We start from the raw sequence: 72,089 nt of genomic DNA, 5'->3' as shown, positions 1-72,089 counted from the left end.
CATATCACTAGAATCTGACCAAGAAGGAGATCAAAGACTGGTTGGATAGGGAGATCCATTAATTCACGATGCAGGAGAACAAAAACCTGTGCTTGACAAAGGAATAGTGGCTAGATAGGTACCTGTATATAGAGATCCATGAAATATTTTTATGTTCCTTTCTGGTTGAGCTATGCAAGTGGATAGAAAAGCTAATAGATAGCCAAGGAAGGTCGAAACTTGCCAGTCCTATTGTTTGGACCCCAACGCTAGTACAAAAATTGGAAGCATCTGAGGATAAGATCACCCATGTTGTCGATCATTGGCTTCATCGTGTCATAAGAGGATTTGTGACTAAGTTTGCAGTTGATACCTTAGTCAGATACAATGATGTAGAGCGATGCTTTTTCAAAGGACCGCGAGGTAAGTACTTGAAATCTTCGAATACTTGGATTAAAATGTTTTTGTGCAAAAAGTGGGTTATGAAGCTACCTTGGTGTTTGGAGCTATGCGAAGTGGAAAAGCTTACAGGAACAAAGGAAGAAAGGGCCCTAAATATAGTCCATTGATTTCGCCACCATGCGGTGATGAAGAGGGAGTAGCGCAAGCTTCTCCATGAAGTGCTATTTAGTTAATAAGATAAGGATTCTTGTGACTGCCACCTCCACCCACACCATCTCCAACTTCACCACCATCGCCTGTGACTTCACCTGTACCACCTCCACCTTCACCACAGTTCAATTTTTCAAATTCAGTGAAGCTGTCTATGTTGAAAGGCTTGGGAAATGAGGATCTGAACTAGTTTTGGCTCATTGTGAAAGTTGTATGGGAAGCTCAGTGCGTTACAGATGATCACATGAAGAAGGCGACGCTAGTTAGTGCTCTACAGGATTGCGCGCTAACTTGGTACATCAAGTACTCTAATGATAACCCAAATGGTAGAGTAGCAAACCTCCAGATGGCGTTGAACAAAGAATTCAGTAGTCCTAAATTTGAAGCACAGTCTATTGTGGGGTTCAAAGAAATCGTGATGTAGCCAGGTGAGACACCTTAGGTATTAGATCAGATATTGAAGTGGAAAATCTGCGAACCTAATATGAACTCAACAGATGGACGACATCGTGAGTGGTTTGTGTATTCACTCCTGCCACACCTAACCGTTACACTGTCACAATAGAAGATAGTGACATAGGCAGAGGCCTTCGAGATTGCAATGAGATTACATGAAACAACGATGAAAGATCCAAATCTGGGGGTTCAGCAGATCCATGCGCAATTGGAAAATCTTTTCCTTGAGATGCAAAGTTTGAAGCAAGACAGAACAATTCGGCCAGAGGTGCACGAAGACATATGGTGCCTGATATGTAAGGGTCTGGGGCATGACAAAGACCATTACCTAGTCTTTGTGAATTACATTGCAGGAGGGGGACCAATGCCTTTGAGGCCGGAAGCTCAAGCAGGACCAAGCACGGGACCTGTATTGTGGTGTGCTATATGTCAGGTAGTAGGAAAACATGCCATGAATAACTATCATTTTCTTTAGAAGTTTGTACAGAAACTGCAACAACTGTTATGCAAATTTTGTAGGTCGGTATGGAATGATAAGTGTAATTGTAGGAGCTATGAATTGATGACGGATAGAACTCCCACCTATAGGGTTTAGGCAGAAATGCGACGCCCTAACCAAAGCACAGGGATGGTGTGGAAAGGCTTTTAGGGGTGCGGACAAGGATGAGGCAGAGGAGGACCTAGCAGAGGTTGGGTATAGATGATCTGCTACAATTATGGAGGATCAGGACACTATGCCTGTGATTTCACTAAGCCAACACATCTGTCGTGCAAGTATTGCACTCTGCTTGATCATGAAATGAAAGATTGTTCTACGCTGATAGAAAGGATATGTGACAAAGGGGTGCTACCACTTGAGCTGACTCAGAACCTACAGATGATGACGTCTGAGCTACTCGAAGATGATTCAAACATGAATATAGTGCTCCAAAGTGGAATCACAATAGGAGACGACAATGGGAAACAACCTAAAGATAGAACATGGGTTCGCAAGGCTCTAGCAAAGGAGGCTGAGCTTGATTTGGAGCGTGCATGTGAAACATTCATGGAAGAAAAGGAGAGATTCGTTGAGGCCTCCACCACAGGAAGCAAGGATAAGTCGGATCAGGAGATGGACCTTATATGCTTACAACCCCCCTAGAGACCTGTATGAAGTTATTGCACAATAGAAAAGCTGTGAAGGGGCTACAAGAGCTTATAAACAGATTCACCAGAAACAATCCACATGAGTCACGCGTAGTACAAAATATTAGTAAGCATAAAATAAGGATGGGGCAAGAGATGAGACTGACTGCGTAGATGGGAGAGTATGAAATGGATTAGGTTATTTTGTACCTAGGGTCAGATGCGAACATCCTACCGAAGTAGACATGGGAACGAACTGGGGGACCTACGCTGTAATGGTCTTCAATTTAGCTAAGGATGGCAAACCAGTAGGATATCATCCCAATGGGGCGGATGCAAGGGGTGACTGTAGATATTGAAGGTGTGAGCATGCTGACTGACTTTGAAGCAATAGAAATTGTGGATGATAGAAAATCCTATCCTTCGCTCCTTAGAATTGATTGGGCTACTGATATGAACTAGGTAATCAACCTAAAGAAGTGAAAGATGACATTTGAGAAGAAATCACTCTGTGTAATAGTACCCCTAGATCCTTCTGAAGGATCACATTATACTGAACCATTCCAATACTATGAGAGTGATGAAGATCTGGACTATATATATAAGATAACAACCCAAGACCAATATTGAGTGAATCCAACAATGGATGGATGAATTACATGGGATTGTGAGAGTTTATTCACCTCAGACTGATGAAGAGTTAGAGTGCTGGCAGAATTGGTTACATGAGGTAACTACTATGAGCTGTAACATGATGACCCAGTCACTACATTGTGTGTCATCAGAGGTAAAAAAATTTCCCAGTTATGATGGCTTGAATGATGTATATATCTTTTTGGATGCATTTGAGATGAGGTGCCAGAAAATAAGTGCTTCCAGGTGTCAGAATGGACTCTACGCACTACGCTCACAAGATGTTGGGGTGCGCATATGAGAAGCTTTGATGAGTGGTGCAAATGTAGGAGGATGATGATAACACACTTTGGGAAGCCAAAGGTACGAATGACAGACAAGTATGATGGGCAGGATGACCCGCACATGCACTTGGCCAAATGGGCTCAAGCTTATGGAGATAAGCCCCAACCTGAATGGGTCCACTTGTTCTTTCATACCCTAGATGTAATCCCAATGAACTGGTACATGGAAATAGAGCTCCGCCATGGTATAGGCGAATGGGATATTCTGTGCGAAGGATTAATAAGGACACTCAATTTTGAAGATGATTTTGACTCTATTGATGAAGCACTACAAGAGGTGAAAGTAGCAATCTTTAGGATATCGTAGGATCCTTTGGACCTAGTTCAACCTGAGTGGGATACTCATTTTAGTCACGCACTAGAATGCAATAACGTGATCGCTAAAGAAGAAGATGAGGATCCACAAAAGATTAACATCCCTAAAACAGAAGGCCACCACGAGGTTGAAGGACCAAAGATTGAGAATCCTGATATAACTGCGCCGCTAAAAAAGAAACAAGTAAAAATTGGTACGAAGGCAGAGCCCAAATCCATGAATATTGAAGACTACTGGGATGATGTGACAGTGGACAAGGTCACTGAATTGCTCCACAAATACTAGGATTTATTCCCTATCAAGTTTACGTATCTAAAAGGGATAATTGGGGACCTAGGTGTTATGAAGATCACGTTGAAGCCCGATGTGTAGCTGGTTAAGCAAAGACATTACTATCTCAATCTGAAGTATAAGGAGAAGGTCTGCTTGGAGCTAGAAAAGATGCTTGTGGTAGGCATCATTGAGCCTGTGGAAGAATCTAATTGGGTAAGCTCAATGGTGGTACAAGAGAAGAAGCAGAAGGATGAAATAAGGATATGTGTGGATCTCAGAAAGTTGAATGATTCTTGTGTACATGATCCTTTCCCAACTTCATTCACAGATGAAGTTTTGGATAATCTAGGTGGCCAAGAAGAATATTCCTTCACTGATGGGTTCTCTAGGTACCACCAGATCAAAATTGCACCGGAAATAGGAGTAAGACGACCTTCGCAACTGAATGGGGGTGTTTTCAGTACACTGTAATGCTGTTTGGATTGAAGAATGTGCCTACAATTTTCTCTGCGTAGTCATTGCTGCATTCAAGGAATTTATTCATAAGTTCCTAAAAGCATACATTGATGACTGGACTGTGTTTGGACTAGTAAAATTCCATGTCGCTTGTTTATGCATGATGCTGGACACTTGTCAAATATACTAGATTGCGCTCAATTTGAAGAAGTTCCTATTCTGTGCTCCTTTCGGGATGTTGTTGGGTCATGTGGTTTACAGACAGGGACTGATGGTAAATCCCGCGAAGATAGCAGTGATACTGAACTTTGAGGTGCCGAGGAGTGTGAAACAACTACTTGCTACCCTAGGACATATGGGGTATTACAGAAAGTTTATCAAAGGCTATGCTCAAACCACTGCACCTATGGAAAAGCTGTTGAAAAAGGCACATTCTATTGGAACGAGGACTGTAAGAAGAGCTTGGATGTATTAAAAGAAAATATGGTGACCGTTCCGATTCTAGTATTCTTAGATTGGAAGGAGTTTCATGTACATGTCGACGCGTCATGTATAGCATTGGGAGCAATACTAACACAAGCTGGTGAAGGAGACTTGGACAATCCTATCGCATTCACAAGCATAAGGTTATCCAAGGCAGAGAAGAACTATTTCACCACTGAGCGTGAAGGGTTAGCCATGGTATAATTGCGCTAGAAGTTTAGGCACTACTTGTTGGGTAGTCATCTTAAGATGTATACAGATCACTCCGTGTTGAAATACCTGGTCAATAAGCCTGTGTTGGGGGGCAGAACCTATAGGTGGCTATCATTATTCCAAGAATATAATTTTGAATTTATTGTTAATCCCAGATGACTGAATGTGGGACCAGGCCATCTTTCATGCATCAAAATAGGGGAAGAGCCCACTAATTTGGAAGAAGGATTGCCTGACGTGCAACTATTTGCAGTGTGCATCATGGATGGTCACTTTGAGGATATAATACACTTCTGAATGACAGGAACTGCTCCTGGCTCTAGTAGGATACATCATCCAACGAAAGAAGGAATTAGTGGTGCGCATGGCAGATTTTTCTATCATTGCTCGACATCTGTACAAAATGGGGTCTGATAAGCTATTGCGATGATATGTACCAGAGTTTGAAAGAAATAGCATCCTTGAGGACACTCATAGGAGCATCACGGGAGGACATTATGCAGGGAAAGTGACCGTGCAAAATATTCTATGCGTAGGGTTGTGGTGTCCAACCCTCCATCAGGACTCAAAAGTATATTGCAAGGCATGTGATGTGTGTCAAAGGACTGGTAGGCCATAACGGAGGGATGAGATGTCTTTGAATCCATAGATGACATTAAAACCCTTTGATAAATGGGCGATAGATTTTGTGGGACCCATTCAGCCCTAAGGAAAGATGGGAGCGAGGTACATTATCACCGCAACAGAGTATTTGACTCGTTGGGTGGAGGCACAGCTTGTGAAGGATTACACAGGCATGGCTGCTACTAAGTTCCTCTTTGAGTATGTACTGATGCGATTTGGATGTCCAAATATTTTGATGAGTGATCATGGTACGCACTTTCTAAATGAGATGATCAACACACTAACGGAGGAATTTCAAGTATATCACTAGAAGAGCACACCTTATCACCCCCAGGCTAATAGGATGGTCGAAGCATTCAATAAAGTGCTGGAGAAAACACTGACCAAGGTGTACAACACTCAGCGGAGTGATTAGGACTTACACATACATGCAGTACTGTGGGCTAATCAGACGACATGAATGAAGTTGACTGGACAAACTCCCTTTAGGCTTGTCTATGTTGTAGAAGCGGTAATGCCTATGGAATATATTATGCCTAGTCAGTGCATAGCAGTGCTCACAGGTATGACAGACCATGGAGCCTTGGAGGAAAGGCTTGCACAACTGGATGAGATTGAGGAAGAGAGATTTCTAGCTAGATTTCACCAACAGGTTCAAAAGCAACGCGAAAAAGCATGGCATGGTCGACACACTAAGCTGCGCACCTTTAAGGTAAATGATCTTGTTTTGTTATATGACAACAAGTTTGATCAATTTCTAAGGAAGTTCAGGATGCACTGGTTAGAGCCCTATGTCATTAAGGAGATTACTCATGGATGAGCGGTCCAACTAGTTAAATTGAATGGAGAACCCTCCCCAGGAAAGGTGAATGGCAGTCACTTGAGGCCATATGTTAGTGGTCCAGCCATGTGACTAAATGAGGGTAGAACAGTCTTAGCGCTCGAGGAAACTCAAAGGAGGCACGGGACTATAAACTACACTACCCGGGTTGGGGAGCTATGAAATTTGAGGACTATGTGAATTAAGGATGTGTCACATGGTTCGCAGTAGCATGAAGGGAGCTGCACTACCCAGGGAGAAATCGTGCACATCGGCTAGAAAGTGACCGTTAAAGTCATTGTTCATGATTTGACTGTAGAAATGCGGCCAAATGGAATGGGAAACTAGCATTTAAGATGAAATCTATGGCTCAGTTCCTTGAAAATATGCCTCCAATCTGGCATTAATGAACCAAATTTAGGGGAATGGTCGGATTTGAATTCAAAGTTCCCTATAAATTACAAGTGGTTTTCAAGCGAAAAACACTTGGAATTTTGAGAATTGAGTTGTTGAGCTCTCAGGCACCCATGAACCGAGAATTATTTGAGGCTTTGAAAGAGACTCTCGCATTTGCAAACATATCAAATACGTTACGAGAAATGTTCAAAATCATTATGTCGAAACCCACAGAAGCTCTAGATACCGAAGTAGAGAAGTCAATGCCGAAAGTTGAGATGGAAGCAAAAGTAGATGCTCCAAAAGTCACCGAAGTTCTAGCCAAATTCCCTAAATCATCGAGGATGCCAAGAGCAAAGTCAACCCCAACCAAGGAGACTGCACAGGATAAGAGGGGCAAGCGGCCTACCCTACTAGCGTGCCCATCACTATGGAGAAACCCACATAAGCCTACCACACAAGAGAAGGGAAATGCCATAAATTTGGAGCCGGAGTAGGAAGAAATTGAAGACGTCCCGATGGATGACAAGGATGTGGGAGTTCAAGTGGAGGAGGTTGAAGCCCAAGGTGTTGACCCTATTACTCGGTTGCGTGAGTATGTCCCACCATGCAAGGCCAAGACCAAGATGCCAAAGGACATTGATGACAGCAACACCCCCTTGCAAACCCCTCTGCTACTGGATGAGATTTTTTTCAAATGACCATGCTTGACATAGGTGCTGATGCTAAAAATTGAAGACTGGGACTCGACCAACCATGAGAAATTCCTGCACCTGGCGACCGAGCAGTTGAAGCGCCACATCATCAATACAAACACTAGAATGACTGCATAGGAGCCACATAGGTGGCCCAAAGGAGTACAAAAGGTAGGGTTGCTCAATGTGCTTTGGGTACTGCACTACAACCACACCCCAGTGATAGTATTGGTCATGAAGCAGTTGTTGTGCTTGGTGCATGACGGGTGCCTGTGGCTGGAGTAGTCAATACCCATCACAGATAGATTGATTCACAGAATAGCATGATTTTCATATACAGGAGAGAATACAACCATGATATTTGGCGAGAAAGGTGGTGAGTAGGCCCTCATGGAATCCATGAAAGAAAAGTTTAAGCTGGGGAAGAAGCCCCGCAAATATGCCATATCCAACATCTATGACCCTGCTGTGAAGGTAGCCACAAAGACCTTAGCAGGGAAGGCGATGAGGAGCTATTGCATTGACGAGGTGTCGGCACCTGTCGTCATGCTATTAGCTCAGTGCGGCGAAGGAGTCCAGTTCAACTCGTCAAACTACCTTCGTAGAGAGTTCCTAACAAGTTGTCACGAAGCATAGGAGCTTAGCAAGACGTTCCACTACTTGTGGCTCTTGCTATCAATTGTGTTGGTAGCATGGGAGCTGCCAGAGGACAGCCAGTTCCCTTCGATTGTGCAAGACCTACCAAAAGCAGTGAAGTACACTTCGATGTGGGCAACCAAATACATACAACGAGTCAAGGATAGTAAGATCTTCTGGATCTTGATGGAGATGAACATCTACATGGCCATCAATTGCAAACCACAATTTTCACCTACGGTGTACACCAACATGTAGGGCTATGTAGAATTTAAAGCAGACTTCCATCATGTATCCATCAGGGTGTTGAAGGAAACTGTGCAGAAATGGTAGGACTTTCCTTACCTGGCAATAGATGACGACATTGATGTGGTACCTGATCAATGGCTAGTAGAGTGGCATGCTACAATAGACTTGGTGATAGGAGGAAGCAAGTTCGCAGCACAGAGAGAGAAGGAGGAGGCTAAGATAAATATGAAGTAGATGGCTAGAAAGTGGAAGAAGGATGCTGCTGAGAAGGCTGAGGCAGAGCGCGAGGCTGCACAATAGAAAATAAAGCAGATAGGTGGGACAAAGCAAGGCTCTTAGAAAGGTGCAAGGTCGCCTTCACCTGAGACAAAGGAGGAGACAAACGAGTAGACTAAACAACATGGCACATATGCATAGTAGACATCCACCCGCATCGAGCACCCACTGGAACTGGAGAAAAGAGGGTCCAGGAAGAAATCAAAGGCTACCAAGACATCACTGGACCCTATCGCGCTACAGACGGTGATCTACATGACATCGGTGACACGGTGAGGCATGTCACAGCAGAGGCCCTACAAAAATTTGAGCAACAACAACTGATAATCTTGGGGACTATCTAGACAGAGTTGCAAGAGCTGTAGACCTGCGCATCATAGGCTAGCACAGTGTCTACTAGCCTTGTTATTGACACTTCAAAGGCTACCGAGATGCCACGCACGAAGGCCTCTAGTGCGATAGTGTTGCCTGATGGAGCACTGACCACAGAGAATGAGGTTGACAGGCCCACTACCAATGCCCTAAAGGGAGTAGGGTTGAACCTTGCAGTGCTCCCGCGTGAGGAGCTCAACCTCTTGTAGGATGAAGTGATTGCAGAGATGATGGCCCGTGACCACCACACCCTCTAGGTGATCAGTGAATAGTGAATTAACAATGAGGAAATGGTACTACAGAGAGACTCTGCCATCATCATTAGATTGATGTGATCGATCAAAATAAGCACATTATGTAGGTTGTCGAGGAGACATCCCGAATGGTCCCATAGTTGGCCATTCTGGAAGAGGAGGCAGTCGAGGTTCACATCTGCAAGCTGGCCACAGGGGTATGCGACACTCGTACTGAGATGGCTAGGGTTCAGTTAGAGTTGAACCTACAAATCACAGTTATAGTTGAAGGCCCAGTCTTCAACTCTACCAAAAGTGAAGGAGCAGTGGGCAACCGCTATCACAGAAGCAATAGTGGTAGTGGATAGTGCAGTAGAAGACTACACACAAATTTTTGAGCAACTGTTTGAGGTCTTGACAAGCTTGCAGCAGGACCCCAATGTCCAACTACTAGAGATAGAAGCGCATGAGCTACAACAGTGCTATGATGAGGTTAAGGGCACAACGTAAACCATTGCATCGACACAAATACTAGCAAAGCTGCAAGAGGCCAAGTAGGTGAAGGAACAAGTTGATGTAGCATTGTACAAGGAAGCAGTGCTGAAGGCAAGAATGAAGCCCTAGCTGGATGAGGCTTACATGGTGACAGGATCTATATAAGACAAGCTTACGACTCTGCAAGTGACAAAGAAAAAGCTTCAAGCTGACAGTTCAGGAGAAGTGACCGAGCAAATGGTCAAAAATAGGAAGCAGGTGGTTGCATAGTGCACAACTAAGGTTGCAGTCATATGAGTCAAACTGGAAGGTCTTCATGCAAAGATCTCGCGCTTGTCAAGTGAATCGAGGGCGAGTCACAATGTTTGTGTTGGGAGCCTGTTGGGAATAGGATCCCCCAAGGACAGTTTTGGGGCTAAAAGCCCATGTTTTGGTTTGAATTTTGTAATAAAATAGTAAAGTCCCTACATTTTGTTGTCGTGGAGCACGAAGGTGTCATGAGGCATAAAGGGTTGTGTACCCTTATTTTTCTGAAGTAAAATTGGTTGTAAAATATCTACCCATAGTCCCGAGACCATGGGATTGTATAAAAAGAGCTAAGCTCTAAGTAGTTTTAGAGTCATGAGTTTGAGTCGGATGTCATAGCTCTGAAGTAAGAAGTCTAAGTTTTAGGTCGTAGCATAGGTAGAGGCTCTATAGCTGAGTGTGTAGAGGCCTAGGGTGGAAGTCCAAAGTTGAGTGCACAGACCCCTGCAGCTGTGTGCGCAGGACAGATAGAGTCTGTATTCACTTGAATATATCAATAAAGAGAAGTGTTCTGCAAATTCTGTGTCTTTGTTCTGGTTAATGCATCTTGTTGTATTGTGTATGAATTTCATTTATAATGCTTATATGATGCATGAATGTATGTTATTACGTGGGTTAAGTGAAAAAAAGTAAGAACATCTGTTTACGCGGTGCTAACTATATTGTTTAATAAGATAAGTAAGACACTTAGACTAATTTGGGAATCTGCAGGGTATGCTGCACTTGTAGCGCGAAAGTACCTGAGCCACAGGTTAGGGCTGCTCGAAGGTCAATCGTACCTTTTCATGGAGGTACTAAAGCATGAAATAGAGGGCTAGTCTGGCAAGCCCTAGAGCTAACTGACCTGTGTGCAAGTAGGAATAGAAGGAATAAACCAACATCACGACCATCTCAGGGTGCAGAAACTTGGTTCCAACATCCCCCCATATTGCTTTGAGTGAGACTTCGGTCCATGCTCTGTGAGCTGATGCCAAAAGGGCCAGTAGTGTAGGGATTTGTTTGGATAAATTAATGCTAAACCTAGGTCAGGCCCCCCACAAGCCAACAGGAGGACAGTTGGCAGATGATGGAAAAGGCTTAGAGGGTATGAGAATGGGATGGTTGGTGACATCCTTTTCAGAATGACTAGGAGTTTCCTCCTCACCTTTCTCATCGATAATCACCATAAGTTGCTTCTGATTTTCTGAGGTTACTATCTTCCTTGATCTCAATTGGATATAATTGACTCCAACTAGCATGGATTGGTATCTCGATGAGGAAAGAAGTTTCATAGAGTGGATCATTTGTACCGCTTTGTTATTAGGGTTGGGTAAAGGTTAGGAAGGCCACTAAGGAGGTCGAAACGGTGGAGGTAAAGACAATGGTGGTGTTCACTGACTCAATTGAGGTAATGATGGTTGTGGCATTGGGTAAGGTGCATATGTAGGCGGGTATGACTGCATAGGTGCAGGATAGGAATGGTGTGAATGGTTTTATCCATCCTTGTTGCCAAGATTGGGAGAGTTGTCCATAATGATATTGGTTCCTATACATGTTGCCAATTTTGAGAGTGACTAGTGTTAGGATAGGAATATGGATGTGCATTATAACCAAAAAAATGTGGTGGAAGTTCAGGAGCCATACTTGTACTTACGTGAGGCCAGTTTCTTCCTGCTCCCATAGAATGCAATGATTCAACTTTAGGTTGCCCTCCTTCAAATACAACTTTCAACCCAGGTATGGAGGGAAATTTTTCCATGGCATGGTTCTCTGTACAAATTGCACATTTATTAGTTCCTTTAATATCAAGAGGACATTCTATTAAAAGTTGTTCTTTTTCTACATTTTGGACAAAAAATAGACAATGACTCTTGTTCCTCTACAAGTTTTTGATGGAATTTCGAAAGAGTCTATTTGTTTGCTAACAATATTCATTATTTCAATTTTCATATTGTCCATTTTGTTCTCTAATCCAATAATCATAGCATTAGTATATTCTTTTTTCTTATTTCTACTCAGAATTCCTATATTGGATCTATATCGGTTCCTTGAGAGTTTCCTGAAGAAGTCATAGATTTGATCAAAAGATTTTTGAGCAATATACCCTTATCCTAACGGATTTAGATTATTCCTAGCATCATCAATAAACCCACGTAAGAACAAGGTTCTAATGGTGTTTAGATCAAATTTGTGCTTTGACCTCTAGAGGATGTACATAAATCTCTCTAAGTAGTCCTCTAGAGTGTCATCATCATTTTGCGCAATAGTCCTCTAGAGTGGGCATCTTGAATATCTATAGTTTTAAAATATTCCTAATAGTTTGATAAGAACACTTTCTTCATTTGTTCCTAAGAAGATATAGTGTTTCCTCCTAGTCCCGTGAACCAGCATAGTGATGCGTCCTTGAGAGTTACAGGAAACAACTTTAACTTATGAGCATCAGATGAATAATCATAACTTCTACACAAAATATCAAACTCAAATAAAAAAGAGTCTAGGTCTTTGTGTACCTTGCCATAGAAATGAGGAATAGCTGATGGTGGAATATTTTTCATTTTTACTTGTGTATAAGGATCCACAATTGGGAATCCAAAAGTGGATTATTCCTCATTTACCTGATTTTCACCAGTTCCTTTTGCATGGTCTTCATTATCTACCATTGCTTTTCCTCCAAGCGAACTTCTCTCAATAGGCTGAGAAGGCTAACTATGGGTTCTAATAGTCTCCTTCTTCCCATTTGTGGGTTGTGTTACACTTGGACCACTGCTGCCAGAGTTCAAGTATATTGTTCCTGCTTGATGAGTCCGAGTCTGTTTGGACTTTCTGTCTGCAAAAGAAGGCCCAATATGAGATTTGATTTCAGATTTATCAGTGTTTCCTCGGCCCCTAGTGGGCTTCATACCCATACCTCTTTTAGGCATTAATTTCAAAAAATCAGAAAGAAAAATTTCAATAAAATGCTGCAACTCAAAAATAACTAAACATCTATAGATTCCTTCAAGAAATAGAACCACACTGCATAAAAAAATAATAGCAGACTTACCCTTATTGCAGAGAAAAAAAAAAAATTCTTACCAATTCAAATTGCCTCCCCAACAACGGTGCCAGAATGTTGGGTTGCAGGAATTGCACTTAAGTAAGCTCCTTCAACACTTAGTTTTCAACCTAGGGGTTTCATAAACTTAGAGACGAAGCACAAGTAATTCCAGAAGTGGTATGAACTTTTCCTATTTCTGTTCTTACTTCTCAATTGAAATCTTGCAGAATCAAACATAAAAATCTCAAAGGCAACTAAAACCAAAGTAATTCTAGGAATGTAAAATAATGAATTTGCAAAGAAATCAAATAAATGAACTTTCACACCGCTATAGACAATATTATCTGCTGAAGTAAAACTCTATGTTTATCCTCAGTATAGATGGTGGAAGTTTAACAAGTGGGCCCTTGAAAAGATCTACCTTCTAAATGATTTTCCTTCTAACACTAAGCAACCGTTCCTATACTCTTGTAATCTACTTGCACTAGTACATGTATAGAACTTAGGTGAGAAGTATATTTTACACTTATACTAAAGACTTATGTTTTCATGTAGGGGCTATAGGGCTCAAGGCTTAGAGAACTCTATTCTTATGATGAGAAACTAGTCCCTGTACTGGAACAGAGCTTCCTACACCACATATTCCAATTAACTTTTGAGAAAAGTAGAAGAGTATGTTAACTATAAAAAGAATTGTGAATGCGAGTAGAATATGAAATAACTTCCACACGAAAAAGAATGCTTTAGTCAACTGAATCTTGAGAATAGGAATAAACCTTTAATATGAAAACAATCTTCAAAAGTTAAAGAAGACTTTCTTCAGTCCAAGGGTTTTGCATGCAATCAGATCTAACTCGAGACAAGTTCACTATAATATTTCATATTACTTTTAATCCTTTTCCTTAAATCGTGAGATTCAAATATAAATTAAGATATTGCAACAAAACTCTTTTCTATTTCATGAATTCATCCTTAATCTTTATGAATTTAACTTTTAGTATTAGAAATGCCTCCTTCTGATGATGAATGCTTTCTTTGTAGAAATAGATTAAATCATATAAAGGAAAAAGAATGAAACACTTGTTGTAAATGAACTAGTGAACCAAAGTGCAAGATCCTACATGCACTGGTGTAGGAATGATCTTATCTGCACGATCCAAGAAAAAGAAAACCAAAAAAGAAATTACAGGAAGTAAAGTAACTCAATTTAACTTTCGCACAACTGATCAGTTCACACTTTGATTGTTTAATGAAATAAATCATAATTCATAAGCAAGAGAGAAATTGTGATTCAAACCACACTTCTCCAAATAAATAGAGTTAACACACCTTTAAGATAATGAAAGAAAGAGGGTGAATGAGTTAGGTTGGTTGGGCCCTAGCCAACTAGTTCGTTTCCCAGTTTAGGAAATGAAAACCGTTAGCACATTAATAACATATCAATGAAGAATTAAAATGTAGAATGAGAAAATCATGGTACAACTCCTTTTATTAATTATGATTAACAAATATACATTTGAGTTCAAGTCCAGCCCAGAACAAGGGTGACAACGAGATTAAAAATTAACCAGAAATTGAAAATGTAATACTATCAATTTCGCTTGTTAAACTAGTTCTATTTGAAAGCTATATTTTATACAACCCTTATGTTTGTGGCCATAACGAAAAATTACACAATCGTTCCAAATCAAGCCTTTCGGATGAAACAAAATAACAAACAAAATTGCAAAATTAAGTCGTGGCTATAATAAGGTGCGAACTATTCATTGGCCATAGAACTGATCCTCGTCTATATCCCTTACTATCCTCCACTTTGAGTTCAACTCCAGATGACCGCAGTTGAACTGGACGACATGGACCAATATGCCCGCATGAAGTGATCGAGCTATTGCAAATATCATAGAACGGATAGTTACCGATGGTGTAGGAATCTACCTGCACTAGATCAAGCTCGTATAATGATTAATACTTTAGCTTATCAAATACTTTAGGAAGGTAAATATAAGTTACAAGAAATATTAAAGGCACAAAATCTATTTAAAATGATTAATTAAGCACGTGATAAGACTTAAACATGAAATATGAAGTTTTATGTAGGAATAAATAGTATTATTGGACTAGTGCAGGAAAAAGGAGGTTTATGGAGATAAATAGAGGTTAATGATTGTGGTTTTGTAATAGGACAAAGGTAAAAATAGAGAATTTTGGCCTACAAATAGTCATATGATACTCCTGAGTCATGTTCTTCTAAGGACTCAACCACCCTGATTTCATCCACTGGACCTCTCACGCTTGATAAACTTGTGGATCTAGTTTATCACCCACTTAAGTGCTTCATTTGCAAGGTTACACACAACCTATTTGCATGAGCTACCCAACATTACACGTTTTTTAAGGACTTAGCTAATGCTCCCTATGCCATATCTACTTTGGAGGTTTTCCAAAGCTATAATCAGCAACACAAAGCCTTGTTGCCTATAATCGGTGGGGTGGACCCCTTAGACTCAAATAATATGAACTTTAATGTTGAGAACGATGTAGCTTGAATTTCCCACCAGATCACTTTTCCAATTACTATGTGCGTATCTCAAATGGATGTGCATCACACTTTGGTGGATGAAGGCTCCTCCACTTGTGTCATTTCAGCATCATGCTGGAAATCTCTTGGATTTTTTGTGCTTTCCAAGTCTACTACCACGCTTCATGAATTTGATGGGCAACATTATATACCTGAAGGGGCGCTTCCCAAGTTTTCCATTGAGCTAGGGGGAAACCTACCTATGTTGATGTTGAATTAATAAACGTTTCTTTAGACTATAACCTGCTTCTTGGCCATAGTTGGTTCTATGCCTTGACTGTAGTTGTATCATCTATCTTCTAACTCCTTTTCTTTCCTCATGAAGGCACGGTTGTCACCATTGACCAACTAGACTATTATGTACCATCAACACATGTTACCATTATGAGAAATTCAATCCCACTTGTTGGAAATCAGCCTAGTAAGTATGAGAGTGATGGTTTGGGATTTTTCAAAAGCCCATCCCTTATCGGTGTCCTTCCTCAGTTAACCCCACCAAACATTCCTTCTTCATATACCGCTACTCCTATGCATATGATCTCTTCTAACACCTGTGGATCCCTAGACCTCATGATCCTTGGGTGGTTTCTATTGATCTTACAGAAGCTGATAAAGATAGCGAGCATCCTTTTCCACTAGTTATGGAAGATATTTCCTCTCTAGAAATCCCATCAATACCTCTTAATGGTCACAAAACCCATTACAATATGGAATATGACCAACTTGCTTTTCACACATGGGTTTTCACTCCATCTCTTCCACCAAACTCCCTTGATGACAACCCTCCTTGTTGGAAAGTCATCTTGGAGGTCATGGATTCACCTATTGATCATTCTAGGGACATTATGCCTCTTCTTGCCTCTAGCCTCCCTGATTCGAAAAAAGTATAGTTTGGTAACATAAATATTAGAATGATTCAAGGGGCACATCCTCGAACCTCTTTGGAAGTGTCACCCTTACACTAAGTCAATTATTGGCCTTATACTATTGAACTTACCAATGAATTATCCAACTCCTTTCTGTCTATTGATGAGAGCCTTTTAACTCCTTTATGTATTGATCCCCCTTTATTTCCTCAATTTTATTGGGTAATTTGACTTCCTTTGGCGTGACTCCACATTGTTGAGCCATATGGTCCCCTTACCCTCCATGAGTTCATGTATAGAAACCCTTTCCCTATGCCTAGCTATGGGAACGTATTAACGTGACCTACTATATTGTGTTGCACTTGTATATATTGTACATAGGAGTGTGATGCTATATCTTTTTTCTTTTAGTTTGGTGTGTGATGCAAGTATTGTCATGGCTTATTTATGTAAAAATCAATAGAAATTATAAAACTCAAAAAACCAAAAATATATGGTCATGTTTTTACTTGATCCATATTTATTTATTTCATTATGTGATTAATCATGTGCGTGGTCTTTTTGGATGGTTTTTACATGACAAGATGTCATTTCTATTGCAACATATATTGGACCTTAGGTGCGTTTCTCTTGAACTGACATGTAGGGTTAGGTCTCATATCGCCATCTCCATTTCATTATTGACCATCACTACCACCTTGATTATGCCTTAGATCTGACCCCTCCAAGTGCCTACTTTAGCCTCTTTTCTTTATCTATGTCGTTGGTTGGTGGTATAGTTTACTTGATCATGGATACCCTAGTATAACACCTCCTTGTCATTTTGGTGTCCGTGTGCTCATTTTGTCCTCTTTTCATAATCCCTTCTTCTAACCTGCCATGATGTATAATATGAGTCTCATGTCCTCTTCATCGGCATATTATGGCTATACCCCAGGAGGATTCAGGCACTTTATCCCTTGTGAGTGCCACTTTTTGTCAACCAAGTTTTTCATAATGAGCCTTGGTTTCTTGTATCCCATATTCATCAGCTGCTTATTCTACAATTCATTTTCACTTGGTGTTTTACCCTATCTATGAGGAACCATTATGATTAGTGGTCCTATTAGCCAACCTCTTATACTCTTTATGTCATCAGTGGTTCCATGATGACTGAAACTAGTTGCTACCTCTTATACAACTCGTTGCTCCAAGACGAGTTTCATATAAGCTCTTTTTAGACTCCTTAATTTAGAAAATATTGTTGAGTGAACTTGTATCCTTCACACCATGCTTCACACTCATTAAATTACTTGAAAGGACATCTATTCAATTTAACTTTAGCCATTTTCCTAATTGAGTAAACTACTTATGAAAAATGGATACTCTAGTCTACTATGGCTAGAAGGTTCTCCCTTGTATACTTTTATATATTTCTTGGGCTTGGAGGAGAAACTCGCTAAAAAGGAAATTTTAAAAGGGGAATGGATAGGAACATTCATCTCCATTATTCATTAAATTTTTAGCATCGGTCATGTCACCCTTGAACATGGAACCTGTCTACATCATTATCTCACAGTTGGGTTATAGCTTTCCTTGGATCAATACCATCCACATGAGTCTATTTACTCTTCTTGCTGGTTATTCTTCTAGTCATATGAAGCATGCTTCAATGCCTCCTGCATCATTGCATGATATCACATAGTTCTCATTAGTCATGCTACCAAGTCACTCTTGTGTCGTGCCACTATTGGTTCAACGAAAGTATCATCTTGTATTGGCTATGTGTAGTAGTCTATTGACATTTTTGACTCAGTCATCCATGCGTCAATTGTACTTCATCACTTCATGACTTCATCCATACATCCCAGCATCCAGGTCTCTTCCATGTCGATTTATGAGGGATACATCAAAGCCCTCCTTCAACAGATCTTATCTTGTCAAATTCAACTCGTCATTCAAGAGGTTGTTTTAGGAACCAATAGTAACGTGGAGCTTGCTGACCTTAATGGCAGGATTCCTTGCGATCTATAGGGGTTTACATCATTAATTATTGATTATTTGAGTTCACCGGTGTTCAATGCCAGCTCATGTATTCGCACTTAGTGTATTGTACAAGCTATCTTGGGGTCCATTTTCCTCATTGGTGAATTCGCTCGCATATGTTACTAGTTTACCACATTGGTTGGTAATAAAGTGATTTATACCATGCTCAACCTAACCACATATATTCAAATTTGCGTAGATTCGTACCATTGGGGTTATGAAGAAGACCTTAGGATAGAGGCATTTCACTCTTATAGCATACCCTCCCCAAGTTTCATTGGAGTTATGTATCCTTTATATACTTTGAGGGATATTCTTGGGCACCTCTCTATCTACCATGTGTTCATAGTCCTATTGATGTATACTATAACATAGATCCACATTCTATTTTATCATGACTATGCTTTATATGATGAGTCGCATGGATCCACTATGCATTTCTTCATGGCCATGTTCTAGAATTTCATGTCATGTATCTGACGTGTATGTTTCGGTGGCCATGTTTGGTATCTCTTTATGACCGATCATAGGTATTTCTGCCTCGGGGATGTTGTCAACACAAATGAGACTTCAATAGTTGGTACCTTTCGATCTGAGTTTTTGGCTTTGTCTCCTCACTCTTCTTTTGACCTCTAAGCTTGATTACAATGTATTTCACCCATCAGATACTCTTATGACCTCATTTATTAGGGGACATCTCTTATCAACCAAATTTTCCTTGTAGGGTTAGTCCTCTTGAGTCATTATGTTTTTGACCTTTTGTTTTTTCCTTGAGCACTATTTTCCCTATATTTTCTTCACAACCGCACATAGCATGCCTTTTGAGTATGGTTGGAACCTTCCAACTGCACAAAGGACACATTTTCCATATGTTAATGAGTGATATTTCATATCTTGGTCAATGTGGTTGGGGGATTTTTTATAGAGATTTATGGTTCCTAGGAGATCAATTTGACTCATGTTGTTATCCCATATGTTGAAGTTGGTTAAGACACATCATTAAGAATATTATCTAACTTCTCTTTATATTAGGTTTCTACATTCATCCTCCCGGGAGTCTTCCTCTTCCTATTTATACTAGGCCATTATAGAGGGTAAGGGTAGAGTTGGCATCAAATAGTTGGAATTAGAAAGCCAAAATCAGAGAGTTGGAATCTATGAACCAGAATCAGGGAGTCATATGTTTCTATTGTGATTCAATTTTGATAGCCTCGTGCTCCTTTGGTTTTTTATTCATTATGTTAGGGAGACTCTGACAGAATTAGGAGAGGAGCACCAAAGCTAAAGGTATACTGATGTATTCTTGTTTATATGGCTAATGAAGATTCATGTTCCCTTCCTTTATATCAACATTTACAGTGATTTATGTTCATGTATTCCTTGATGTTTTGAGCTAAAAATATTTTGTAGAAGGTCAACCGTCATCATTGTTTGGTTATGGTTGCATGTAGGCTTAGGATCGATAGGGGAAGGAAGAGCTCCCTGGATTGGAGAGAGAGGTTTCTACGTAAAGCCCAAAAACCTTCACCAACTTGTGAGGAGGCAAGGTACTTTCTAAAACCCTTGTATGATTAAGAATTGCATGGATATTTCTTGCATGAACATTTGACTTGGGTATTTTTATTCTCTTCAGTTAGCCATATTATTTTACTATTTGGTGATCCCAATTGGGCTTACGATTACAGAGAAATGGATCCTTGCCTGTAGATTTTACTATAACATAGTGCCCTTTGGAGTGAAGAATGCACCAGTGGTATTCTTAAGGATCATTTTCAAACCATTCCAAAGATATATCTATATAACAATGGAAGTATAGTTTGAAGAATTGACAGTGTACACATTACAAAAATATCATATTCAATGCTTAAGACTAATTCGCGAGATATGTCATCCTATACATTTATCTTTGAATATAAAAAAATGCATCTTTGCAACACCTATTGGGATACTGCTAGGCCATGTCATTTCAAAGAAGAGGATTAAAGTAGATATGGAAAAAATCAAGGTAATCTTAGATCTGAAGCCTCCTGTAAATTAGAAACAAATCACAATATTCTTGGGACATATAGAATATTATAGAAAATTCATTAGGCATTGCTCTAACACCACATTTCCAATCGACACGATTTTAAGGAAATGTGTTCCTTTTATTTGGTCTAATGAATGCAATGTATTTACAGTTGTTAAAAAAGAAATTAGTTGAAATGTTGATTCTTAAGTTTTTCGTTTGGTCCAAACAATTCCATGTACATGTTGATGCATAAAACATTGCAGTTAGAGAAGTCCTAGCACAACCCGACGAGGAATTGATACACCATCTGAATAAATATGCCATTTAGAAACATTAAAAAGTTGAAAAAAATTATTCCACGAAAGAAAACATTTTTGCGTTACAAAAATTTTGACGCTATCGCTTGGAAAACGCTTTTATATTTTACACTGATCACCAAGCATTAAAATCTCTTCTAAACAAACTAGTTTGTCAAGCACAAATTTATATATGGTTATTATTACTCCAAAAAATTGCATTTGAAGTTATTGTATGACCAGGAAAAGGTAATGTCGGTCCCAACTGTATTTCTGACTTATATGAATTATGACCTTCTATATGCACATCTATTCAGAATTGAAGCAATTCCATGAGAACTTGCCGAAATTGTAGAAATCTTACATACTGGAAAAGCACCTGATGGAATATAAGAGAAAAACAAAAAGTAGCTTTCCATAAAATCAACACCATACACACTAATAAATGGAAATTTATATAAGCTTTGAATTGCTGAAGTATTTTGATGATGTGCTCTAGAACATGAAAGATAAGAAATCTTTGTTGAAGCACACAAAGGGGGAGCCAAATAACACTATCAAGCAGAAACGATGACAAGCAATATAAGGCAATCAAAACTCTAGTGGCCAACACTATTATGTGATTATCAACAATATGTACAATACTATGATATATGTCAAATAATGGCACGTCCTCTATCAAAACACCAGATGTCATTCCACCCAGCTATTCCTTCACTACCTTTTGAGATATGGAAAATCATATTTTTCGATCCATTTCCCAAAACAGGTAAGTGGATGAGAGAAAAATATATAATAACTGTAGTCGAATATATAATAAAGTGAGAAAATTTTGAGCCAGTTGAGTCCTGCACTAAAGAAGTAGAAGCTAAATTTATATATGGAAACATAGTAACACGATTTGGTTTCCCATTCGTTTTTTTCAGTGATAAAGGAACACATTTTGTAAATAGTACATTCCAATTATTGCAAATAATTTTATGGTCGAAGAGTGTAAGACTACTATGCATCATCCATAAGCCAATGGTGTTGTCAAGTCATTCAACAAAACATTGCATAAAGGTTTAATGAAAATTTGTAATGTTGACAGAGACAACTAGGATGATAAAGTTCTAGGGATTCTACGGCATATCACACAAGATATAAGAAACCGACAGGATCAGTGCCATTAAAACTTGTTTATGGATAGGAAGCAGTAGTACCGATCCACTTTTCAACAAACGTACATAGTGTGTCGATTATATTAAAATATAATACAAATTTATAAGTGGAATGACTCAAAAACTTACACTAACCCGAGGAAGATATATTTTATGCCCTTCACCATTAATAGATCAATAAAGAACCAGAAAAAGCATGGCATGATACAAACCTACAATCTAAAAATTTCCAACTCGATAATTTAGTCCTACTATACGATGGAAAGGTAAAATAAAAGCCAAAGAAACTCAAAATTGCATACCTTGGACCATTCGTTATTAAACACATTCAACCTTTTGTAGCTATACAACTGAATACTTTATAGGGACACCTTTCCAAATCACTTTTTAATGGTGCCCAACTTAAAATATATATTTCTTAATAATATTTATCATAGGTTAGCCATAGGATTGATAATAAATAAGCTAACTTATTATGTGTAAAACATTAAGTTTCAAAATTAAATTATTGAAATTATTAATTAGTAATATTGTTTCTTATTATTTACTGAGAAAGTTATTTACAAAGTATTTAGAAATTGAGAAATACGATAGTAACCAACATAACATCCAGATACCTAAATAACACTACCAAAATTATGAATCAAGCAGGAAGGTATAATGCAACAAAATATCGACCTTGATAACATTATATGCTTGAAGCAAAGTATGGAATGATATCAATCTAAAGCATAATGATGAAAAACAAAGCATAAAGAAAGGAATTGACTTGAAAATAGAAAGAAGCACCCACTAGAACTATCATATAAGGTGTGGTTCGGTAGTCCAATAATCTAAGGTAGGAATTCTGACCACACGTCTGAAGGCAGTAACTGATTACCAATTAGCAATAAATGTCCAACATGTGACCCTAACAAAATATTGTATAAAAGACAAAAATCAGAACTCAAAATCCAATGAAATAAAGTACGACCATCTTTTTTGGACACTTCACAAGCTTCATCCATCCCATCACTATCCAATGTATAGAAACAATCATGTCAAATCACTCCGCAATTACTTACCACTCCACAAGGGAGGTGGTGATCACATGAAACTAATGTGCCAAGTGATAATCGAGGATAAAATCAAAATTAAATTAGAAATTCTAGTGATGGTAAACCAAGAAATAATTATGGCACAATTAATTCACCTTCGGTAAAAATCAATGAAGGCTCGAGCTTGGTAAATATGATTCCGCAAGGTTGAAATTCTTTGCATTCTTGAAAAAATTCCTAACTTCCAAAGTCTAGTAATGTCCAAATCGGAGCTCCTAGACTGCTTGCGAATGGAAGAATTTCGAGACCATTTTGGTATGGCCAAACACAAAGTTTTCTCAGAGGATGAAATAATTATAGTGGAACCCTATGCCAAGGAAAGATTCAACCTTGAGTATAAAATAGAGTTAGCAAAATGCATGGAAAATATTAGGCAAGTGAATATTCAAGAACCATATTGTGAAAAACACTATGAATTGTCCCTAACTTGTAAAAAAGAAGGAGATGGATGGAAAATACAAACAAAGTTGCTAAAAGAAAGAAGGAATTGATGACATCCTTGGTGCATTGTTAGTTACAGACTTGCATGGTATGAAAGAAGAGGTTGCGAAATATTTAATTAGTAGATACCACACAAGAAATATTTTTCTTGGCCAGCCACAATAACTTTATGCAACTAATATTAATTTAATAATGGGTCTACCATATAAAGGGGATACTTTTTTCTACAACAGATGGTACAGATTATCTCACGCAACTCACTAGTGGAGCCTCAGGGAAAAATTCCAAAGGATTGGTCATAAGCCAGTTCTAAGATCCATTTGTCAAATGGGTCTATAACAATAGATTCCTTATGCCTTACAAAAATTGGTCAAGCTTTCGATTTAAAGTTGATAATGCTTGAGGCTATTGGTGAGATATTAAAATCGGGAAAGGAGTATAATTGGGCCTAGTATATAGTAGAACTCCTCAAGGAAAATTGTCAAATTTGTCAAAAATCATTAAAGTCCATTTGATTTCCTTGTTTTTTAATTTGGATATCCATGAAGTATAACCCTTTGGTAAGAGTTGTGGATTTCACAAACAAGGATATACCCCTGATGTGCAATTTTATAATCTTTTCACATATTTTGTTGGGAAAACCCCAATCTGTAGGACCTCTTGAACATTTTAGAAGTTGGTTGCCTCACACAAAAAATATTCCCAATAAATGGTGAGTTCCCCAACATGTTATATTATCCCTAACACTTTTCTCTCATATACATTTGTCCTTAGAATATACTAAAGTGTGGTATACTAATTCCCCCAAATGTGACCCCACAAACTTCCATAACAACCCACTGTAGAAAAAATATTTGATGAAATTTGTTGGTATTCCAATACCAATTGTCTCATTCCTCCTTGATTTTATGACCCTTCTCATGAAATTATTACCCGCCTCGCTAATGTTAAATTAGAAGAGGAGGCATAATTCGCCATGTATTTACAACCTTTTAAAGTTGATTTGTTAGTTCCCTTACCCGAAACTTCCAATAAGTCTTCCCGCAAAGATTCTAATATCCCTAAGGTCACTCCAACTAAGACCAAATCGAACTAGTGGTAGAAAGTGCTCAAGAAAATTCATTTTTCTGATCGTGAGAAACATCAAATAATTGATAAAGTTATCTAGAAAATGGATTCAAATGGAAAATAAATCAAGAATACTAGGGAAAACAATTCGACATACACTTAGGAAAAATCTAGAATGTAGTCAAGAATTCCAAAGGGATACTTCCTAACAATATTAAGAAAACAATAGAGGAAATTTGTCAAGCCTCAATTAGAAAGAATCATCGACATAATGGAACATCCTCCAACACACAACATCAAAAAAATGGTGCTCCAGATGAGGACAAATAGGATAATGATGAAGGCACTAAAACATCGATTGATCGAACAAAAGTCACTCTTGTCAATTCCTCGACCCATATTATAGAAGAGCACCATTAGTTGCGGTATCTTGAAAAGAATAAGTCAGAACAAACTCAGTCTGAGAAGAGCTAGTATGATGCCAATCGGTTGGAACAAGACCAGACAAAACATAATAAATCTCAACATACTTAGTCAGATGGTAATCAGTCAGAGGGAAATGAGAAAAAAAATTCTTGTCACCAAGATAATTCTAAAGATAATTCATCTGTATGAACCCATTCCGATGAAACAATGAAAGATTATAACTAGCAAACAAAAAATGTGTGGATTGATCATCAAAATGAAGAAACATCTAAGATTCTAGTTACCGATACAGCAAAAACGAATAATTCGCCAAGTACCGACACCATTACGACTACAGATACTCTTAGAGAGCCAACTATGACAGCTTCAACCTCATCCAAAGGTAAAAGGGAATGATTTGACATTATTACTAAGTATGTCAACCTCATATTTTCTAGTGATAAGCACATTTTTCAATTTATATAGAAATCATTTAAAGCTACTAAAAGTAAGTTGTGCAAAAGAAATAAATATACCAAATAAATTCAACGTCCTTAGGAACATAAAAGGGAGAGTTGGATGACTTGTCAAAGCCAGGAAACATAAAAAAATTTCATTCTCATGCTCTCCAATAGTGATGATAATCTCATTGTTCTCCAACTATTCATAGAGCAACTGATTAATCAAAATGTTCAACTTAGTGCACAAGTATCAAAATTGCGAGTCTTACCTCTAGATGTTGAAGATATTAACCTTACAGAGATGTTGCAGAAAGCTCATGAGGAATTTATACCAATGAAGAAGATCTTGGAGAACATAGTTCACAAGGGAGTTGCACTCATAGCTAGATTTAACAAGTGGCCCCTTATTTAGAAAATAATCACACCAAAATAAGGGCCAAAGAGATGCTTATGAGAGATTTGTCTTCAAGGAAAAGATCAGATCCTAAAGCACAACAAGAAATTAATTATTAATTGGAACAAGAACAAGAAATATTCTCACAACTACTGCCACAAAATTGTTAGTGTTTGAGGGAAGGAACTAAATACTAGTCTAAAGCTTCCAATGCATTTGAATATGTGCAGGCAATATTTGACCATGTTTTGAGTATTGAAGCAGCCAAATCATTCGACCAAAGGATAGTGAAGGATATGCCTCCTAAGTAGAAAGTATAATACCTGTTGGACCTGAAAGAATGTAGTGGTAAATCTAGACTTGTAGTTCAAGAATAGTCCATATTCGAAAAACATTTGCAGACCTTTTCTCTAGTAATTTACAGGACTACCTTTCCAAATGCATCAACATCACCACCAGCTCGCCCTACTTCCCTGCATCCACAATGGCCAACCCATCAGTTCTTTGGACCAAAAATTTTCAATGTATGCTACAATAATGGAGCAATAGTCTCATGAAGTAGAAGTCGACTAGGAAATACCTTAGTCAATAGATCAAATTCCAAAAGTTCCAGACATTCCAATTGCACCTAGAGGAGAACTGGGAAATGACCCACTAATTGTTTTCTCTTAGCTCATTTTATTATAATAGTTGTACTATTTTTTTCTTTAAAAGAACGAGTGACATGGAATGTAAACACTATTGTTTCTCTTTCTCAATTTTGTGCCATTCCAACTCTTCCCTTCTTCTAGATGAAGAAGGCTTTGAGGGTGGGGGAGGTGTTGGAGGAGTTAGTCAGTCTAACCAAATAGTTTGATACAAATAGGGTTAGTCATCTTAGCCAAATAGCCCAAGTTAATTTTATAGTCATGTAATATAATGAAATTATAATTAATGACAAATTACACATCATATCTAGTCAGAAAAATAGATTTCCATAATTTTCCCAACAATATATGTGTGTGTCTTTATATATATATATATATATATAGATATATATATATAGATATATATATATAGATATCATTTCTAGTTTGACATATAATAGATATATAATTATGCTATACTTCTAGTTTTCCATTATTGCCTCTCTCTCTCTCTCTCTCTCTCTCTCTCTCTCTCTCTCTCTCTCTCTCTCTCTCTCTCTCTCTCTCTATATATATATATATATATATATATATATCATTTCTGGTTTGACATATAATAGATATATAATTATGCTATACTTCTAGTTTTCCATTATTGTGTCTCTTGTATCTATTAATGTGATTGTCATGTAATTAATTATTGTTTGACTACCAGTACCAAGGCACGATGTTTGCTATATTACAACACAATTCTTCTTTAATAGCTTGTTTTTATTTTTATTTTTCCATATCTCTAGTAAGGTTGTTAAGACACTGCAATTATTATCATCATCCTATAGCATTTCATTCATTGACATGATGGTGCCTCCTATCTTGGTTAATATATTGAGTTTCAGTTTACGTCAAATGTATTTATGCCTCCTTATTTGTTGAATGTTTCCAACAAGATATCTTTTCCACTTCTAGACTGTTCCATAATACTTCTTGGGCATTCATAGGGAACATATATATTTAGGATAAGACTTCAGAAAATCCTCAAGGATATATAAACTTATATTTAATTTATATATTCATATGTCTGAAAACTTTATATATTTCTCTACTTAGTAATTAACAATGAGGATAATTCCCACTAAAATTTTGGTTCACATTAAAAGTTGTATTCAGGGAAACTTGAAGACATTTAGTTTGTTCTTCCCAATAGTTTGAATTTGAGTTTGAGTTAAAGCTTTACTTGTAACTCAGTTTCTATGCATTGACTCTCTCTCTCTCTCTCTCTCTCTCTCTCTCTCTCTCTCTCTCTCTCTCTCTCTCTAACTTTCATATATTTCAAATTATCAATTTTTCATAGTCTTGATATTGATAAGACAAATAAATTAAAGAGGTGAAGGTTTGAGTCATTTTCAAATCTTTCCCAAGTAATATATTTATATCCATACTAATTTGTTTAGAAATATAGTACTTATTTATGTGGTTAGTTTTAAACCAATTATAATATTTAACAATTCCTTATTCCACTCCATTTTTCATACCCAGTTATCCTGCTTTATTCTTAAACTACGATCACCATTGCACTAGATTCTTCTCCTAGGTATTTTTATTCTTCAACATTATTATTACCCCAGTATAGAATACATATGAACTCGAATCAAGACAATAATTACTAATTGGTTATATTTATTGTGCATAACTAGTATATAGACGACACTTTCAGTAATGATAAAAAAATTAACCTATCCAAATATCTTGTATGCATAAAACAACATGCGCTAGAACTTGTGAATGATCTGTTGCAAATAATACTGAGATGGGGGACGAATCAATATTTATATCAAATCAATAAATTTTTCATTTCATACTCAAATTTGTATATGCTACTTCCATGAAGGTAACTCACGTGTACACACAACTGTCTTTAAAGAAACCAACGTATATCCAACAAACTTATGATTCAATTATTTCATCATATGTTGGCCCTTAATGAGTGCATCAGTACTTCATTAACCATATAAATAGTATGCATGTGCAGTAATAACAGAATAAACCATCACAAATAAGCAACACACGTGAACACCAAGATTTAAGGTGGAAACCGAATGTGGGACAAAAAACACACGTTGTTATCTTCTTTTAATATAAGAAAAACCTGTTTACAATCTTGTGCTAGTGCAGATTCATACCAATATGCAGGCACCCACCTGCAGAAGGCTAACACCTTCTCTCATTCTCCACCTTCTATTGGAAGGGAGTTACAACACCCTAGCTCTGATACTAGTCAATCCATTTACCAGTACATAGGTGCCAGCCTACAGAAGGCTTCGAGCTTCACTCATTTTCCAGCTGCTAATGGAAGGGATCTCCAACCCCTTGCCTCTTGTACTAGTCGATCCATTTACTAGTACATAGGCACCAGCCTATAGAAGGCTCCAACATTCACTCATTTTCTAGCTACAACTGGAAGGAATCTCTAACCCCCTGGCCCTTGTATTGGCTGATATGTTTACCAATACGTATGTGTTGGCCTATAGAAGGCTCCAACCTTCACTCGTTTCCAGCTGCTACTAAAAGGGAGCTTCAACCCCCTGGCTCTTGTATTGGCCAATATGTTTACCAGTACGTAGGCACTGACCTGCAGAAGGTTATGACCCTCTCTCTTCCTCGACGGACCACATTTCATAAATTTTCATACTAGATACTCCTGGAACACAACACCACAATTTGAAGGCCTCGTTTCATAAAATTTTCATACTAGACCCATCAGTAACATTAAAGCTTAGAATCAGTCACCAATACAATACAACTATCAAATACATCTGCATCAACCAATCACTGAAACTCAATCATCAATCTCTAAATCAACCACAACTGAATCAATCAATGAAAACCCATAATCACTGAAGAAAATCACAATCGATCAATCTGAAGATTCAGAACACTGTCACGAGAACACAAAGCAGAACCCATAACTTTGCATCAACAACTAGAACCAATTGTAACTTCAAACATCATATTTCATAATGTATACACTACTTTGATGTGCAGGACCATCGTGTATACACACTTTTACCTTGGCGAACCAATGTGCAAATCTGCAAATACTAACCTAAAAACTTCACAGCTATTCTAGACTTCAGTCATACCCAAATCATAACATTTACAAAATAGCACATGTGTTCGTATTCAGATCTAAACTATCCATGATCATACCATAAAATAATCATTCATTTTAGGCCTTATGATCCTGATCCATCATTAGGTCTCATCCCTCATCAACTACTAAGGTTCATCCTTAGTTCAGATCAAGCAAAGCACTAGAAACCCATAACATGCATATTTTATTTGATCTCACTCTTGATAATATATTTATTACTTGCACACATTGGCCTAATGATCTTCTCCTCCTTATATAGTTTTAGACCTTTCTCAATACCGCAAAACAAAACCACTTAGGACCAATACCTTGGACCAAATACCTCGCACCAATACCTTGGACCAAAACCTTGATTTTCCATCCCATACGTGATTTTCCTTCTATGAATGTGTGTGTATACATGTACACTACTTTTGTTCTGTTAACCTACATGTATACATCGCTTGGACAAAGTGAACCATCGTATAATTCTCAAACCACTCTCTTTCTTCAATCTCTAGAGTCTGATCTGTAATCCTTTGTTGTTAATTTGTTGAAATGTGAACTGTCATCTGTGTGAGTTGCAATCAAGGAAAAGATTCATATCATAATGCCAACAATCTCCCCCTTTGGACTTGATGGCGACAACAACACCAAGAATCTCTCCCCCTTTGACAACAAGGGAAAGGGCGGACCAAGATATTCTCCCCCATTGATATACATTATGCAGTCCATGCTCCCTCTGAGTACATGTTGAATTCTATAATTAAGCTCCCCCTTTGTACATGCTAAGCTACACTAAACCATCCATGCTCCCCCTGGGCACATGCAGAGTCTGCTAAAATATTTTCCAAAATAATATAACTCAACTATGTGGGTATGACCTTATTATCACCAATGACTCATACGTACATCAATCTCCCAACCAAGTGGGGATACACCAAATTTGACTCATCCACCCAACCAATTGGGGATATACCAAATGTTTTTACATGAATAAAAATAACAATTATTACATCATCCTTCCCCTTCATAGTGGGGTTACAAATTAGGTCTTTTCATTACCTTTACATCAAATGATATACATGACATTTATAACAAGGACCAAACAATCTAAATAAGATCATGATAGTCATCAGCAACTATCATACACCATATATGATCTGCACCATCAGCATCTTTTAACAACATCAATATCAACAGCCTGTATATGTACATCATCAAAAGAGTCACCTGAATCAAAACAACTATGTGGATCAAGAGATATAAGTATCTTCATGTACCAAGATATTCTAACATAATGCCAACAATGCATTATTAGAAGCATATTCTCCCCTTGAACCTATGCGAACTGTTCATTGTCAGATCTGATCATTGCAAATATTAGTAAGAATTATCAAGGCATCACCATCAATCAGTTATTCATCAACTTATTAACAACTTATGAGGGCCAAAAATACTTCCACATATCATCAATAGACTGTAACCATCATCAATCAGAACATAACAGATAATTGATAATTCACTGAACCATATTATATCACTTTAATGAGTCTTTCCCAATTCTTTTTCCTCAAACCAACATATATGCAACTGTGCAGCTTTGAACTCACGTATATACATGACTCGTCTTCATGATAATTGTGTATTATATTTAGAACACTGAAGTTTCATACTTTGAGCTGCCCCTAAGTCTATTATGTCTATATATTGTGCTATGACACATCTTTATGGTTGTACTTCCTTCTTCTTCCATACCTTGGAGTTGGATGATGATTTCTCCCTTTGGTATGTTGTCCAAAATTTGCTCCTGCATTATTTTGCTATGTGCCCAAACTTGTTACATACATAACATCTTACATGTTTCATATTCCTTCTATAGCTATCAATGGCTTTGTGTCCAAACAAATTGCAAGAAAAACAATATCACTTAAAGTACCTGTAAACTGATGATATTTCTGTGTGATGGTCTTGAACCATTCTACTTCTGCATCTCATTGCAACATGTCCAAAATTATGACATATGAAACATTCAACATTATTCATCAAAGAAAATAACTGACTATCACTTCCATAGTTAGGAGCAAAATATTTTATTTGAAGACCTTCTTTCCTTGGTTGTTGATGGGGTTGACCTCTCATCTCCTTGTTGAGCCTTTCAGATTTTGCATTGGAGTTCCTTGCCTCAGCCTGTAAGCTAGATTCACCTTCAACAGATTCATGAAAACCAAGACTAGTTTTGATGGTAGGAGAACTTTGACTGCTAAGAATATTATCCAAAATCTTAGTACTTCCTTGAAATCATAACAGTTTATCCTTTTCTTCTAATTTACCTTTTAAGATATTTACCTCAACCTGATATTGCTCTTCCTTTTCCAGATATTTCTTCTTCAAGATTTCTTGAGCCTTTCTTCCTTCTTCCACTTGTTGCCTTATTTTGAGAATCTCATTTTCTTGTTCTTCATTTTCTTGAGGTATTCCTTCATTCTGCTTATTTCAAGATCTTCTTTTAGAGAGAGGATCTGAGCTTCAATACTTTCATAGTAACTGGATCTATCTTTAAGTCTCTTGATTGTTGTACACTTTTCATTTATTTCATTTCTTAGTGATGTCATTTCATTATGCAACTTTTGACATTGATCTTCCTTTCCCTTGTACTGCTTCCTTACTTTGTTTCCTTCCTCCAACCGAGCTTTTAATCTGGTAACTTCTTCTTTGAAGGCACACTCCCTTTTGTTAAATAGACCTTGTTGATCTCTAATTTTATTTGCGAGTCTTTTAACTTTTGCCTCTATGTTTCTTTCACGATCACTTCCAATATCTTCAATATTGCATGAACAAAGACAAATATCACTAGAAGACCAAAAATTTGTACCTGATACTTCATTTGCTTGTTCATCATCAATCTGAGGTGATTCTGAATCCAAATACTTTCTTCCACCTAATGGCCAATTGTCTCTCCTACTGCCGTTGTTCCTTTTAGATGTCTTCTTTTTCTGAGGCGATTTCTTCTTTAGCTTCTTTCCCATTGTTTCTACGGATCTCCTTCAAGCGATCAAGATTCTGCCAAAGGACCCACTCTGATACCAATTTCTAGAAATAATGCTGAGAGGTGGGGTGAATCAGTATTGATTTGAAATGAGGGTTTGATAACTTGTTATGATTACAATAACCTACCACTAAGTTAAAAAAAGAAATGATCTATCTTATATATGGTATTTGTGGAATTAAATACTTGAAACAAGTGTATGTTTTCTTTTAACTATTTAAGTGCTTTAATTCCATTTGTTTCTACTGATATTAAACACATATAGCAGCCATATAATGTAGAAAATAAAAAACCACAAATAACCACAAATTTAATCTATGAGTTCACTTGAATATCGTGGACTACGTCTGCTTGAGCGTTTGTCATCTTGACTTGCTTCTGTGGGATTATGGAAAAGCTTCTTTTACAAGTTCCAAACTTAACTCCAAAGGTTACTAAACTAAACCATTGGGCTTAGAATACCATCTATATCCTTGTCACGGTTGTCATCACTCAGAAAATAGATCTAAGCTCCCTTAGACTTGATTCCTTCAATCAGTCTCTGAGCTACCTTGAGCTTCTTGATGACACTAACTCCTTTAGAATTATTTAACTGTCACTGAAACCTCATCTACTATCTCCAACACATATCAGACACCAAAAATAGTCTGGTCATTTGCTCAAAATGAGCATTGCATCCCCAAACTAAGCCTTCCTCCACGGTTGGCACTAGGCTACCTAAAACTTCCTTGTAGCATCTCAGCATTTAAAAGTCTTAAAATGCTTCTACAAATCCCTGCAATGGATTCAAAGGGATCACTGCAGTCAGGAATGACTGTTGACTTATTGATAATGAGTACGGGTAGCTCCTACAACTGCCTCAAACTCCTGGTGGCCGAGAGCTCCAAAATCTCCTTAGATGAAAATCTCTATGAATATGACTTCCTCAGCTTCTCTGGACTGTTCCATTGGCTTCAAAAGGCTCCAATTAGCCTAGATAGCCTCTTGTTTCACTCTGTCTCTGGTCGAAAACTGCTCCTGGACTACATTTAGTCAATATCCCCTACGGATACTCCACCAAATTTGGTGAACTACACCTAACTCCAGTTAAAATTAGCATAACCATCTTTTTAGCCACTCTGCCAAGTTGACCGTCAGAGCTGAGCTATTACAATAATTGTTTGGGCACACATATGAGGTGGTATAATCCCAACAGAGAGGGATAATCCTCACCGGAAGCATTTCAAATAGCGGAATATCCATCATCGATCTATTCTGCTCGATCCAACAGATATTGTGTCGTCCGCTCACCAACTAACCCGGATGATCTCCACCGTGGAATCGAACAATTGTCACACAATCTCGTGCAGATTATTGCACGACCTATATCAGGTCGAGAGTGTGTGAAATAAGTAGTTTTCCCATGCTACGTGTTGACTGCTAAGGTTAATTGCGTGAAATCATAGAATACCATTTACAACTTTTTGTCCATTTGAGATACTGTTTCCCACTTTCCGAATACTACCCACGTGGTCAATACGAAAATTAAAGAAAGATGTTTAAGGAAAGGTTTAGTGCTTACCCCAAAAGGGAATATTCCCTAGAGTATACTTTTTTTTAATATTTTCACAAACCAAATTAATCTTGGTCAAATGTCCAAAAATTACAGTTTACTGGACTTTTCAAATTGCGATAACTCCTTCATATGGTGTCAGTTTTTTGAACTATTCATGGCACCAAAATTAGGAAGATGAGATCTATCCAGTCACTCAGGTTCGACACTCTTTCGAACACTTTGAAATTTGAGCTATCATTAAGGTCCTGGATCAATATCTGATCACTGCTCCCCATTAGGAAACTTTTGGACCCCAAAAGACTGCTATACTGATATATACAGTAGATGAGAGTACAAAACCCTCTTACTTCAGCCTCCATACACTTGTCTTGCATGGCTAGTGCCTTTGAACCAAATCTCGAAGGTAGTTGACACTTCCCTTCCTAAATGTGTTTTTCCTCCTGTTAAGAATTGTCTTCCTTGAACTCATTCAGAATTTTTGTTGAGAAGTTTACAAAAGGTAGTTGAACATCACTTCCTTGATCATCGACCCAAGGTGGCTCAAAAAAACGTGAGATTACATCATAAATATATGCATACTTAACTTAATTTTTCATATGTACCAATGAAAGTATGTTTTACTATGTCAAGAAGTCAAACCACTGCTTACCAAGCCACTTCTATGGCGACTTTTGCTGCTACAAATATTCTTCTGACATCTTGTCAAAAACAATATAATGCAAAAAAAAAAAACAACTTCACGACATAAATTCACATCATGTGAATCATCATCATGTCCCTTACATCTTGGTGTACAAATTTTTGACTAAATCACACGCTGACAAAACATACCTTTTTCAAACAACTGACTCTCCAAGTCAAGCATGTAAAAAAAGAACTTGACGATTCTTTTTCAAAGTAGAAATAATTTCACCTCTTGTGAAACACTTCATCATTATCTCCCTTTTTCGATCTTGAATATGAAATCAACTTTTCCAAGTCAATATGACATTTCATGCATGCTTAAACAAAACGATCGACCATCAAGTCAATTACACATGTTCAAATACAATGAAATCATCAACATTCCTTTGTTCATACATACCATTCTCATGCATGTACTCCATTCTTCAACTTTCTCTCAAGCACAATCATAAGTACAAGATCCCAAATCATATGTAAATGTACTTACAAATCTGAAATAACATCATTTTTCCACAATAAAGTGAGTCTCATGCTCAACCTTTTCATTCACCTTTTTGGTAAAATCTTGCAACTTGCATTCCATTGCAAAGAAATGTATCAAATCAAAAGACATGCAACTTTAATTGGATAATAACTCTAACCATTTCTTAACAATCCAAATCAAGGGTGCTTCCTTTAACTGCACATCAACATGAACATGTGAATCATCCTGAAACACATCAATTATGGAAACTTCCTTCCCATTCATGCCATTCTCTTTTTCCACCTTCCTCAAATTTCGTGGAAGCATTGTTGGATTCAAAATCCAACACTTTTCAGCAAGATGTCCTTGATTATGGCAATAAGCGCAACACATGTTCATCCTCTTTACAACATAATTCTCCTTGTCCAATGGACCTTTGGATTCTTGCCTCCTTTTCTTCAAAAGTTTCCTGTATATGGCCATTTTCTTCCGACATCTAGAAACACTATGGTTAACCAAACCACAAAAGGAACATGCAATTTTTTTCCAATGCTTATGTGGAAATTTACCATGCTTTACATAATCAAAATAAATTTGACTGAAATCAGATTTATACCTTGCTCTTTCACCTTTGTTGCCTTCATGATAGGGTGAATCGAATGAAGAAGTGGCTCCCTTCGAAACACCATCAATCCCTTCAATGTTTTTAGAGCTTTCACATCTCCCTTGTTCAAGTGCAAGATTATGAACACCTTATTCTTGCAAAGTATGTTTAAAACAATTACATTCCCCATGAATACAATATTTACAAACTTGAGGTAGAGAACCTAAAATGAAACTCGTTCTAGGAACTGTTTCAATTGCCTTCATGGCTACTTTCGAAATTTCTCTACAAGATTGTCGATAGCCAAGACCCAAATACTTAGGCCTTTCCTCAACCATTATTGGCTAAATAATTCCCTGTGCATGTTTACCCAATCCTTTTCCTTCATAGCACATTTTTGACATCAAATTGGACCCTCGGCCTCTTGTATGTTTTTCAAAAGAACCAACATAAACATTCTTTGAGGAAAATGAAGACAAACTAGGATTGTTTACCTCTTCTTCAAACTGATGCTTGACTAAGGCTTCTTTCGCAACAAGGAGTTGTGTCTCCATCTCATGCATTCTTTCTAGGTTCATATTTGCAATATGAAGTTGGCTTTCCATTTCCTGCAATTTGTCAAAAAGCAACAGCTTCTCTTCCTTCATGGAATTCAACTGCTCTCGAAGTTTGGTGCTCTTCCTCTCATGTTCATACATTTGTTTCACCATATCCATCATGATGAGCAATTCTTGCTTCATGTATTCATCAATGAATCTTGTGAAGGAGGAGGATTTTGAAAACTCAGTTGTAGAAGTTTTCATTATCAAAATGAACAAAACAACTTCAACAAAATTCACAGAGCTTTCACAATCTATTGACAAAATTTCTGAACTAAATTGTTGTAGAGTTGAGCTCTTATTCAAGCAGCATTTTGAAAACAATCCCTCTTATGCTTCAAGGGTTTCCTTGAGGTCCTTTGGGTAAGAAGAATGCCTTCAACCCTTCTTCTTTTTTGTCCTCCCCTGGACTTAGCTATCAATATATTTCCCTTCACCTTCGTAAACTCAAACAACAGTCAATTTACAAACAGTCAAACAATCAAATTCCTTGTACTGTTTAAACACCTTTCAAGTCAAACAAGCAACCTATTGCTCTACAAATCAAGCAACCATGCTCTGATACTACCTGATCTAAAATGAGGGTTTGATAACTTGTTATGCTTACAAGAACCTCCCACTCAATTAAACAAATAAATCATCTAGCTTATATATGACATTTGTGGAATTAAATACTTGAAACAGGTGTATGTTTTCTTTTAACTATTTAAGTGCTTTAAGTCCATTTATTTCTTCTGATCTTAAACACATATAACAACCATATAATGCAACAAATAAACAACCACACATAATATCAAATTTAATCTAGGAGTTCAGTCGAATATCGTGGGCTACGTCTCCTTGAGCTTTTCTCATCTTGACTTGTCTCTTTGGGTTTATGTCAAACTTTCTTTTACAAGTTCCAAACTTAACTCAGAATGTTACTAACCTAAACCAATGGGCTTAGAATGCCATCTATATCCCTATCATGGTTGTCAGCACTCTGCAAACAGATCTAAGCTCCCTTAGACTTGATTCCTTCAATTATTGCTCTGAGCTACCCTGAGCTTCTTGATGGCACTAACTCCTTCAGAATTCTTTCACTGTTGCTGAAACATAATATACTATCTCTAGGACATATCAGACACTAAAAATAGACTGATCATTTGTTAAAAATGGGAACTGCATCCCCAAATTAGGCCTTCATCCACAGTTGGAACTTGGATACCTGAAACTTCCCTGTATCATATCGGCCTTTAGAAATCTTCAAATGCTTCTACAAATCCCTACAATGGATTCAAAAGGCTCATTACATCTAGAAATGACTTTTGGTTCACTGAGAACTAGTACGGGTAGCTCCTACAACTGCCTCCAATTCCTGGTGGCCCTGAGATCCATCTCCCTGGATGAAAATCTCTATGAAGATGACTTCCTCAGCTTCTCTGGACTATTCCATTAGCTTCAAAAGGCCCGAATTAGCTTAGCTAGCCTCTTGTTTCACTCTCTCTCTAGTCAAAAACTACTCCTGTACTGCATTTAGTCAATATCCCCTAGGGATACTACACCAAATTTGGTGAAATGCACCTAACTCCAATTAAATTTAGAATAACCACATTTTTAGCCTCTCTACAGAGCTGATAGTCGGAGGTGAGCTGTTACAATAACTATTTCGGCATGCATATGAGGCAATATAATCTCGGCAGTTAGGGATAACCCTCACGAGGTGCATTTCAATAGCGGAATCTCCACCATCGTTCTATCTCGCTCGATCCAACGGATATCACGGCATCCACTCACCAACTAACTTGGACAGTCTCCACCATTGATGTGACTCATCCAATTGAACAACTGTCACGTAATCTCGCGTAGATTCTTGCATGACTGATATCAGGTCGAGAGCGTGCGAGAAAAGTAGTTTTCTCATGCTACGTGTCAACCGCTAAGGTTAATTGTGTGAAATCGTAGAATACCATTTATAGCTTTTCTTCTGAGCTAGATACCGTTTCCCACTTTCCGAATACTACCCACGTGCTCAATACGGAACTTAAAGAAAGATGTTTAAGGAAAGGTTCAACGCTTACCCCAAAAGGGAATACTCTAGGGAATCTTCCAGGGAATATTTTAGGGAATATACTTTTTTTTATATTTTGAAAAACCAAATTAATCTTGGTCAAATGTCCAAAAATTGCAATTTACTGGAATTTTCAAATTGCGATAACTCCTTCATACGGTGTCCATTTTTTGAACCATTCATGGCACCGGAATCAAGAAGATAAGATCTATCTGGTTGATTAGTTTCAGCACTCTTTCGACACCTTGAAATTTATGCTATCATTAAGGTCCTAGATCAATATCTAATCAAGTATTTATCAAATCAACAACTTTTTCATTTCATACTCAAATTCATATAAGCTACTTCAATGAAGGTAACTCACGTGTACACGCAACTATGTTTAAAGAAACTAGCGTATATCCAACAAACTTATGATTCAATTAATTCATCATATATTGATCTCTAATCAGTGCAACACTACTTCATTAACCATATAAATAGTAACCATGTGTAGTAATAATAGAATAAACCATGACGCATAAGAAACACACATGAAAACCAAGATTTAAGGTGGAAACCTAATGTGGGAAAAAAACCACCTATTGTTGTCTTCTTTTAATATAAGAAAAGCTTGTTTACGATGTTTTACTGGTGTAGAGTCATACTAGTATGCAGGCACCCACCTGTAGAAGGCTACCAACATCTCTCGTGTTCTAGATTCTACTCGAAGGGAGATACAACCCCCTAGCTCTTGTACTAGCTGATCCATTTACTAGTACATAGTCGTCGGCCTATAGAAGGCTCCAACCTTCACTCATTTTCCAGCTACTACTGGAAGGGAGCTCCAAGCCCCTGGCTCTTGTACTAGCCAAGCCATTTACTAGTACATAGCCATCGACCTACAGAAGCCTCCAACCTTCACTTGTTTTCCAGTTGGTACTAGAAGGGAGCTCCAACCCCCTAGCTCTTGTACTAACTGATATGTTTACTAGTACATAGGCACTGGCCTATAGAAGGCTCCAACCTTCACTCATTTTCCAGCTACTACTAGAATGGAGCTCCAATCCCCTGGCTCTTGTACTGGTTGATATGTTTTCCAGTGAGTAAGTGCCGACCTACAGAAGGTTATGACCTTCTCTCTTCCTCTAGGGACCATGTTTTATAAATTTGCAGACTGGATACTCCTACAAAACAACACCACAATCTGAAGGCCTTGCTTCATAAAATTTTCATATTGGACCCATCGGTAACATTGAAGCTCAAAATCAATCACCATTGCAATACAACCATCAAATACATCTGCATCAACCAATCACTGAAACTCAATCATCAATATCTGAATCAACCACAATTGAATCAATCAATGAAAACCCATCATCACTGAAGCAAGTCACAATCAATCAATTTGAACATTTAGAACATTGTCACCAGAACATAGTCACTAGAACACAAAGCAGAACCCATAACTCTACATCAACAACTAAAAAAACTGCAACTTCAAACATCATATTTCATAATGTATACACTACATTGATGTGTGAAACCAATGTGTATATGCACTTTTATCACAACGAACCAGCGTACAGATCTGCGAATACTAACTTAAAAACTTTAGACCTATTCCAGACTTGAGTCATACCTAGATCATAACATTTACAGAATAATGCATGTGTTAGTATTCAAATCTAAACTATCCATGATCGAACCACAAAATAATAATTCATTTCAGGCCTGATGATCATGATCCATCACTAGGTCTCATCCCTCATCAACCACTAAGGTTCATCCTTAGTAAATATCAAGCAAAGCACCATAAACCCATAACATGCATATTTTCTTTTGATCTAACTCTTCATAAGATATTCATTACTTACACACATTGGCCTAATGATATTCTCCTCCTTATATAGTTTTAGTCCTTTCTCAATACCTCAGACCAATACCTTGGACCAAAACCTTGATTTTCCATCCCATATGTGCTTTTCCTTCTATGAAAGTGCATGTATATGTGTACGCTCCTTTTGTTCTATTAACCTGCGTGTATACACCTCTTGGACAAAGTGAACCAGCGTATACTTCTTAGACCACTCTCTTTCTTCAATCTTTGGAGTCTGATCTATATTCATTTGTTGTTAATTTGTTGCACAGTGAACTGTCATCTGTGTGATTTGCCATCAAGGACAACACATGGATAATAATGGCAACATGATCAACATTATTTAATGATTAATACTTTGTACAGATTTCAACATGAATGAGAATTTAATACTCCATTAAATAATAGTTATGCCTATAATAAATATGCATTTGTATATATCTCATTTTAAATATATTTCTTTTCTTATGTCAGAATCCATTCCATACATATTACATAAGGTAAAAAATCATACCAATAGTCAAATCAATATTCTAATCGAAACAAAATCCATTTGTAAAATAGTAATAACTTATCTAAGAAGAATGTAATCCTCTAGGAATGGTATGGGAAAATATATTATCCTCCTAACCAATGAGTTCCATGCTAGGAACTCCCACCAAGCCTAGGTTACTTTCTCCCCTCTTAGTTCTCCACAACCCATCATTTTAAAAGCATTAACACTCAATGGTATTTATTAATTCTCTTCCTAGAAAAGTTTTAGCAATGTACTTCTTTTAAGTTCTAACCATCATCTTTCCTATTCTTTACCTTTTTCTAGGATATGAAAAATATTTTCCTTTTTCCCAACTTACCATTTCTCTCCAGCTAATCCTATTGCAAGAGTTTTCCTTCATAACAATCCATATCTCTCTTCCTAATCTTATTTTCATATTTTACCAAAGTTAGCATTTCTCTCGAGCTGATCTTATCATTCCCGACAACATAATATTTCTCTATCATTATGCTATTTCCTTTGTGGAAATCTTTCCCCTAGGAATTTTCGGAGAATTTTGGGAAGGAGAATTTAGGAACGTCCACCATTTGGACTTAACAAATTAAAAAATTCTTGGAAACCATGTGTCATTTCCCATAATATTCCAAAGAGGAATAAAATATTTATTCATCATTAAATTATTTACATAAATTAGTCAACTAAAGTCATAGCCCCATGGCCAACTAGTCATAAGAGCAATTGTACTAGGGATATCACAATATACTTAGTATAGTGTATTCCTATCAGTCCAAGATATTGTATCAGCTTAGGAAACAAATGTATCTACCACCATCCCATTCAATTAACATTCATTACTTTTTGTTTCAATATGTTCCCGTTGTGTATAGTCCAACCTAAGTTAATTCTCAAAGAGTGGCCAACAAAGCCCCACTAGATATCGACCCTTTCAACAACACCTACAGAGAAGATGTAATCTCACCCAGGGCATCAAGGGGGATTTCAATAACAAGTATTTTGCAGTTGTGAAGGGAATATGAATCAAACAAGTATAACCATTCTACAATATCCTACCCATTATTCATATGCTAACCCCATGTGTAAATACATAGAACAACCATCATTGCATTATAAAGATTTTTTAAAGGGGGTGTTTTGATTAGCCAAAATGTTTTAACTAAGTTAGAAATGAAAGAAAATGATTAAAAGAGACATAAATAATGCACGATGTGATATTCTCACAGAATACATGAGATGTGAACAAACTGAGCTTCAACTATATTTAACTAATATTAAAAAAAGGTGTCCTTGAAACGAAACCTACAACATTACAATAATATTTTACCTCAACTCACCAACCTATTGGATCTTCTACAACACACTCCAAACTTTTGGATTACACTCAATTTCAGAGCCTTCCTTGGTCTTGCACATTGTTGTCACAAACACAAAAGCTCATTTCATGTACTTTCTTGAAGTTTTTTTCTCCCCTTTGCAAGTTGGGTATAATTTCATATTTTCACATGACTGGTTGTCACACAACGTGTAGAAGCCTTTTCAGATGGTTTCGAGGGTTTATCCTTCTATCTCTAAGTTGTTCTAACCATTCAAACATTTTCCACACGCATCCACAAAGTTTTGAGCATTTTCATACAAGCATCGTCACGGTCATCGAAAGGTGTCTATTAAATGTCACAGTTGTTGTACCCAGTCATAAGGATTTCACACGAAGGTAAATGAAATTTTTATGTGTCATGGGTGATATATTTTTTGTGCCATAAAGTAGCCTATGTGTGAGATCACAGTTGAAACTTTATCACCTCACACACTAGTCTCACTATTCCGACACTTAACCACCCAAGAGGCTTTTTGACCAACAACTTTACTTGATTTGACCTGTATAGACTATGGAATATGTAGTTCCATACCTCATGGTGTGAAATTCCTTCTTGAAACTACACAATGCGTAGTCCTTGCCTCTCAAAACTTCTCATTGCGTATTTCCCATGCTCAAGGCCCTATCTCAGCCTTTAGGACTGGGAAATTATTCCTCCCATCCCAGCTTGAATTGTGCACTATGAAAACACAAGTATCAAGCTCTCACCCTGAGCCTATGAACTGCATGGTTTCACAGCTTCCTAGTCCCACTTGCCTCAGTCTCGACTGCAAATTTTTTTCCCTTATTCAGGACTAAGCTACACGCTCAGAAGTTTCAGTGATCAAGCCTAATCCTTTTCCACTTGAACTGAACAATTGTGCAGCCATTGGGCCCTCTATCCTGACCTATCACCTAGTTTGGCCCATTTTATGGATCCAAATTCTCTATCTTAGACTAGATATTTATAGATTGATATAATCTCGTCATGACTGAATTGTAGATGTAGGTACTCTCTCACACCATGACATGATGACGATGGAGGAGATGTAGAAGGGAAGCATGCACCAATACATCTTTGACACTGGGCATGAAAGGCCATCTATCAAAGCCAAGCAAAGGCAAACCAACTTGCGACCAAAACAAAAGACTTAATATCATCAAGGTTTCCTATCACCAGGCCATGAGGAGATGGAAAAGAATGGGTTATGAAGAAGACATCAAAGACACAATAGCATTAGTGTCTTGAAATTGGCACGTTATCAAGTAGTCCATGTCAGCAGTCTCATGTCATGATGTGTCATGAGTTGTCATATGTCACATCATTATTGTGGTCCATGTATATTATATTCAGAATGTATTGTAAGGTGGAAGTCTAAAGGATACACATGAATATGGAGAGTCATGTAAGTTGAAAAGTGATAAGAAGTTGAAAATTCGTGAGGTTAGTCAAAGAGTCACCAAGGGGAATCATCACCCCTTATTTATAAAACACCCTCATTGTATAAGCAAAGAACTAGTGGGATAAGCTAGTTCTTTGAGGAGCAAGGAGTGCCTCGAATGTTCCACTACTGGAGCTAGTGGTGTACATTGTAAACATGTGTCTTGGAAATTTTACTTAGTAACAAAACCACTCAAGGCCAACACATTCTTGATGCATGGATTATTAATGTTTTTAAGACTATTCTGCGGATGTTTGGATTTCATGTTTTCTTTTACATGTGTGAAGATAGTTGAACTATTTCGGATATTTTAGTGCTTACCTTATTGAGAATGTGTTGTAATGGTTTTCACTTTTGTCCCATCCTTGTGGACTATTTTGTAGGATATTAGACATATATTTCTTCATTTGTTGGTTGTAATGACCATCGCATCCTCTGTCGACTATTATGTTGGATGTTAGATGAATCCTTTCGATTCATGTGCATCTTTTCTTTGGTGGTACTACTACCTCTCACTTCGAGGCTCACTTTTCTCCCCTCTCCATAGTATAAGAACATTCAAACACTTACAATTTAACACTCAACAAACACACCTCCTCACATTTTGAAGACACCATTACATCCCTCTCTCACACTGACAGTTACGGCCAAGGCATATCTTTGAGATATATGGAATCCAGACTGATATTACAAATGGGTCTCCTACACCAAACAATGTGAGGTATAATTGGGAATTCACATTGGGGAGACCCCTTGGTTGAAATACTTCCAACACCATCAACAATGGTGCTAGAAGGAGGGACATATGACAAGTTGAGCCCATTGTATCTGGTTTGAATCTCTTACCTTAAATGGCTCATACAAAAGTCTTAGCTCCAGGGTGTTTTTCTAATGTTTCCCTTCTTCAATTTCCTCAGGGATCTCCATCAAGCCTTCAACAAGTATAATTACTGAGATGTTTGTAAGAGGATCAATCTCTTAAGAATGAATCATTTCAGGATTTTTTTGATGGATTCCTTCACCTTTGTTGTGAAATTTCTAAAAAAATATATGAATTAGGATTTCTTGAAACAAGAGTTTTAGCAATTGGTTATTATCACTTTACACAATGAGCCTGAACCCCCTGATTTTCCTACTTCTCCATCTCTTGTGAATCATGAGATAACTCTAATTTCAAAGGAGGAATTTACTACTCCTTCTATTCTTTTTCCTCCTCCTTTTCAAATTCTGATGGGGGTGCCTCTCTATGATGGTAAAAAAGTTGGAAAATCTACAAATCAAATTCCTAATCCATCCTCTCATTCTTCTTCCATTTCTCAATACTTAGATTCAACGGAGGAAATCATAGAATGGTTGATGAAGCCCATGGGGAAGATTAGCCTCCCCTTCCATAACATGTTGTTATCATTCATAACTCTAGCCTCCAATATGATCTATATTTCTATGACACTCTATATTCTACATGCCATGACTCTTTGTAATGTGATCTTCCTGATCGATTTCCTCCACCAACTAGTCTTTCACACTCTCTTTATTTTCATGTTACTGGTCCAAACTGCGATCAGGTAAATGAGAGTCACTTTACACAAGGAGAGGAGAAAGAAGTTGAAGATGCTCTCAATATTTCTTATTTTTTCAATATCCTCCATGTCAATATGATTCACTTCCATTCTTGTGTGATTTTTAATCTTCTAATCTCGGTAGTAGATCGAATGCAATCAAATCTTTCAAACAATTTGTAGCCTTAGGAAATAATCATTCCCATGATGATGAATGCGATCATGAATGCCCAAGTGCATCATATGATTTTTCAAATCCTCGAGAACATGTTGATTTGACCAGATTAGATCTGGAACTTGATCTAGCCAAGTAAAATGTCCATATCGAAAGTTCCTCTTCATCTCACAATCCCTTATGCTCTATCATTTTTTATGCACCTACATGCGACAAATATACTCCATGCTCTTCAAGTCCTTAATCCGATGAGTTAACTTCTCAATTAACACAAGGTGGTGAGATGATCCGTGATGGAAAGGAACACAATAAAATCATTGAGTACTCTTCCCATCTCTCATTATCTTTTCTCTTGCTTGAAGACAACTCTCTAAGCCAGATTGTTGATGACATTTTCCTGTTTCATAAATTTTCATATTTGCTATCATATGAATCATTTAACTTGTGTAATCTGGTTGTTGAAAATTTTGATAAAGTGAGTGACATTGATGGTTTCCACCTTGTTAATATTGATCCCATCAACATTAGTGTAAGCATCTATCCTCACACCGTGCACAATTTGGTTCAAAATTCAGGATGCGATTTTATAATTTTGGAAAGTGTTGTACTATGTAATAACCCCCCCACCTGGACCATTTATATGGAGTAATAGTTAATATTTGACATATAAATGAGGACCCTTATAAATTTTTATCCTTTCAAAATAAATACTAACTTTACAAATTTCCTTGAAACTTTACAATATAAACCATACTTAGAAATTTTATCGCAAATCGCACTTTTGCAGTTTTCCATGTGACAATTATAAACATCTTAAAGAAAATCCTGAAGTGCGATATGTGATAAATCCCCCGCTGCAATTTTCTGATCACGACACTTTAAGAACACGTGATCACACTTCGCAAGTTGCAAATTAATAACGCATGCCATTGTGTCACCCTTAAAAATTGTGAAATGCAATATTGTGATGTTCGCAATCACATTTCACATAATCTTCGAGAAATGTTATATGGCAATGTTTGAAAACTGTGATGCGGAAAATAAGGTGTGAAGCATGGGAAGTTAATGAGTTTTAATGAAATATTAAGTGGTTTGATAGAATAATTAATGTTTAGCAGCTCAAGGAGAGAAATTGATCTTTTCAAGTTATGGCTAGGCAACACAGAAATCACATTCAAAATCTTCCCATGATTCAAAGTCATTTCAAAGAGATCTCAATGTTAATTGCCCTCTTTTGTGTGCGTTGATATATCTCTTTCATTTCATGAAAGCTTCCAAAGAGATGACATTATGAAAGGTAATGCAAAAGCAGAAGCAGTGGAGCATTTTAGAGTCCGAGGTTTCAGAAATGTTGCCCGTATTTACTAATACATTTTGCAGTGCCGATGGAGGAGAAACTGCATGGGAAGTCATCTACAACAGACTTGAAGATGAGCCACCTAAAATTATTGTCACCAAGGCAACAAAGGAGTCAATAAAACCCTCCGAAGTTCAATTCAAAGATGTCTCTTACTCCTTTCTTCACAAAATAGGAGAAAGAGCCAAGATACTCCCATACGGTGATATGATTAGATGGGTGGTGGAAAATCTTAGCATCAAAGACAGACAATTCAGGAACTCAAAGATGGAGCTAATAGGATCATTCAAAGCTAAAGATTTGAAACAAATGTATCATATTCCTGACCCTTAGGATATATATGAGAAACCATTTCTGGCCAAAGTCACAAACCAAAACGAAGAACCCTTCAAGATGATTCACAGCTAGAGAGTACTATAGAACAAATCCAAATATGATAAGATAGGTATGTACCCCATTGATTCCTTAGAAAATCCCCATAAGTATGCAGCTTCTATGTTATGTAGATTATATGGATTACCTAATAATACCAAGTTCTCTAGTGAGTGGGTCCCTTTAATCGATGCTTGTGTCAACTCCCATATAATGAATCTAGCCACTATCCTATCTAATAACCTAGCTACTACTATTTCGGAATATCACCAAAAGAGATCCACCTCCACAGAGAACCTTCCTCCATTTTATTTTATTGCCTATATCATGGATGTCATCTATTTCTATACTAAGCTTCCAATCATGGGTTAGAAATGGACTTTGCAAGACCCCTACCCCATTCATCTCAGTCACAAACAGATGTGGGAACCCCATTTTATTCCCCATTTTTACAAAATATGCCATGGTGTTATTTTACCATTACACCAATTGATTTTTGATAAGAAATCCCCTAGATTTTCTAAAGAATCCACTACATACCTTCTCGTACCAAGCAAGTATTTTTCTGAATAATGGTTTACATATATAAGAGTTTATGGCAGTATAGTGGAACTGCATGTACTCCCTTTGTATGTCTCCAATAAGCTTTTAGCCAGAGAAATAACTCACCAAACTGTTTTGAAGGGTTTGACCAATACCTTGAAAGACAGAAAAAAAATCATTAGGGCCACCCTTTCCCATCTGGTGTGGTTCTTTTTCATTGGCAAACTAAAATCATGCAAATAATGAATTACTAAACCTAGAGAGCCTCAGGCTCCATACTCTGCCAAAGAGGCAATTTGACCCTAAAAAGTAGCACAAAATGTTACTACAACACTAAAGCTGAAACCCTATGTCCATGAAGCTCAGGAATTTGAAGATCTTTTACAATTAGCTGAAACATTTGAACAAGCATTTGATTGTGTGAAGGTAAATTTGAATCCTGATGATTTTGAAAGGTTTCAGGAACTTAGAAATTAGATGCTCGAAACAATCCCATTGCATTTGTTAAGAGCTTATGACAGGCCTATGCCCAATGTAACTATTAACAAAAAAGGGCCAATTTCTCATATAGAATATCAGGTGAACACAACCTAGGATATAGGGAAGACACCAGATACAGAGACTATAGTGGAATCCAACAGACGTTCAGCCAAAAAATAGGCCATAAGTGACCTAAATGACCTAACTAAAGATACTGGTCTAGAAGGAAAAAGCAGTGATTTGGAGAAGGAATGGGACCAATTTAATAAAAAGCTCCAAGATACTCCCAAGACAATAGATGTTGTAGAAACCACAAAATATCACACTCCAAAGCAAACTCAAAAAATTTTAAAGTTGGATCCAATGAATGAGCAAGAGACAACTTCAGAGAATACAAAAATCATCCCTACATTCCCGACATCTGAAATTATTCTAAAGGTTGCATAGATACCTCCTTTAGATGTATACTATAGCCCACTGCATAAGGTTGTAGTAAGAAGAAAAATTAAAAGAAGGAGAGTAGAAACACCTGAAATCCCACCTGGGAATGAACCAATGTACATAGTCTGGATGGATATTCCTTCAAACCCAGCTAAAAATTTAACTAGGCTATCAGGATTTACAGGGAGATATGTTACTGCAACCATGGATAAAGACATAGAGGTATCTATTTTGTTAAGGGAACGGAAATAAAGGATATTGAAGCTCAGGCAACAATTGGAGATAGAGAAAGAAAATGTCAAAAAGAAGGTTGCTAAACAGGTAGCCCAATTGCAATGGAGCATGGAAGTACTAAAGATAAGCCATGAAGAAGACATCACTGCAAGGAACATGCAAATCCAAGAGTTGCAAGAGGCCATAGAAAAGTATAAAGATGTCCCTAGTATTGATGAGTTCATCAAAGAGGCATTGTAGCTAAAATCCATTCTGTCAAAACAACAAGATCTATTTTGCCATAGAATGTCCCATATCACCCCTTATCTGATTACCAGTCACCAATTAACAGATAAGGAAACTAATCAGATAACCGAATTTAATGATTTAAATAATAAGATCTCTAACTACATTGAATGGAAAGAATCTGAAGAAGGAAGAAGCGCTAATCTTCCAAAAGTAGAAGAAACACATAAAGATACATTTTTCACAGATTGGGATGCGTGGATGAAGCAGGCAGAATTGGCAGTAGCAAGAGCAACAATAGTGGCTAAAAATATAATGAAAGTAGTCAATCACACTTTGCACACCACCAACTTGATAAAAGAAGGTAACCCAAAGTCACTGCCAGATTTGAATGACTTGGATAAAAGCTGGAAGGAAAAGGTGAAAATCCAAAGCGAGGTGATTGCAAATTTATCAAAGACTGATTGGGAGGCATATTGACAATTCCTTGTCAAACCTCATAGCCAAATTATGACATTGAAGTGTGCACTCAATTCAACAAAAAGGATGTTGCCACCTCTCACAGATGCCATCTTCGTAGGATAGGTTAGGGCGCAATTTAGGGAAACTCCTCAAGTGAAACCAATGGCCGATATATGTGACCTAAAGGAAAAGGTGGAAGACAATAAGACATATTTATAACCTCTAGTCACCAAATCACTTTTATTTTTAGAGTTAGCTTCTAGTTAAGAGGAAGGTTGTTTGAAACCTCCTTAAGATATTTTCTATAATCTATTTTTGAACTTTAGTTAGATAGTATTTATACCCATCTCATGCATTTAGAGAAAGGTCACTAATTTTATCAAAACAATTTGTAAAGAATTCACTTCTATAAGTTTGTGAATGCCTTGATGAAATTATGGCACATGGTCAATACTTTTGAATCTCAAACTAATTTCCTTTGTTGATGCACTATTGTATGCTTGGAGAATAATTTGATATGAAGAAAGGAGATGATATATGTCACTAGTTCAATGAGTAGAAGCTCACACATATGGTACTTTTATCTTGTATGTTTAGTTCTATTTTGTTTAATTAGTGATAACAATTCGTTTTCATGAATTATATATGGAGTATGTTCTTTTTGTTATGTGTTAATTGCACTAGTGTATGATGCGTAGCTGAAAGTGTTTATTTTCATATATGATCATTAAGATATGTGATACAGTTTATACATTTCTTTAACTAACTATTTAGTCAAAGAAATTATCTTTACATGTTAGCATCTCTGTTTAATACGTGAATGATCTTTATTGTCACATATCAAACATACATCTTTTTAAATCACATATCACACAAAATACCTCGAGTTTATATTAGATTAAGTTAGCTAGAGATTTTCATCCTAGAATAGGTCATTCAGTTATCATTATTCCTATTGCAATCGCTTGAAAACCACCCATTCTCATTTTCAAACCGACTCTAGGAAACTGGTCCCATCATCCCCAATCAGAGCAACCACATCAAATGGAAAAGGAGTTGTCTTTAAGGTTCGGACCGGGTGGTTATCCCCCATGTTGGAGCAACAGAATTCTAAGGCTTCAAAATTTTGGCACTAGGAGGGACATCTGACTATGAATGTCATATAAATCTAAATATCAATTGAAAAATGTTCATAAGAGTCAAAATTGCTCCACAACTTCTACCTCTTCTAGATCTCGTTCAAAATATTTGGGTCAGAAATCTGAAGTTGTAGAAACATCTCCCTTGTTTCCTGAATTATTAAGACAACCACCTTATTTAGATTACACTCCCGAGTCTCTCAAATTTCACTCTTTAATACAAAAACTGGAACATATATCCATTTCTGCAAAGAAACCTGAAAAGCCAGTGGCTTCTCAAGAAAGTGTCACTTCCTTGTTACAAGATACAAGTGTATTGACTCAACTACAAAGTGAAAATATTGGAGTAACCCCTTTTGAGTTTCCCATTCATTCACGACGTAACAAATTTTCCACGTCAAAAATTTGAATAAGATACCAGCGATATCACATTACCTTTCCCTCCATTTACTTCCCCATTCACTTCCACTCAATCTACCTCTTCAAAACAATCCATTTTTTCGACCTAGACAATTAGTGCTACTACCAGTATTACTAATCTAGTAGTAAGTTATTCACCATTACCATCTACTTTTGGATCTACTTCCTCATCTTCACAACCTTCAGCAAAAGTTATGGCCAACCAAGCTTCTCAGCCTTGGGCAAATCCTGGTGCTATACTGGTTGCTAATCCAAATGCACTCCCAACAAACCTAGAAAGATTGTTACCTAAGTATAATCCTGATGATGGTCTTCCTGCTGAAGAACATCTAAATAAATTTATGTTAGCCATGAATCTTAATGGAGTTTCACATGAAGATGTTGTTATCATATTGTTTCCTTATGATTTCCAAGGATCTGCAGGATCCTAGTATTTCTCCCTTCCAAGAGGCTCAATAAGAAATTGGGACACTTTTGAAGAAATATTTCTCACAAAATTTGGTGATGATAGAACCATGGCATCTTTAATCAATGATCTTTCCAACCTAAAAGAAAGTTCAGATGAAAGGATCAAAGACTTCAACTCCAGGTTTAAAAAGTTGTTAAACAAAATCCCAGCTGCCTCTAGACCTACAGTAGATTTGCAAATTGAATAGTACATTTCCTCCCTTCCCTCTAATATCAAATTTTTTTTAGATAGAGCCAATAAGGTTACTCTCATCGAAGACATGAAAGGAGTGTTGTCTCTATAAAGAACAATTATTGCCTTAGAAAAGAGGTCACAAATAGAAGAAAGGAAATCAAAGAAACTGACATTCGAGGAAGATTCAAAAAGGAAAGCTCCAAAGGACCCTTTCGACCTTGAAGGCCTTCAAAACATGTTAATGACCATGTCAAATGAAATGGTCAAAGTCAAGAAACAGGGAGCAGAATCATCTGCTCCCAAGAAATCTTTTCACCCATTCAAGAGAAATCCTTCTTCTACATCCCAACCACCAAATACTATTTCAAATGTTGAATCTGATCAAGAACCAGAAGAGGACTTAGCAACTAAAGAAGAAGCAAAAATTGAAGAAGAAGTTGAGTTAGAAGAAGTTGAGTTAAATGGAATGTGGAACTTCATTATTCCAACTGAAGAGGAAGCACAATCTATGCTAGTAACTACAAGAAGTAAAACCTCTGCTGATACGTCTACAACAAATCAGAAATAGAAATATGCTACTCCTGTAAAGGAGAAGACAATAAGTAAGAAATCTAAGACTACTCAAACTGATTCTATTCCATTAGATCCTCCAACTGCTTCCAAAAATTTAGTAATCTTGGATATAGTGGAATATATTATAGTCAAAGATATGAAAAAGACGAGAGAAAATATTTCATTACATGAATTGAGTAAACTAAAACAACAACAAAAAATCTTAATTAGAGAATTGAAAGTAGTTCTTGTAGCTCCTTTACCAACCGTTGTAGTTACTCAAGCTGCTAAAGATATGGGAAAACCTCCTTCATCTTCAAACAAAGTAAATCCTACAAACCTAGTTTTGATAGGTGATAGATATATTTCTTATATTACTACATTTCTTTTTACTTATGATATTTTCAACAGAAACATCCATAATTTCCTTGTTGATTCAGGAGCATCCTCAAACATCATGCCAAGAAACGTGTGCACAAAATTAAATATTACACCTCAAAACTCTGTTGTACACATAGTTTAGCTGGATAGGACAAAAGTAGAAGTACTCGGAGAAATGATATAAATTTCAGTCAATGTTTCCTCTAATCCAAAGGTTTCACAGATAATTGATATTATAGTGGCTAATGTCCCTAAATTTTATGGTTTAATTCTGATTAGGGTTTGGTATGAAAAATTACATGGATACTTTGCAACTGATTGGTCTCATATGTGGTTGCCATACAATGATGAGCCTAACCAAATCAGAGTAGACCGTGAGAAATTCATGAAGTACACAGTGATCGATCTCAAGTGAAGCAATGAACCTGTAGCTTTCACTAATAATATCATCAAAAATTACTCAGCTGAGTCATTCTTGGGATCCTTTAATGCACAGAGATCTCCCATTCTAGCTAATGTTGTTGTATCTCAGATAGAAAATTTTTCATAAACAAGTGCTTCCAAGTGTTTAGAGGTAGTTGATAAACTTGTAGATAATTCATTATTCTGGACTCCTTATTTTGATGGTTCCAAGTCTGAATATGGTGTGGGTGCTAGATGTATTTTAATCAGCCTGCAAGGAGAGAAAACCATGTTAGCCCGCAGGCTTGAATTTCAATGCGCTAATAATACTACAAAATATCAAGCATTAATTCAAGGGTTGTACAAAGCCATTGGCCATGATTTCAAGTATTTGCCAGTGTATGGATACTCTGAAATAGTCATTAAATAGGTACGAAACACAATCCATTATGTGTGTGGGCATCTCAAACATTATCAATCCCTAGCCCACAATCTTACTTCACATTTTACTACTTTTAACATTTCTTCAATCCTGAGATTACACATTGCAAGTGCTGATTTACTTACCAATGTAGCATCTAAGCTTATACCTTCAAAGGAATTTAGTCTAGATAGGATTTCTATAGAGTTAATTTTTATACCATCCATCCCTCATAATGTAACAAATTGGAGAGTGTTTAATGATGATGATGATATAATCGATTTTCTTACATCAGAAGGATCTTATGAGGGAAAAATCATAGATGAACATGAACATGACTTGAAAATCAACCATAAATAAGATCAAAATCCAATTCCAAAGTCTATATTCAAAATGGAAGATTTCTATGATTTGAAAGACAGATTTAAAAAGATTATGAACTCCAAGGCTCAGTGTTCTACTTTGATATTTGAAGTGGTAAACCTAGGCACAACTGAAAAACCTCAAAATGTCAACCTAGATATGGGTTTATCATCCGAAGAGAGGATATCACTCATCAAGTTGTTGAAAACATATAAAGGTCTCTTTGCCTAGGATTATTCAAATCTGAAGACCTATGATACCTTTATAGTTCAACATACTATACCTATGACCTCTAATGAGAAACCAGTTCAACAGAAGCTTAGAAAGATTCATCCAATCCTTGAAACTCAAATCAAATCTGAATTAAACAAAATTTTGAAAGAAAAGATAATCTTTCTTGTTAAACACTCAAAATGGGTATCAAACATGGTTCCTGTCAGGAAAAAGAATGGAGATATTAAGATTTATATTGATTTTAGGAACCTCAATAGACCTTGTCAAAAGGATAGCTTTCCTTTGCCTACCATGGAGTAAATATTGCAATCAGTTGTAGGTTTTGAGATAATGTATTTTCTAGATGGATTTTCAGTATACAATTAGATTCTTGTACATCCACATGAAAGGCTAAAGACAACAGTCATGACCAAGTGGGGGACATATGCTTATCAGATGTTTCCTTCTGGACTCATCAATGCAGGTGCTACATTTCAACGTACCAAGGATATTTATTTTAACAGTCGGATTAATAAATCAATTGTTATTTACCTAGATGACATCACAGTCTAATCTAGGAACAGAAACAATAATTTGAGTCACCTAAAGAATATTTTTGAAAGATGCAAGAAATATGGCATTTCCTAAAGTCCAAAAAATGAATTTATATTGATCCTAATCAAATCCAAAAAATTGAAAAGATTCCTCTCCCACATACTAAAAAGGCCATGCAATCATTCCTAAGCCAGATTAATTTTTCAAAAAGATTTGTTCAAGATTTTTCACAGATTGTTCTACTCCTTCAATCAATGGTAAGAAATAATGCAGTCTTCAAATGGGGTAAACTTGAAAGAGATTCATTTGAGTTAATCAAAAAATCCATTATCAATGCTCCTTCTTAACAACTGCAGACATTCTTAAACCTTTTGTATTATACACATTTTCATCTGATACATCATATGCAGTAGTTTTAACATACCTGAATGATCAAAACATTGAGGAACCTATCTCGTTCTTCAGTTCCAATTTATAGGGTTGAGCTAAACTACTAAGCTATTGAGAAACAAGATTTTGGTGTCTTTAAAACCTTGAAGAATTTCAGAACTTTTCTCATCAAAAATCATACAAAAATAGTAGTACCTTACCCTGCAGTAACGAAATTGTTGATTCAAAGAGAAGTGGGGGAGAAAGGAGCGAATTAGGTCACTGCACTTCAAGAGTACGATGTAGAAATCCGGCCAGCTAACATTGTTAGGGGCCAAGGTTCTTGCAGGATGCTAAATGGATCCCCCTACTTATCAATGTAAGAAGACCAAGGTAATGAAGTGAAAATATCAAAGGTAAGCCTCAATGATGCACAATCACAGTATGCTTATTTGAAGTTTTATATAAAGAATGGATATGCTGCTATACATCTCAATTACAAAACAAAGTGTGCTTTGAGGTTGAAATCAAATCAATATGAATTAATTGATGATGTATTACTTAGAAAAAATTATGATTTAGTATTATTAAGATGCCTAGAAAAACCTGAAGCTAAAAAGGTTATGCAAGAGTTACATGATGGACCAGCTGGAGGTCATTTCAGTGGAAACACCACAACTCAAAAAATCTTGCATGCATGTTACTATTGCCCAACGCTATTTAAGGATGCAAGAAAATGACTATGCAAGAAAATGACTATGCAAGAAAATGAAAAACTTGTCAAACTACAGCTGGAAGAGAGAAGAAACCAACATTCCCTTTACAACCAGTCAAATTCCAACAACCATTTGAACAATGGGGATTAGATATAATTGGTGAGATTGTTCCTAACTCTTCCAAGAAGCACATGTACATCCTTAGAGCTATTGATTATTTCACAAAATGGGTAGAAGCTATCCAACTAAAGGTAGCTAATACAGAAAGTATTACAGAATTTATTGATCAGTACATAATCACTAGGTTTGTCTTACCCACAACTTTAATGTTTGAAAATACATCTTATTTTTCTAGAAATACTATGGTAGAATTTGCCTTAAAAAAAGGTTTCAAATTGAATTATTCAGCCAACTGTTATCCAAAAGGTAATGGATTAGTTGAGTCAACAAACAAAAACCTTATTAGAATCATCAAGTAGACTATAGACCAAAATCATAGGAATTGTCACAAAGCATTGACTTTTTCTCTTTCGGCAGATACAATAACATAGAAGGCCTCAATTGATTTTTCTCCTTTTGCTTCAGTTTAAGGAAAAGAAGCAGTTATCCCCACAAACATAACAATCCCATCTCTCACCCTAGTGGCATTTACTAATGAATATCCTTCATCTTCTCTTCAATCGAGACAATATTAGATCCTTAAGCTCTAAGACGAAAGAGAAAACACTAAATCCACCCATTCCCATCATCAAAAATTAGTCGAAGCCTATTTTGATACAACCTCTGCTAGTCATAAAACCTTTGAAGTAGGAGATATAATTTTGAAATGGGCAAAGAACAAGAGGAAAAGGGCAAACACACCAAATTCTAAAGACTGTGGCTAGGACCATTCCAAATCATTGAGAAAATTGGTTCATCAACATTTCTTTTACAAGATCTGTTAGGTAGAATTGATTCCTTGGCCATTAATGGGAAAATTTTGAAAAAATACTTCTCCTAGAAGACAACCTCTTCTGATTTTGTATCATATTGTCTTTAAGATTCTTAGGAAAATAAAGGTTAAGTAGTACTTATTTTTGGCTTCTCAAAATAAAGTTTCTGATAATATTTTGATTTTTTGCTTCTATAAATAGGAAAAGTTAAAGAAATAATTAGAGCATTTGAGTATCAAAGTGAACCTTATTTCTTAGGAAAAAATTGACCTTGCCAAAAGCACTTATTCTATGAAAAAGCTCTTATCTTTATAAAGTATAGATCTTTTCTTATCATCCATGAAAATAATCTTTAACCTCGTAAGGAATTTCTACATACGAGTATCTCAAAACTCTATTATTATCATCCAAAAGACTCTTAAAAAGGGTCAATGATTCACCCCATCTAATAAAATTTTATTTTTTTAGTGTAATTCTAAAATATGCAAAACTGGAAAGATAATAAGTCTCATTTTGAGCTTGTTTCCCATGATCGTAGGGGAATAATTAAACTGATATTACTAAAACTACATATCAAAACAAGGTAATAGCCAATGATCTAATCAATCAAAGGAAAAGGGGTCTCATCAAGATCCATCTTGTTCAGTTTAGTTACAACCAGTGAATGGAATTGTCATTATTGGGTTACCAAGCCTAGACAACGTCCCTTAAGAAAGCTAAAAGGAAAATTACATGAAAGGAAAAAACAAGGTTTAAATGAGAAAAAAATCGAATGAATATCATTTTGAATTCAGAAAATTGCTTCAAATGGGATAATGAATTATTTTTGGTTAAAATATAACCATACCGATGCTGTGAACGTCTAATAGTAGTAGAGGTTATATCTGTGATAAATGAGTAAATGATAAAAAACTAATCTGTAGAAGATACGTGCTATATTTCTTTAAATCTTAGTATTGACTAATGAAAACATTTGTATTCTTATAACTACAAGAGTAAAGTAGTTGAGTAAATAAATTGAGTAAGTGATTATGATTTTAGAGAAATGTTGTTTAGTTTATAACTCATGTAATTATTATTCCTATAACTCTTCTAATTTTGAAAGTTTTAGATATTTCAAAAGACCAATCAGAGATAGCTACTTCTCCCAATTGAATCAGCAATTGTTGTACTATGTAACAACCCCCCCATTTATACGAAGTAATAGTTAACACTTGACATATAAATGGGGACCCTTTTAAATTTTTAGCCTTTGAAAATAAATGCTAACCTTACAAATTTCCTTAAAACATTAGAATACAACCCATACATAGAAATTTTATCGCAAATCGCATTTTGCAGTTTTCCATGTGACAATTATAAACATCTTGAAGAAAATCCCAAAATGCGATATGTGATAAAGCTCCCGCTGTGATTTTCTAATCACAAAACTTTAAGAACATGTGATCGCACTTCTCAAGTCGCAAATTAACAAAGCATGCCATTGTGTCACCCCTTAAAAATTGTGAAATGCGATATTGTTATTTTCACAATCACATTTCGCATTATCTCCTAGAAATGTTATATGGCAATGTTTGAAAACTATGATGCGGAAAATAAGGTGTGAAGCGTGGGAAGTTACTGAGTTTTAATTAAATATTAAGTGGTTTTACAGAGTAATTAATGTTTAGCAGCTCGAGGAGAGAAATTGATCTTTTCAAGTTATGGCTAATTAACACAGAAATCACATTCAAAATATTCCCACGATTCAAAGTAATTTCAAAGAGCTCTCAGCCTTAATTTCCCTCTACTATGTGTAGCGATCTATCTCTTTTGTTTCAAACAAGCTTCCAAAGAGATGTCATTACGAAAGGTAATGCAAAAGCAGAAGCAGCAGAGCATTTCAGAGTTTGAGGTTTCAAAAATGTCGCCCGTATTTGCTAATAGATTTTGGAGTGCCGATGGAGGAGCAACGACGTCAAAAGTCATCTACAACAAACTTGAATATGAGTGGCCTAAAATTACTGTCACCAAGGCAACAACGGACTCAATAAAACTGTCTGGAGTTCAATTCAAAGATGCTACTTGCTCCTTTCTTCACAAAATAGGAGCAAGACCCAAGATACTCCCATACACTGAGATGATTAGATGGGTGGTGGAAAATCTCAGCATTGAACACAGACAATTTAGGAACTCAAAGATGGAGCTAATGGGATGATTCAAAGCTGAAGATCTTGTTATAGAAATTTTTGGGCACTGCAACCCCAAGCATGAAATGTCCATAAACAAAGGGCTCCTAAGTCCCTAAAAGTGTTGTTCCAACCCCTAAAGGAACAAGGTCATCTGATTATAGCTTCTCCCAGAATTTCTCCATGAAAAACTGCTCAGATTTGGTCAAAACACGATCATTTCAGCTGCTCCACAGGCCAAGTGTGTTTCATCTCACCTAATTACACTGTGTGGGTGTGTTGCATTTCAAAAACCCCTTCTATGGGGTGCGATGGGCGAGAAATGACAAATGGCAGTGTCATTCCGCGAGGTGGAGAGGCAATGGAAGCTTCTAGAAACTTCTCCTATGACACTTGCCTCTCTGAATTCGACCAAGGATGAGTAAGAGATCATCAATCTCTAAGTGGAAGCAAGAACTATCAGAGGCAAGACACTAATCAAATCATAAGCTGACTCATCTCCCTCACAGATATCTATATATGGATCCCTCATCCCAGAGATCCAGAGGCTGGAATTTTGCATATTGTAAGGAATTGTTGTTGGTTTCTTAAGACAAACATCAGATTGTTGGGTGATCTAAGCTTTGTATGAGGTTAAGAGGGGATTCCTTGCTGAGAGGTTGATGCTGGGTCAGAACAACTGGTTGTAACTCCACTTGGCTTTTTCTTGTTTATCAATAAAAGCTATTCGAGTTTTCCTCCATACTCTTGCGTCATTTATGGTTGCTGCATTTGTATGGTCAATTTACATATGATCCTAGATTGTTTATGATTATATATCCATGTCTTTGTATAGTGCTATGCTACTGTGATCTTACAGGTACTCTGTGAAGCTGGGCGTGCAAGGGAACAAGTAGCGAAAGACTATCAAGGAAGAGAGGAATCAAACCAGGAGATTAGCGCAAGACAGAGGTTGGTCTTCTTTGTTCCTCTCTATCTATACTTTATAAAGGAAAAACGGAAGTAGCTTTACTTTGTTTGTTTCTAAGGTAGCTATCACACCTTAGTGGGATAAGTAGTTCTGAGTAGACACTTTTCCCTGTAACAAAATGGCGACTCCACTGGGGATGAATTAGTTTGTTTGTTTATATTCCTTGTTGTCTATTTCATAAACTTACAGATGGAGTCTGAAGTCGTGCCAGGTAGCATTCGAACTGCATTTGCCATAGCAAATGCAAAGTAGATAAATGCCACTTCAGTCCATCTCCGGGATTTGTTTATGATTTAAACAACTGATTCACAAACTCTCTGATTGCCCTTGTGATAGCTCTTAGATCCTCCTTAGATCTACCCCTGATTGTTGAATTACTGATTACCTTTTGCTCGGACAAAACCCATGAGCTGAACTGCAAACTATGACCCGGAACCCAAGCAAACTCTCGTTTCTGGCCCAGCGCAGGTATTGTTCTGAGAATCTGAAATTCAGCGCACTTCCCGCGTGCAGAAGGTGCACTGCATTTCAAATTCCCTGTGTTACAGGTGCGCTAATCAGACTAGGCATTGTGCAGTTTTGGTTTATGTGATTCATTCTTTCCAGTTCTATTCATGAATTTTGCTGCCAGTGATCAGTATATCTCTGTTTGAAACCCCTTTTCCTTGCTGCTATTTCGCCTCCTTTGTACAAAAGAACTGTAAATGTTTTTGTGTGTTTGTTGAGTCATTTTCAGTTCTCCTTTGCAAAAAGTAACATAATCGCACTGTCATCCTTTGATTTGAAAGTGTCGCAAGTGTCGATTTCAATCATAGGAAAGAGTTTGATTGCTCTTGATAGTCGATTATCCTGTTAATATTGTTTTTGGTATGAATTTTTAATTTTTCTAGTGTCAAAAACAAGTATTCATTTCAAAATCGTAAGGTGTTTTGATCGTCTCCATTTTTGATTTCGAAAAGAAACTTGTTGATATTTGTCGCTTGAAAAGAAATTCATATTTGTGCATCAACTTTCTTATTATCATTCATATACTAAGAAAGTCGAAAACAAATACATGCATGTGCATTTGCATTTAGACAGTCTGATTGGTTTGATTTAGGAAAGTGCATTTAGAGTGTGCTCTTTGCTCTTTGTAAAAGAATTCTGTCTTTCTTTCCTTAGTAGCTAGGATTTTCATTGCACAAAGAAGATAAAAGGATTGTTTATCATCTTAGATTGAATTTTAGGAATTACATCTACATCTCGCAGTGAACCTGAAAGGCAAACTTCATAAACAAGATCAACTATAAAATAAATTCAATGAATCTGACAATGCTTTGGAACCTAACGCACAACATTTAGAAGTCTAGGCTAGAGACGTATTCCGGCGTCGTAAAGCCTGGTAACTGTTGTTCTCACCGATGGTTGGGTGATTCCTCCACTTTGAGACGATAAGTGCCAATACGAACTTGTGCTCCCACGTACCGTCGAGTATATTTTGGGAGACCACAATAGGCTTATTCCTTTATCCATAGGAAGCCGTGTCTGTCGCCCTATCGATCGCAATGCACTTAACACAGCATTCGGTAAGATTGATTGCTGTACTGTAAAAAGTATTCTGCAATTTTCCGATTGGTTTGGTAATCCCTCTACCTAGATTTCCAGAGCAGTCCCTTCCATTCCTTTTCAGTATCTTTAACAGATAAGGTCCATCTGAGCACTTGTCACTTCAGGCTCATTAAAAATCGAAGGCGATTAGAGTCATCTTTTGTTTTTTCTCGACTCTTAAAAATTGAAAAAACAAGTTGTGTCAAAGCATCTAAAATTTATTTTAAACGGAATATTCATTACCCTTTCTTACGTTGATCTTGGGTTGAGAAAATGGAATCCACCAACCAAGGAATTCCCCTTGGAGGAAATCTTAGTCCCTTCTCCTCTTGGGGAGATGTTGGTGCACCCCATATGGCCAAATTGTCGTTTTCAAGACTGACAATCGGCTTACCTGTATGGCTCTTCTCAACCTCTTTCGTTCAGAACACCGCAATTCCTAAACAATCGAGTCAGCAACTAGATGATTCCAGAGTTACCCACCAACCTTCTACTTCCTCCAATTCTTCCTCTCCTCCTTCCTCTTCGCTTGATGGGGCTGGTAAATCCAAAAGTCAAGTACCTGAGAAGAAGAAGGGAAAGAAGAAGAAAGAGAAGAAGAAGAAGAAGGAGCCAAAAGCGAATGGGGGCAAACAAGCATCGTCTAGCGAAAATCCACACACTGCACCGACCAAGCCTAAATCACCATGTGTCATTTGCAAAGGAGACCACTATCATAGAGATTGTCCTTGCATCCCTCAGATCTTAAGGGACTGGTCTCCTCGTTTGCACAACCCGGTGTCGTCAAACTCTGATGATCATGTTGAAAACACACCGTCGACTAGTGAAAGTGAAGCCCCAAGACAAAAAGGAAAATATAGATTTCCTTGTAAACTGTGCGAAGGCGATCATGTCGTCCACCGTTGTCCCTTCTTAAACGAGGCTAAAAGAGTTTTGGACGATCATCCAGTTTCACCGTTACGAATTCCTCCTAGATATAAAAAACTCTTGCCGAGTCCGTCACTAGTTGAAAATCCAGCTGGCCCACTCAGTTGGTCGGCTGAAGCATCTATCATTGAAGACAAACCATATGAGCCCATACCAGATGAAAGTCAAAAGGTCAAGGCAGCAGTTGACCTGGTCTTGCCTTCAGAGGTTCCATCTTCAGATCATACAGTCACCGAAGAGAACAAGGATGACACCGTCCAAATTCTTTTCGTAAGCACAGAATCCAATGAACATGGGGGCAATTTACCCGTTCCTTTACCGCAGGAAGGAAGTTCATCAGAGTCATACTCGGCCCTCTATTCGGTCCCACCTCCAAGCAACCTAGTTGTCTCCTTTGATTGGAATCAACTAGGCAGACCTCGTTTACCAGCTAGTATACCATTCCGAATCATTGTTCAAATATGTATAATGGTTATGGCTGGTACCATCATAGATGAAGGGGCTTCTGTGAGTATCCTTTAGTCGACTGCTTGGAAAGCGCTTGGTTCGCCATCACTTTTGCCTGAGATGAGAAATCTAACATGCTTTGATAAAGGAACTAGTCGACCGTTAGGGATCCTTCCCAATGTACCCATAACATTGAGAGGAAAAACTGTTCAAATGAACATAATGGTAGTTCAAGAACCCTTGGATTATAATCTACTCCTTGGATGAGACTATATTTATTGCATGGGAGCGATTATCTCCTCACTCTTTAGAGTAATGTGTTTTTCGCATGAAGGAAGAGTGGTCAAGCTCGTAGACCAGCTTTCATTTCCTGGATCACACAGCGCAAATAGTCATATACCATCCCTGAATGGTCTTTTCACGCAAGAAATGTCTCAACCTCCAGTCCGTCCGCCTGATGAGCGCGAGTGGTTCGGGGGACATGACTGAAACCCAGGGGGCATGCACCCTGGCCTGCTTCAGCAGGAAAACTTTGGGTATAGGGTAGGTTTTCGCGAGAGAATATGACTAGTCTGTACCCCCGTCCGTGATTGGAAGAGGGGGTTATTCTGGAATAAGATTCTCTTGTCAAAGTTATGTGGGTTGGCAAGCATCGCCACTCACCTTTGTTTATTTCGATAAACATCGCTGAAGAAGTGTTTTGTTTATGCCGTAAATAGAACAATCTTTGGTAACCTGTAAGAGGTAGACCTCTCCCGGTAAAACAAATGTTTTAACGGAAGGAAGAACGGGTAACCTTGAAACTCTATTTTATACCTGAGGGCATGCAAACCTTTTGGCATGAAAGCGAAGAGAGACTATTTACTTTTTAGATTTGTAGGTCCTCTAACCCTTTAAATTCGTAGGATTGGTCGTTTCCCAACTTGCATAAAGAAAGGATGTGAGGCAAAACTCTAAAAGTTGTCATTTTTATATATGAGACATTCTTATCACACGACTGGATTAATTGAGCAGTTTTAGCGTGGACTTCATGCTTGTTAAAAAATAAACATAATCAATGAGCACATGTTCCTCCAGAGTTTAAGCTCATTAAAAAATGAACCAATTTCCGGTAAATAACCATCGTGAATGTAATACTTCAGCCTTTAAAGCTTTGGTCATGTTTGCACCGTCACCTCCACTTTTGCATTGGCCGATCATTCACCTCCATTTGATTGTTTACCCATTTTGAGGAACAGCTGCGAAGAGTAATCATGTTAGCCATCCTTGTAACACTGCCGTGACTGGAAAATTCCAAACCTTACCTGGAATCAGTTGCTACCCATTTTATCACCCGTTCCTCAAAAGACGAGTCTCCTTTAAGCTCTTTTCAATTGACTCGTAAAATATGAAAAGATTGCCAAGCCATTGGCCTCTCCAGCTCGTTAAAGGGACCAGAAGTGCTATCCCACCTCTAAATTTTAATCTTTTTGGACCCGAGGGATTATTACACAAAAAGATCGAGCACTTGTTTTGTTCGGCTCGTTAAAAGTATAAAAAATTCATCCCTTCTGTATTATTTTATACTTTTTCGAACTTAAGGGATTAGATGACGAAAAAGGAATTTTGGAGTTTCCTTTATGTTCCTCTTCAGACTCTCTAAAATTGAAAAGGACCAAGTTATATTTGTTGTTAAACTCGTTAAAATTTTAATAGCGACAAACTTGTCTATAGACGGGAACGAGTTTCACTATCGCTAGGCTCGTTAAAACATAGCGATGGGTTTGACTGAAGGGAAAATTATAGAACAAGAATATGTTATCCTCCTCAAGCTTGATAAAAATAAAGAGGTACTGGTCAGTAATGACTGGGGAAAAATTGGGAAGAAAACTTGAAGAAACTTAGTTGGTAGCAAGTCGCTCTTGAACATGACACTTTCACTCCACATCTAAGTCAGGTTGGGTTGTTTCATTCACCGGTCACATCACCATGGTCCCATCATACCATCCACATTTGGGGTTAATGCTACCAATCCATCACGTCAGTGTCGTCGATATGTTTAAGAGAAGTCATTCATAGAATTCACCTTTGTCTCACCCACTACAATACATTTATACTCCATTCTTTCATGACTGCCACCCTGAACCTTATATCACCAGATCATTTTCACCTCCATTAAAATCATTTGCTCCGTTCCGTGTCATTGATGTGGGATTCATTAAGGCCCTCCTGTGACGGATCACTTCTTGTCGACATCAGCTCATTATCCAAGAAGTTGATCTAGGAACACCCCATTCAATACTTTGAAACTTGCATGCCTCAATGGCAAGTTTCTCACTTCCGGCGACAGGTTTACATCAATGACCTTCGACCGAAAGATTTTCCGTGGTGTTCGACGCCAAGTCCTTTATTCACACCACGTGAATTGTACTGCAGTACCTTGAGGGTCATTATCATTATCGGTGATTCCTCTCGTGCTTGTTAACAACTTCTATCATTGGCTGGTAATCAAGTTAGGTCTTTCCATGTTCGACTCCAGAACATCTCTCGAATGGATAGACTTGTACTTCGAGTGAAGATCGAATGAGATTGAAGACCCCGGATCTAGTTTCATCCATCCGGGCTGCGATATATATTCAGGAAAATAAAGACATCAAATGTACATCATTGCTGCACAGATAATCATCCAATCAAAGGGATGATGGCTCTATCAGAATCATCAGTCTACACTCAGACGATTGTCTGTCCCATGTACATGAAAATGAATTTATAAAGCTGAGCATGGGAATGCCCGCCTCAGCTAGATCATGCAAATATTATGAAGATAATTTATTGTATTGTATCTTATTACAGGTCTCCTCCCAGCTTGAAAGAACTTCGGATCCTCATAATAAAGCATTTCAGCCGACATCAAAATATTAACGACCTCATGCTTTAGGGGGCAACTGTTATAGACATTTTTGGGCACTGCAACCCCAAGCATGAAATGTCCATAAACCAAGGGTTCCTAAGTCCCTAAAAGTGTTGTTCCAACCCCTAAAGGAACAAGGTCAACTAATTACAGCTTCTCCCATAAGTTCTCCATGAAAAACTGCTTAGAATTGGTCAAAACAGGATCATTTTTAGCTGCTCCATAGGCCAAGTGCGTTGCATCTCACCTAAGTACACTGTGTGGGTGCGTTTCATTTCAAAAAGCCCTTCTATGGGGTGCGATGGGCGAGAAATGACAAATGGCAGTGTCATTCCGTGAGGTGGAGAGGCAATGGAAGCTTCCAGAAACTTCTCCTGTGACACTTGCCTCTCTGAATTCGACCAAGGATGAGTAAGAGATCATCAATCTCCAAGTGGAAGAAAGAACTATCAGAGGGAAGACACTAATCAAATCATAAGCTGACTCATCTCCCTTACAGATATCTATATATGGATCCCTCATCCCAGAGATCCAGATGCTGGAATTTTTCATATTGTAAGGAATTGTTGTTGGTTTCTTGAGACAAACATCAGATTGTTGGGTGATCTAAGCTTTGTATGAGGTGAAGAGGGGCTTCCTTGTTGAGAGGTTGATGCTAGGTCAAAACAACTGGTTGTAACTCCTCTTGGCTTTTTCTTGTTTATCAATAAAAGCTATTCAAGTTTTCCTCCATACTCTTGTGTCATTTATGTTTGTTGCATTTGTATGGTCAATTTACATCTGATCCTAGATTGTTTATGATTATAGATCCATGTCTTTGTATAGTGCTATGCTACTGTGATCTTACAGGTACTCTGTGAAGCTGGGCATGCAAGGGAACAAGTAGCAAAAGACTATCAAGGAAGAGAGGAATCAAACCAGGAGATTAGCGCAAGACAAAGATTGGTCTTCTTGTTTCCTCTCTATCTATACTTTATAAAGGAAAAATGAAAGTAGCTTTACTTTGTTTGTTTCTAAGGTAGCTATCACACCTTAGTGGGATAAGCAGTTTTGAGTAGACACTTTTCACTGTAACAGATCTAAAACAAATATATCATATTTGGAACCCTTAGGATATATATGACAAATCATTTTTGTCCAAATTTGCAAAGAAGAATGAAGAACCATTCATGATCATTGAGGGCTAGATAGTCCTAGAGAAAAAATTCAAATATGATAATATGGGTATGTACCCCATTACTTCTTTAGAAAAATCCCATAACTATACAACTTCTATGTTATGTAGATTGTATTGATTTCCTAATAATACCATGTTCTCTATTGAATGGGTCCCTTTAATCTATGCTTGCATCAATTCCCATATAATGAATTGGGCCACTATCCTATCTGATAACCTAGCTACTGCTATTTCCGATTATCGCCAAAAGAGATCCACCTCCACAAAGAGCCTTCATTTTATTTCAGTGCCTATATCATGGATGCCATCTATTTCTGTACTAAGTTTCCAATCATGGGTTGGAAATGGACTTTGCAAAACCCCTACCCCATTCATATCAGTCACAAATAGATGTGGGAATCCAATTTTATTCCCCATTTTTACAAATTATGTGATGGTGTTATTTTACCATTACACCAATTTATTTTTGATACGAAAGCCCCCAGATTTTCTAAGGAAGCTACTATAGACCTTATTGTAGTAGGAAAGTATTTTGATGAATAATGGTTTACATATATCAAAGTTTATGGCATTATGGCGGACCTGCATTTACTTCCTTTTTATGTCTCCAACAAGTTATTAGCCAGAGAAATAGCTCACCAAATTGTTCGGAAGGGTTTGGCAAGGACCTTGAAAGATAGAAAAAAATCATTATGGCCACCCTTTCCCATCTGGTGTGGTTCCTTTTTGTTGTGAAACTTCAATCATGCAAATAAGGAATTACTAAACCTAGAGAGCATCAGGCTCCATACTCTGCCAAAGAGGCAATTCAACCCAGAAAAAGTAGCACAAAATGTTACTACAACACTAAAGCTCAAACCCTATGTGGATGAAGCTCAGGAATTTGAAGATCCTTTACAATTAGCTAAAACATTCAAACAAGAATTCGATTGGGCGAAGGCAAATTTGAATCTGGATGATTTTGAAAGGTTTCAGGAATTAGAAATCAGAGGCTTGAAAGAATCCCATTGCATTTGTTAAGAGATGATGACAAGCCTACACCCAGTGTAACTGTTAAAAACTATTGACATCTAATCATCAGGATCGGTTGAATAAGTAACTGATGTAAATAAATAATAAGAAATATGAATAGACAGCGGGAGATGAAGTGAACAATCTCTCACTCATGTATATAATAAAGATCAACCTAAATGAATAAATGCATTGATTTGAAGAGGAGTTACTACATAGTTTGACATGGTATCAGAGCCAGTTCCTGAAATTAGCTTTTGTGTAACTCCTAGTGTCAGTTTCCTACCTATATTCTGCCCAGTTGCTAGAAGCCTACTCTAGGTGGTGTCATATACATTTTAAAATCTACGCCCTTTGTCATATGCATTTTAAAGTTTGGCGCAGTTGATGTTTCCGTTGTAGTGGCCTCCCTCCATACGCTGCTGCTCTTTCCCCACCCTCCATACGCTACAGCTCCATACTTTGTAGCTCCATACATTGCAGCTTCGTTGTTGCTCTCGGTTTCAAAGCTCATCTCCAACGTGGAAGTCGAATAGAGCTGTAATACTTTTGCACAGCGTCACACCTCGAGAAGATTTTGCAAGGCATACAAACTTTGAGTCGCTAAAATATCAAAGGGGAATTTGGGACATTGAAGTGATTATCCTTTATCAGAAGCTGAGGTAATGTTGATATTTTAGCATAATTGGAAGAGTGGTTCGTGTATCTGGAATCCAGGATTTCTGAAATGGAGATCAACTTGAAGAAGATGATCTCTAGGATACGCAAAAGCGTTAAAAATAATGATGGAAATTAAGCCCCTTTATGCTTCAGCTACTGTTATCTTTTATGTTCACTCGGTCGCTATATATACTATTATATATACTGCTATTGAATCTATTTGAGCCAATGTTATATGCATTGTGACTTTTATAATAATCTATGAGGATGTCCTCAATCCTTTTGGACTAGTTTAATGTTCGGGCTAAGTTTGTACTATTTTTAATAATAAATTTGAATGACGATTTCGAATATCCTGGTTGTCTCGATTTCCTATCAATTTCAGGCTTCTTCCTCTGAATTTTTGTTGTAGAACAACTTGGGTGGATATTCTTCACACTGTTAAGAATCTCTTTAGAAGGTTGTTGATTTCGTGTGGAAGGATTTGAAACTAGGGATAATGGATGAGGCCTACCTGATTGTTGATCTTTGAGGGCTCTACTGTTGACATGATATTATTCATTTTTTTCCAAAAGAAGCATTAGAATATCTATGCAGCTTGTTTCTTGGTTTTCATAAGAATTCATAATATTTCTACTACAGTGCATTTTTTTCTCCATGAAAAGTAGAAGTTTTTTTTACACCATGCATTCAATCATATCTATTGTGGGAATAGTTCTCACTAGCAAGGAGAAGTATCATGAGTGGTCCCGGATGATAAAACACACCCTCATTTTCAATGAGTTATGGAAAGGAGTATGTATAGGAGACGGAGACAAAGAGCTAGAACAACCTACCTCACACAAAGAGGTCGTCATTTGGGAAAATAAGAATAGAAAAGCCTATGCATTAATTGCAACATCTCTAAGTGAAGAGGTGAGTCGCCATATTTCACCATTTTCAACTACTTTCGAAGCCTTACAAAAGCTGAAACAACTCTATGACTCACATTCTTCATGATTAAACTATTCACTCTTGAATTGAAAAATAATGATCCTCTTGCTCTTGCATTTGAAGTAAAATCTATAATGCATGATATCAAAACCACTAAGGCTGAATTAGATATTCCTCTTATTGCTTTTCTCCAGGAACTTTATCCCACTTACTCCAATTATCTTGAGTCATTACAAGCAAATGGAAATCTCAAAGATATTACCTTTCACTCTCTTGTGAAAAAATTTGTTGAAAGAGAGAAAGATTTTGGAAAGAAGAGAACACCTGAATCTTCTGAAAAGGTTGTGTGCCTTGCTTATAAAGAAAATAATCTTGCTCAAGATTCTTCCAGAGGAAGAGGTGGTCGAAGAGGAAGAGGAAGACATTTCAGAGGAAGGGGGGCCTGACATTCTAAATGAGAAAAGGCAGATTTTCACTGCATACGCTGCAAAAGAAATGGATCACATGATGCCTCTACATGCAAGTTACCATGGGACAAAATTGAGCAGCAAAGAAACCAACAGAAAGGTAAAACTAATGATACAGACAAAGGTAAAGCACCTGAATCCACTCATTATATGGTGGGACAATGTAATATTGGAGTAAATGAAGATTTATTTAATGCTTCAATTGCTTCTTGGAAAAATGGTTGGTTGCTTGATTCAGGAGTAACTTGCCACATGACTCATAGAAAATATTTTTTTGAAGAATTTATTGAAAATTCTGATTGAGTATTATACTTTGCAGACCAATCAAAAATCAAGCCATCAAGGCTTGGCACAATCAGGCTTAAATTGCATGGTCTTCCAGACTTCCTTCTGCATCATGTTCTATATCTCCCACAGGAAAAGAGAAACTTGTTGTCCTTGGTCCACATCTGCCAGCAAGGTCACTCCATTCATATGTTTGATGTCAAGCTTGAGGTGAGAAAAGCATCTGACCACTCACTTGTCATGAGAGGAATGGAAGAAGAAAGGCTTCTCAAGCTGTAAGGTACCTCTGCTCGTGCACAACATTTTTCATACAATTCTCATCATGAAGAAGGTACACTTCCATCAAGTTTATTATGGCATGCTAGACTTGGACATTTGATCTATGACAACCTCCACTTGTTGAAGAAAAATTTTGTTGGTGGTTTTCCTACAATTCCTAGGATATTTAAGCAATGTGATGCTTACATTCTAGGAAAGCATAGAAAACAGTCTTTTCATGATTCACATTCAAGAGCACACATAAAACTTAAACTCATTCATTTGGATTTATGTCGCCCCATGCTTGTTCCTTCTGTAAATGGAAATAAATATATGATGACATTTATTGATGACTACACCAGAATGTGTTGGCTTTATTTATTGAAGAACAAATCTAATACTTTTCAAACATTCAAGAACTTTCATAAATGGATTGAAAATGATGCACAATCTCATATTGGGTCTATTCGCACTGATAATGGAAAAAAATACACATTAAATGAATTTGAAAACTATCTTCGCCAACATGGGATCAAACATCAAACAACTGTGCCTTATAATCCCCAATAGAATGGTGTAGCTGGAAGAATGAATAGGACAATCTTAAATATTGTACACTCCATGCTCTTCTTACAAAATGTAAAAATAATGTTTTGGGCTGATGTTGCTCTATGTGATGCATATATAAAGAATAGGTGTCCATCTAATGCTATCAGAAACAAGACTCCCTATGAAATGTGGTATGGGCACATTCCTTTGGTAAAGCATCTCATGGTCTTTGGTTCCACCTGTTATGCCTTGATAACGAAGGTACATAGAAATAAACTTGGTGCAACAAGTCGTAATTATATATTCCTTGGGTATTCAAGCACCTCCAAAGCATACCATCTCCATGATGAAGTCAATAAAATTTTGTTGTATCTAGAGATGTAATCTTTCTTGAATCATCCAAAACTGACAATGTTGTTGAGCGGCAACTTGATCGCTTGGATAGATTCGCAAATGAAAAATCATTTCAAGAATTTGATAATCAGATTCCACATCTTGAAAGGGGGATTACTATACTAGAACAACATGTGGAATATTCTTATGAAGCACTCTCTTCCCCGCATGAAGCTCCAACAACAGATGATGCTTTAAGTGATTTGATTGATAGAATTGGGAGACTCAACCTTGATTCAATCCTAACTCAATCAATGGAGTAGCCTAGACCATCTGAGAAAGGTCCTCCAAAGTTGCTAACAAAGACACTTGAAAGCATTCATCCTGATGAGGTTTGAAAGACAGGAACTAAAAATCCAAACCGAAAAAATGGAGGTGAAGTAGATGACTCTAATTCACCCGTTGATATGGATGTTTCTTATGATTGTGAATTGAACTTGTCTACAAATTTTGAACCAACTTCCTTCAAAGAAGCTGCTTCTCATGATGAATGGAAAGAAGCAATGCAAAAGGAGTATGATGCCCTCATAAAGAATGGCACTCGGAAGCTGGTTGATCCTCCATTAGGAACCAAACCAATTGGCTGTAAGTGGGTCTACAAAAACATGTATAAAGCTGACAACTTACTTCACAAGCACAAAGCCAGGCTTGTAGCAAAAGTTTTTGCACAGAAGG

Source organism: Pinus tabuliformis, chromosome 2_1 (genome assembly GCF_031772625.1).
Source record: "Pinus tabuliformis cultivar Carrire ecotype Pingquan chromosome 2_1, CPIR1, whole genome shotgun sequence".
Lineage (NCBI taxonomy): Eukaryota > Viridiplantae > Streptophyta > Pinopsida > Pinales > Pinaceae > Pinus > Pinus tabuliformis.
This window is presented reverse-complemented; position numbering follows the sequence as displayed.